The sequence below is a fragment of the Carassius auratus genome, unplaced genomic scaffold (assembly GCF_003368295.1).
Source record: "Carassius auratus strain Wakin unplaced genomic scaffold, ASM336829v1 scaf_tig00029842, whole genome shotgun sequence".
Classification (NCBI taxonomy): Eukaryota; Metazoa; Chordata; class Actinopteri; order Cypriniformes; family Cyprinidae; genus Carassius; species Carassius auratus.
The window spans coordinates 1,947-74,035 of NW_020525803.1; the positions used below are offsets into that span (position 1 = coordinate 1,947).

At 38.8% G+C, this 72,089-nt stretch overlaps 4 protein-coding genes and 1 pseudogene across 4 annotated transcripts; 1 reads left to right on the forward strand and 4 right to left on the reverse strand.

The window, feature by feature from the left end:
* Positions 1–5,280: 5,280 nt before the first annotated feature.
* On the reverse strand, positions 5,281–7,614 carry LOC113079912 (calcium homeostasis modulator protein 5-like). Its single transcript, XM_026252141.1, has 2 exons — positions 7,054–7,614; positions 5,281–6,664 (listed from the first exon to the last, which is right to left on the reverse strand). Exons 1-2 carry the CDS (start codon positions 7,594–7,596, stop codon positions 6,278–6,280), a joined length of 930 nt encoding a protein of 309 aa, XP_026107926.1. The 5' UTR covers positions 7,597–7,614; the 3' UTR covers positions 5,281–6,277.
* An 8,136-nt stretch (positions 7,615–15,750) lies between these two features.
* LOC113079914 (calcium homeostasis modulator protein 5-like) lies at positions 15,751–17,266 on the reverse strand. Its single transcript, XM_026252143.1, has 2 exons — positions 16,591–17,266; positions 15,751–16,212 (listed from the first exon to the last, which is right to left on the reverse strand). Exons 1-2 carry the CDS (start codon positions 17,131–17,133, stop codon positions 15,826–15,828), a joined length of 930 nt encoding a protein of 309 aa, XP_026107928.1. The 5' UTR covers positions 17,134–17,266; the 3' UTR covers positions 15,751–15,825.
* A 909-nt stretch (positions 17,267–18,175) lies between these two features.
* LOC113079911 (calcium homeostasis modulator protein 6-like) lies at positions 18,176–22,007 on the reverse strand. Its single transcript, XM_026252140.1, has 2 exons — positions 21,422–22,007; positions 18,176–18,703 (listed from the first exon to the last, which is right to left on the reverse strand). The coding sequence occupies exons 1-2, from the start codon at positions 21,959–21,961 to the stop codon at positions 18,275–18,277; spliced, it is 969 nt and encodes a 322-aa protein (XP_026107925.1). The 5' UTR covers positions 21,962–22,007; the 3' UTR covers positions 18,176–18,274.
* A 646-nt stretch (positions 22,008–22,653) lies between these two features.
* LOC113079913 (kelch-like protein 32) lies at positions 22,654–43,238 on the forward strand. The gene is made up of 12 exons (XM_026252142.1): positions 22,654–22,823; positions 23,489–23,718; positions 24,480–24,601; positions 27,912–28,092; positions 30,844–30,951; positions 31,879–31,977; positions 32,771–32,986; positions 36,656–37,382; positions 37,527–37,585; positions 40,884–41,076; positions 42,127–42,221; positions 42,305–43,238. The coding sequence occupies exons 3-12, from the start codon at positions 24,579–24,581 to the stop codon at positions 42,464–42,466; spliced, it is 1,863 nt and encodes a 620-aa protein (XP_026107927.1). The 5' UTR covers positions 22,654–22,823; positions 23,489–23,718; positions 24,480–24,578; the 3' UTR covers positions 42,467–43,238.
* A 1,772-nt stretch (positions 43,239–45,010) lies between these two features.
* On the reverse strand, positions 45,011–59,604 carry LOC113079910 (protein MMS22-like; annotated as a pseudogene).
* Between the last annotated feature and the right edge of the window lie 12,485 nt (positions 59,605–72,089).

A 72,089-nucleotide genomic window follows, 5' to 3' on the forward strand; every position in this document is an offset into this window, starting at 1 on the left:
CATGCAGTTCCCTAATCAGCCACTTGGAGTAAAATGAAAGGTTGTGAAAAATGTCCACTCTCTCCCTCTATTGAATTGACACTGGTTTCATGTCTCTGTCTCCCTGCTGTAGAAAGTTATTACAAAAAGAAGGATAATTTTGGACATGCAATTCCCTTTTTTACCAGTAGGGGGAAAAAAAAGGTTGTGAAAAATGTCCACTCTCCCCCTCTATTGATTGACAGTGGTTTCATGTCTCTGTCTCCCTGCTGTAGAAAGTTATTACAAAAAGAAGGTTCATTTTGGACATGCAATTCCCTTCTTTTACCAGTAGGGGTAAAAAGAAAGGTTGTGAAAAATGTCCACTGTCTCCCACTATTGATTGAAACTGGGTTTCATGTATCTGTCTCTTTGCTGTAGAAAGTTATTACAAAAAGAATGTTAATTTTGGACATGCAATTCCCTATTTTACCAGTAGGGGGTAAAAAAAAGGTTGTGAAAAATGTCCACTGTCCCCCTCTATTGATTGACAGTGGTTTCATGTCTCTGTCTCCCTGCTGTAGAAAGTTATTACAAAAAGAAGGTTCATTTTGGACATGCAATTCCCTTCTTTACCAGTAGGGGTAAAAAGAAAGGTTGTGGAAAAATGTCCACTGTCTCCCACTATTGATTGAAACTGGTTTCATGTATCTGTCTCTTTGCCTGTAGAAAGTTATTACAAAACGAAGGTTAATTTTGGACATGCAATTACCGTTTTACCAGTAGGGGTAAAAAGAAAGGTTGTGAAAAATGACAACTGTCGCCCTCTATTCATTGACACTGGTTTCAATGTCCTCTGTGTCCCTGCTGGTAGAAAGTTCTTACAAAAAGAAGGTTAATTTTGGACATGCAATTCCCTAATAAGCCACTTGGGGTAAAACGAAAGGTTGTGAAAATGTCCACTCTCTCCCTCTACTGATTGACACTGGTTTCATGTGTCTGTCTCACTGCTGTAGAAAGTTATTACAAAAAGAAGGTTTATTTTGGACATGCAATTCCCTTTTTTTTACCAGTAGGGGTAAAACAAAAGGTTGTGAAAAATGTCCACTCTCCTCCTCCCTTGATTGACAGTGGTTTCATGTCTCTGTCCTCCCTGCTGTAGAAAGTTATTACAAAAAGAAGGATAATTTTGGACATGTAGTTCCCTAATCAGCCACTTGGGATAAAATGAAAGGTTGTGAAAAATGTCCACTCTCTCCCTCTATTGATTGACACTGGTTTCATGTCTCTATCTTCCTGCTGTAGAAAGTTATTACAAAAAGGAGGTTTATTTGGACATGCAATTCCCTTTTTTACCAGTAGGGGTAAAAAGAAAGGTTGTGAAAAATGTCCACTCTCCCCCTCTATTGATTGACACTGGTTTCGTGTCTCTGTCTCCCTGCTGTAGAAAGTTATTACAAAAAGAATGTTAATTTTGGACATGCAATTCCCTTTTCTACCATTAGGGGTAAAACGAAAGGTTGTGAAAAATGTCAACTCTCCCCCTCTATTGATTGACAGTGGTTTTATGTCTCTGTCTCCCTGCTGTAGAAAGTTATTACAAAAAGATTGTAAATTTTGGACATGCAATTCCCTTTTATACCATTAGGGGTAAAACGAAAGGTTGTGAAAAATGTCCACTCTCCCCCTCTATTGATTAACAGTGGCTTCATGTCTCTGTCTCCCTGCTGTAGAAAGTTATTACAAAAAGAATGATAATTTTGGACATGCAGTTCCCTAATCAGCCACTTGGAGTAAAATGAAAGGTTGTGAAAAATGTCCACTCTCTCCCGCTATTGATTGACAGTGGTTTCATGTCTCTGTCTCCCTGCTGTAGAAGGTTATTACAAAAATAAGGATAATTTTGGACATGCAATTCCCTAATAAGCCACTTGGGGTAAAACGAAAAGCTTGTGAAAAATGTCCACTCTCCCCCCTCTATTGATTGACACTGGTTTCGTGTCTATGTCTCCCTGCTGTAGAAAGTTATTACAAAAAGAATGTCAATTTTGGACATGCAATTCCCTTTTCTACCAGTAGGGGTAAAAAGAAAGGATGTGAAAAATGTCCACTGTCCCCCTCTATTGATTGACACTGGTTTCATGTCTCTGTCTCACTGCTGTAGAAAGTTATTACAAATACAAGGTTAATTTTGGACATGCAGTTCCCTAATCAGCCACTTGGGGTAAAATTTAAGGTTGTGAAAAATGTCCACTCTCTCCCTCTATTGATTGACACTGGTTTCATGTCTATGTCTCCCTGCTGTAGAAAGTTATTACAAAAAGAATGTCAATTTTGGACATGCAATTCCCTTTTCTACCAGTAGGGGTAAAAAGAAAGGTTGTGAAAAATGCCCACTATCCCCTTCTATTGATTGACAGTGGTTTCATGTCTCTGTCTCCCTGCTGTAGAAAGTTATTACAAAAAGAATGATACTTTTGGACATGCAGTTCCCTAATCAGCCACTTGGGGTAAAATGAAAGGTTGTGAAAAATGTCCACTCTCTCCCTCTATTGATTGACACTGGTTTCATGTCTCTGTCTCCCTGCTGTAGAAAGTTATTACAAAAAGAAGGTTAATTTTGGACATGCAATTCCCTATTTTACCAGTAGGGGGTAAAAAAAAGGTTGTGAAAAATGTCCACTGTCCCCCTCTATTAAATGACAGTGGTTTCATGTCTCTGTCTCCCTGCTGTAGAAAGTTATTACAAAAAGAAGGTTCATTTTGGACATGCAATTCCCTTCTTTTACCAGTAGGGGTAAAAAGAAAGGTTGTGAAAAATGTCCACTGTCTCCCACTATTGATTGAAACTGGTTTCATGTATCTGTCTCTTTGCTGTAGAAAGTTATTACAAAAAGAATGTCAATTTTGGACATACAATTCCCTTTTCTACCAGTAGGGGTAAAAAGAAAGGATGTGAAAAATGTCCACTGTCCCCCTCTATTGATTGACACTGGTTTCATGTCTCTGTCTCACTGCTGTAGAAAGTTATTACAAATACAAAGTTAATTTTGGACATGCAGTTCCCTAATCAGCCACTTGGGGTAAAATTTAAGGTTGTGAAAAATGTCCACTCTCTCCCTCTATTGATTGACACTGGTTTCATGTCTATGTCTCCCTGCTGTAGAAAGTTATTACAAAAAGAATGTCAATTTTGGACATGCAATTCCCTTTTCTACCAGTAGGGGTAAAAAGAAAGGTTGTGAAAAATGCCCACTGTCCCCTTCTATTGATTGACAGTGGTTTCATGTCTCTGTCTCCCTGCTGTAGAAAGTTATTACAAAAAGAATGATACTTTTGGACATGCAGTTCCCTAATCAGCCACTTGGGGTAAAATGAAAGGTTGTGAAAAATGTCCACTCTCTCCCTCTATTGATTGACACTGGTTTCATGTCTCTGTCTCCCTGCTGTAGAAAGTTATTACAAAAAGAAGGTTAATTTTGGACATGCAATTCCCTATTTTACCAGTAGGGGGTAAAAAAAAGGTTGTGAAAAATGTCCACTGTCCCCCTCTATTGATTGACAGTGGTTTCATGTCTCTGTCTCCCTGCTGTAGAAAGTTATTACAAAAAGAAGGTTCATTTTGGACATCCAATTCCCTTCTTTTACCAGTAGGGGTAAAAAGAAAGGTTGTGAAAAATGTCCACTGTCTCCCACTATTGATTGAAACTGGTTTCATGTATCTGTCTCTTTGCTGTAGAAAGTTATTACAAAACGAAGGTTAATTTTGGACATGCAATTACCGTTTTTACCAGAAGGGGTAAAATGAAAGGTTGTGAAAAATGACAACTGTCGCCCTCTATGCATTGACACTGGTTTCATGTCTCTGTGTCCCTGCTGTAGAAAGTTATTTAAAAAAGGTGGTTAAATTTGGACATGCAATTCCCTTATCAGCCACTTGGGGTAAAATGAAAGGATGTGAAAAATGTCCACTCTCTCCCTCTATTGATTGACACTGGTTTCATCTCTCTATCTTCCTTCTGTAGAAAGTTACTACAAAAAGAAGGTTAATTTTGGACATGCAATTCCCTTTTCTACCAGTAGTGTTAAAAAGAAAGGTTGTTAAAAATGTCCACTGTCCCCCCACTATTGATTGACACTGGTTTCATGTCTATATGCCCTTTATCTAAAAAGCTATTACAAAAACACCTACTGAGCTATAGCAAAAAACGAAGAAAGTTTGCAATTTCCCCACGGTCCCTAACTGAAGGCTCTGCTGAGAGCGTTCTCTCCCGGCTTTTTGCACATTGCCACGGCTTGCACGGGGCCGTGCTTATTATATCGAGGGAAACTATAGAAAAAGAAGGATGTGAAACATGATCAGCTTTGTCCTTTTGGCGGTCACACTGCTTAGATTTTTTTAAGGCAATTCGTTTTGGAGTTATTGGCGTTTACCGCTGAATGTGTCACGAATATCGAAAACAAAACCAACTTGACCCCGCTATTGAACAAACCCTTTCACAGTATGAATTGGTAATTATGACACTGGATGTAGAGCAGTTTTATTGTTTGTGTGTTTATTTAGTGTACAGACAAGAACAAAAATAAAGGCTTTTCCTTATTTTGGATATGGGTTTGTTTACAGTTCTAACCTGTCAAGCCTGCTGACATCAATTAGACAAGTTTGACATTTTAGCTTCTGGATACATTCTAGATTAAATAGTATTGTACACTCTTAAAAGAAATGGTTCTATTTAGAACCACAAATGGTTAAATCACCCACTTCATATTGAACCCCAAAATAGTTCTACATAGTTTTGGTAAAAGTTTCTATTGGCCAAGTATAGAACATCAGGGTACTGCATAGAGCCTCAAGGACCCCCCCGCCCCCCTTTAAAGAGTGTATACTTGCACTGGCTGTTATTGTTTCAGGTAGATCAGGTTGACCACTGCCATCATGGCACACCTTCACCTTGTAATGTTAACCAGAAATACATTGAATTGGTAATTTACCAGCTGAACAAACTAGGATGGTCTAGACTGCCTTTGTCAGCAGGGTAGATGGGGGTGAAATTGCAGTATTTCTGTCAAAATACATTCATAATATTTGTACAGTCATAATAAAAATTCAAATATTAGAATATATAATTACATAGATCAAGGAACAAAACAACACACACACAAACAAAACTGCACATGCATAAACAATTTGTTTATTTATATGTTCCTTTTAAATCAATTGAGGCAGATGGACTGAGTGTTTGTTATTGTAGTTTTTGCCATTGCCCCTATCCTTTAAAGGAAAGACCTTGTGTCAGGCTCAGACTCAGATTTGTACACAAGGGCAATACTCTGTGGCTCAGACTCAGTTCCATTGTCATTAGTTATTATACTACATTTTGTTACTTCGTTCCAATCAATATTTATTGCACACTTAACTATAAACAGTCTTACATTGAATAACAGTTTAATATACATTAATATAGTTGTTGGCATATGTACTTCTCTTTCACAACAGTGCAGGAAAAGCATAACACAAACATGTCTGAAACCACAACCTTACTATGTGTAATTTTTATGACATTATATTGTAATTGGTCCTGGCCCTTTTTTATTGTTGTTGGTTTTTAATTTGTAATTTTTTTGCTAAGATAAACTCATTTTGATCACAGAGGCCCATTCAGAACTAATCTCTGGGTATAAACTACTGAGGAAATGAGTGTCGGGGACACTGCATGTGGTTTCCTGTTGGTCAGATCTTCTGCTTAAAACCTACAGAGGAAATAAGAAATGTGGTTTACATGTTCTAGATTTTGTTGGTTGGCATAAGTACAATGAGACCTTATTGTAGAGGTAATCAATATTGTGCTGGACAGTTACTTCTCAATACTATACAAAAGTGCATAAAAGTTGCACACTGTCTGTTTTATAAGAATATTGTGAAGAAGGTTTTAAAATGTAGATAGGCATAAGAGAGCTATTGATACAAAGAGTGCACAAGGGCTAAATGACAATTGCCTTGAGAATGCGATTCATTTTTTGACATTTTCATAGTATGCTATGCAAATTGGATGTTGTTACTAAAAGTGTCACTCAAATGTGTGAAACCCCTAGGGCTTGAGGCCTGTGTTGGTTTACTGATATAAAAGTATTAAATTACACAAAGTTTGAATAGTACTACGACCACTTCCTCAATGGGTAAAACAACATTTCTGAAAACTGTCAGAACAGGTTGTAACTTCCAAACAAAAATGTAATTCTGTCTTGTTTCACAGTGGCTTTTTGTCTCTCAGGTCAACTTAAAAATGTTCTCTCTAAAGTTACCAGTCAATGTAGTGTTCTATACCATCTCTGTGCCATCTTCCCCCTCCATAAAAAGTTGCTTCTCAGGGCTGTCAAGATCAGTGCACTCTGCATATCTCTGCAGTGTGCTGTCGTATGGTTCGCTTTTCTTAAAAGTGTATATAGTAGAGATCTCCTTCCAGGCCTTGTGATTTGGTAAGGGAAAAGGTTCGGGACTTTTGTTGTCGAAGAAACTCTTGAGGTTTCTCTCTGCCAGTTTGGTAGCAAATTCTTCTGCAAACAACTCAAACTGTTCCCTTTCGTTCTCCGTGTAGATCTTCTGGAAAGTTAACTGAAGGTAGCTTACTTGAGAGCGACAGTTTTTAAAGCAATTCCTAATTAGCAAAACTGTTGCCGATATGATAATGATGGACCAGCCGAGGATCTGCAACAATAGATTGATCAGTTGAATGTTATAAGGTAGAATAAATGTAAGTTTTTATAGCAAACTATTATTAAATGAAATTTAGCAGGCAAAAAGGTAAACTGAAGTTGGGAATGTTTTAGCGAAGCATGATGAAGTCACTTTCAAACGGTTTTCTGTTGGTCAACACAGTGATTTGTTTGACCAGTTAAAATTTTTTGCAAAATCTCCTATGTAGGGGAAAATCTTTCACCCTCAAGATGCAAAATTCCCAATCACATCAACTGCATTTTGCCTGCAAAAATTCACCGAACAATGGTAAATGTGACTGCATCTTTGAAAGGATTCCAGAAAAAAAAAAAAAAAAAAAAGTGAAAAGAAACATTTCACCGTTAACCGTCTGTGCTCACCTGTGACTGGGCTCTCAACATCAACAGCAGTTCCGTGTTTTCTTTCTCAGGAAGCTGGGACTTGCTGCAGGGCACTCTGGGCAACTCGTCCTGGCATATACGGGTCTTGTTTTTGCAGATAATTTGCACCAGCACATTTTCATCCAGCCCACTAACAGCACACTCATAAAAAGTTCCATTTAACAGTGCTACACTAAGCCACATGACAGGGGCAATGCAGGCTCCACACAGCACTTTTACAATCACTTTTGCGCATCCCACAAAGTTACCCCTGGGGCAGAGTTTGGAAGGGTTGAGACAACACCCTGTATATAACCGCCAAAGACGTGTGCAAACAAAGAGACCAATCGCCAACAAAACAACAGCAGGGCCAAGCAGAAAAGTTAATCCATAGACAAAATTCTGACTACGGTTGCATGGACACTGGAAAGACACCAGGTCAAAAATTTGTTCTCTACCTATTGTCACAACAGCCATGAAGCAGTACCCGATAGAGGACTTCTTATTGGTGAGGAACTTGAGTAGAGTCTTAAACGAATCCATTGCTGGTACAGGTGTGGGTGCAACACTCCTAAGCCGATGAACAGAGATGATTTCTACTATGGCACTCGCATTTCTCGCACTATTATAAGGCTTGGGCGGCGCGTTGCATTCTGGGACGCGGCGGCCATGTTGATGGCTTCGCAAATGTAAACATACAGCAAGTTGAACAAGAAGAAACAGAGTTGGGAGAAAGAAAAAAGATGTTAAAATCGCGAAAAGGTTGTGGGATTTATAAGGATAAGCTAAATAGGTATGCCAGAGACCGGGACAAAATCGGCACAATTAACGGTTTGGATCCATAAGAAAAAAAAAACAACAGAAAGTGGAGTACTGACAGCTACTTGCCGCTGCACTTTTCCATTACAGATATCCTCGATTTACTTGTTTGTTTTGAGAGCGCCTACACTTCAGAATAGGTCCGAAGCTACAAGTCATTGGAGTCTCATGTACAGTTCACAAATGGATGGGTTCAGGAGCTGCATATCATAGAACCGGCAAAACAGTATACAGTAATTCAGACAAAGGTAAGCTGCGCTCTACCTAACTTCTAGTTTAGTAATGGTTAGTGCTAACAACCATTCACACATGGACTTTTAACTATGTGTTTCAAAAGTGTAGTTAGTAGCTGTCAACCCTCCCGTTTTTTCCGGGGTTCTCGCGTATTTGAGCTCTTTTCCCGCTCTCTTCCCGTTTTTGTATTTTCCTATAAAATATCCCCTTAGCCCTTCCTTCGGACCTGTCAGTCTCTGTGCTGTTTGTGTTGCAACTCATTGCCCTTCCAGCGAATAGATTTTTTCAAAGCATCGTTTTGCTTAGTTGAAAGCAACCTTAGCGTGATGTTGGGCTTTTTAGATAACAGCGTGGTTGTTATGAGAGCACGATTTCACGCCAATCTGTAAGCAAAGTCACCTAAGACCTAGCTTCACAAATCGCTTAAAGTTAGTTAATGCAGTAGTTTTGTAGTACGGATATTTGCTGTCAGTAGAGGGATAGCAACAGAAAGATCAATGTTAAAATTTCCCATATTTTGGATGAGTAACCCTGGAAAGTTCCCTTATTTTCAACGTTAAGTATTGACCTAAGCTATATAAATGAATATTCAAATGTTATGGTCTCCGTGGTCGCGCCAAGCAGGAGAGCGGTGGTAAATTAATCCATTCAAACGTTATTTTCCCCATGGCGATTATATGTTGCGCTGTTACACCCCACAGTACAGCAACTGTTAACCACGGTTGAAATAGATTTTTAATTAATCAAATTAAGACACATGGATGAGAGGGAGTACGTATTAACACTGCGCAAAACCAGCTCATCAGGTTCCACAAGTCACAACAGACATAGATGTGTATGGGCACATTTACACATACATCACGCAACCGCAGTCAAAAAAATGTTATCCCAACAATGCAATTGATGTTTAATTAAAAAGCTGAGATTTGCAACTGAAAACATGCTTTTTAGGGGACAAGCACCTATTGTATACGTAGGTTTCGCTGTATCAAGTAGGTATCGCTGCAACCCGGAGACATCCAAGTGGGAGGAGCTTTTGCCGCAAGTGGGCCGGACTCCACGGAGACCTCCAAGTGGGAGGAACAGATTTATTGTTTTTCATTGTAGTTTAAATTTTATTACCAAGAGGTTGTTATATAATTTTGTAACAACTGCAAACATTCAAGTATATTAAATGATATTAATTTTATAATTATATCAGTATCAAGAAAATTAACTGTTTCTACTGTATATCTGAACAAATAAATGAAGGCTTGGTGAGCATCAGACTTCAGAACCATTACAACATCTGGACAACCCCAAACTGTCCTGTAGAACAGATATTTAAGAGACCTGAGGTTTTAGCTAGGGATGGGCATTTTCCACAAATATCGCTCACAAAAAACGAATATTCGAATATTTGTTTATTTAAATTAAGTTTAATGAGGCAGATGTTATTTTTCAGCAACATTTATTATTTCCGTCATTTTGATTACAATAAGCTTGAACAGTACACATCGTGTTCTGTAGCTGAAAACGTTTAACAATGTGTGCAAACAAACAAAAGTACAGATTAAAAGCAAAAAAAAAAAAAAAAAAGTGAACAAAGAAAAAACGTAAAGCAGCCTAAAATTAGGCTATTGTAGAACGCAGCCTTACACTTAACTTTGAAACTTTGAAACTGTCAGCAAATCTTTTTTGCTTTTTTTTTCTATTGTTTTACATGTGTTTGTTAAGAAACACAGGCATGTCAACATGATAGGGGGAAAGTCGTCTCCTTAGTCTGTTAACAATAAGGCCGACCGCGGAGAAAACGCGCACTGACGGCAGAGACGTTGGCGGGACTCACAAATAACGGTGTGCTAAGCGAATAAGTTTTGTGAAGCGCTTCGTGTTTTCGTTTCACCACTGAATGGGATTCTCCAGCAAGAACTGTTCCCACTCGTCTCTCTGTAATCATCGCTGAAGAACTGGCTCAGCCTTTTCCAATGAAAATTGCATCCTCTTCATCGTTGGTGATGGCGGCTACATTCACCTTCATCCTTTCCCGTAACAACGTTGAAAGCTCAGCCAAGATGAGAGAACAGCTGATCATAGCTGTATATGGATTGCCATTTTGAAAGAAATTTAGTAGCAGAGCTACTGAAAGCGTTTTTTGTGCTGCAAATCCATTTATCCTTTGCTGAAATTTCCGTGTCTTCGTCGAGAGAGCGCATCATTTTTGGAGAATCGCAGAAAGTGACAAAAATTTGGTTTTATTGTGAACCTTTTTTTATTTTTTTTTACGAAATTCAATAGCATTTTCATTTATCCAATAAATAGAGCAGAACGAATATTCGAATGTTCGACTATAGGTGCACACCCCTAGTTTTAGCCTGCTTGATTTTTATCAGCATTGAAACACTTTGCTGCTCCAAGGCTATGGATTATATTTTTACTGGAATGAAGTGTCATTAATCACTAAACATTCAGTCCAATGACATCCTAAAATAATTCACTGTTGACAAGTTAACATTAACTCATTTGGATTTGGAGCTGGCTCCGACCTCCGTTTATACGTATCCGTTAGGATTCTTATTATTAGGGGCCAAGCACCAAAGGTGTTTAGGCACCTATTAGCCGCATTTCCACTGTCGGGCCAGTGCGAGCCAGGGCTTAAAACGGACGGGGCGTGGCTAATAGTCTCAGGCCAGTAGCACCGAGGCCAGAATAGCACAGGGTTTCCACAGTTAATATAAGTTACTAAATAAATACGATTGTGATAGAGAATAAGAAGCTGACATCTGATTTCTTCAAGCGGTCATATTTACCATGTTTACTATGGTAATTTTAACCTTTAGCATGCACAGTCTTTTGCATTGTTTATAAATATTTCTGCCATGTATGGTTATTATAATTCACATCAGATCAAGTTATTGCAAAGACTCCTGCTGACTGAAAGTGAGTTTTGAGCTCAACTTATTTAAAAACAAAAAAGTGCTTATTGCTGGTGTTATTGCTGAATTGATCCGCAGCGCAGACTCTCTTTTTTTTTTTATAAAAGCTCCCAAACAAAAATCATTAGGCTATTATATTTTGATGATAGGCTATGCTACGTGGAGCTAAACTTTCAGACAAGACGACAGATAAAATATGTTACTAAATAAATACACAATTGTTATAGAGAATAAGAAGCTGACATCTGATTTCTCCAAGTGGTTGCATATACTATGTTTACTCTGGTAATGTTTAGCGTGCATAGTCTTTTACATCGCTTGTAAATATTTCTGCCTTGTGTATTGATTGTAATCCACATCGGATCAAGTTATTTTAAACACTCACTGCTGACTAAGAGTGAGTTTTGATCTCAACTTAATTTAAAAATCCTTTAATGCTGGTCTTAAAGCTGTAATTTTTCTCAAATGATCCGCGCTGACGCTCTCCAGATGCAGAGAAACCCCGCCATTGTTCATAACCACTCCTCTAGCCCCAGCTGGCCCGCTTTGGCCCAAGGTTTTTGTTGGGCAAAAAAACCCTGGCCGTTGGCCCAGAGGAAGCCCCGGAGAGACACAATCAAGCCCTGGAAGTGACAGTGGAAACGCGACTGACCCTGGCACGCACTAGCATGCCTGGTTAAAGCCCTACAGTGGAAACACGGCTATTGTATCCGTTAGGATTCTTCTTCTTCTTATTATTATTATTCTTCCGCCGAAAGATTATGGCAGCCCATAGAACCGCATGCGGGAAAGTTGTGAAATTTGGCACACTGATAGAGGACAAGAGGACAGTGTCAACATTAACCTTAGCAAATCTGAAGTCTCTAACTCCAACTCTCTAGCGCCACCACTTGCCCAAACCATCAGAAATGTTATGCTAGTAACATTGTAACCATAAAGTACAGAAGGAACATTATAGTTTAATCTCAATCCTTGGCTCATGGCAAGTCGGATAAACCCCAAAAATCACCAGTTTTCGGTCAATCTTACCTGTAAATGAGTCTGGGTAAATGGACTTGCTTCTAGTTCATTCTTCTGTTCCTCGCCGTAGTCTGTCATTTTTTTGTCACAAATGTCTATAGATTAGACACTGCATGAAAGAAACGTGTGCTAAGGCCCAGCTGTCATCTATGTCATCTGCCATCACCAGTAATGTCTGAGCTAGGGTCAGAGAGGCGTAAGAAATAACATTCCAATTTGACTTGCTCTGCTAAACACAATGGTACCATTGTAGTAATTCATGTTGTCTCAGTCTTGAACCTGCTACAAAGATTGTACACAAAATAAATATTGGATAAAAATAAACGTGTGAAAGGGTAAATTCTGGCATAGATTATAAAGCCTGTCGGTCCAATCCCGACTGCCTCTCCTGTCTCCACAATCTAAGTTTATGTAATTTGTCTTAATGTAATTTAACAAAAAAAAAATAATAAGAAGAATTGAAATATACATGTGAATTAATACGAATTAATGTGATTAATGTAATTATTAGGTTTTAAAACCTTCTAAGAATCTAAGCTTCAAAGAAAAAATTTATAACCATCTTTTCTTTTCTTTTTTACTTATACATTTATAGTTTAATTGATCTATTTAGCTGGGCGTGTTGCCCATTGAACAAACCCTTTCACAGTATGAATCGGTATTTATGACACTGGATGTAGAGTAGTTTTATTGTTTGTGTGTTTATTTAGTGTACAGACAAGAACAAAAATAAAGGCTTTTCCTTATTTTGGATATGGGTTTGTTTACAGTTCTAACCTGTCAAGCCTGCTGACATCAATTAGACAAGTTTGACACTTTAGCTTCTGGATACATTCTAGCTTAAATATTATTGTACACTCTTAAAAGAAATGGTTCTATTTAGAACCACAAATGGTTAAATCGCCCACTTCATATTGAACCCCAAAATAGTTCTACATAGTTTTGGTAAAAGTTTCTATTGGCCAAGTATAGAACATCAGGGTACTGCATAGAGCCTCAAGGACCCCCCCCCCCCCGCCCCCCTTTAAAGAGTGTATACTTGCACTGGCTGCTATTGTTTCAGGTAGATCAGCTTGACCACTGCCATCATGGCACACCTTCACCTTGTAATGTTAACCAGAAATACATTGAATTGGTAATTTACCAGCTGAACAAACTAGGATGGTCTAGACTGCCTTTGTCAGCAGGGTAGATGGGGGTGAAATTGCAGTATTTCTGTCAAAGTACATTCATAATATTTGTAGAGTCATAATAAAAATGCAAATATTAGAATATATAATTACATAGATCAAGGCAAGAAACTGGAGCAAAAAGTATTAACATTCAGTACAAAATTGCAAACACAGTCTGTATGTACATATGTTACTTTTGTATGCACATGCATAAACAATTTGTTTATTTATATGTTACTTTTAAATCAGTTGAGGCAGATGGACTGAGTGTTTGTTATTGTAGTTTTTGCCATTGGCCCTATCCTTTAAAGGAAAGACCTAGAGTCAGGCTCAGACTCAGATTTGTACACAAGGGCAATGCTCTGTGGCTCAGACTCAGTTCCATTGTCATTAGTTATTATGCTACATTTTGTTACTTCGTTCCAAGCAATATTTTTTGCACACTTAACTAACTATAAACAGTCTTACATTGAATAACAGTTTAATATACATTAATATAGTTGTTGGCATATTATTTCTCTTTCACAACAGTGCAGGAAATGCATACCACAAACATGTCTGAAACCACAACCTTACTATGTGTAATTTTTATGACATTATATTGTAATTGGTCCTGGCCCTTTTTTATTGTTGTTGGTTTTTAATTTGTAATTTTTTTGCTAAGATAAACTCATTTTGATCACAGAGGCCCATTCAGAACTAATCTCTGGGTATAAACTACTGAGGAAATGAGTGTCGGGGACACTGCATGTGGTTTCCTGTTTGTCAGATCTTCTGCTTAAAACCTACAGAGGAAATAAGAAATGTGGTTCACATGTTCTAGATTTTGTTGGTTGGCATAAGTACAATGAGACCTTATTGTAGAGGTAATCAATATTGTGCTGGACATTAACTTATCAATACTATACAGAAGTGCATAAAAGTTGCACACTGTCTGTTTTATAAGAATATTGTGAAGAAGGTTTTAAAATGTAGATAGGCATAAGAGAGCTATTGATTCAAAGAGTGCACAAGGTAGGGCTGGACGATTATGGCCTAAAGTCAAAACCTCGATTACGATTAATGAACGAATTCTGTTTAGTTTTTTTGCCCTCCTTGTTCACTTACAAGGTTTGTACTGTAAACAGGGCCATAGTTGGGGTTTGCGGGGCCCCGGTTCAGGTTGTACCAGTGGGGGCCCTGTTTGAAAGTGTTTAATTTGTATGTTCGTTCTGTTTATTTGTTCATCAACATGCCCGCCACGTCCCAGAATGCAACGCGGCGCCCAAGCCCTATAATGCGCGGTCACTTTAAGAGACAATGAATGCATACAATATAATACAAATACGATTTTTTTTCTCAACTGTTTACTTTAACTTAAGACATAACTGACTGACAGCACAGCACGTGAGTAACCAGCTATTCAGTTCAGCTTTTCCGAGTCTTGTGTTTGAATGCTTTAAAGTCTTTTGAATGGTTACATTTGCAAAGTGGCAAGGCTTAATAACGTGAAAATTATACGCTTTCACGACGACACGCAGCAGCGTTCTGTCAACTGTCCTGAGCGTCTTTTTATACTGGCCTCAGCCAGACGGTAGAGATCGACTATTAAAGTTGGGATATTTTTCCTATTGAAAGAACGATCATAGCTCACTATCAGCAGTTATTTTATCTATGTTCGTAAAATTTCTTACATATTATTGCTCGGTGTAAGAGATAAATAAAGATTAAAGGTAAACAGTACCAGTACGAGTGATTGCGTGTTTGAATTAGTCATACCGTCTCTGACTGTTATATTTTTGTGAAGCTAGGGGTTGTAAATAGCCTAGTTCCTTCAAATGTAGAAAAATATGTTATAATAGGTTTTGAGATTCTAAGATACTTTAGTAAAAAAATCACAGGACAGAGCTGACATCTGCATTCCTCAGTGCGCACGATCTTCACAGCTATGCAGCTGCGCGAACATGGTAGCTCTATATAATAATACACATCCCATCGTCTAATTGCTTGAACGTCCAAACCATGAAACAAATACAACTGACAAAGTTTAGTGAAGACTCAAGGCTCATCGCTCGTTCACCATCACTATGTGTTGAACCGGCATTCACCTCCGTGTTTTGCTTTTATGCCACTGACTGGCAGAATCATGTGGCTACACGCGCTTTTAAGAAGGAAGTATTAACAGGAAATAATCGAAATAACCGACATGGGAAAGTTACGTCGGTTTGAGGTTTTAAATTTCGGTTTCGATTACTTTTTGATTAATCGTCCAGCCCTAGCACAAGGGCTAAATGACAATTCCCCTGAGAATGTGATTCATTTTTTGACATTTTTAGTAGTATGCTATCCAAATTGGATGTTGTTACTAAAAGTGTCACTCAAATGAACAGGCCTCAAATGAACAAGCTTGAGGCCTGTGTTGGTTTACTGATATAAAAGTATTAAATTACACAAAGTTTGAATAGTACTACGACCACTTCCTAAATGTGTAAAACAACATTTCCAAAAACTGTCAGAACCGGTATAGCTAGCTACCAAACAAAAATGTAATTCTGTCTTGATTCACAGTGGCTTTTTGTCTCTCAGGTCAACTTAAAAATGTTCTCTCTTAAGTTACCAGTCCATGTAGTGTTCTATACCACCTCTTTGCCATCTTCCCCCTCCATAAAAAGTTGCTTCTCAGGGCTGTCAAGATCAGTGCACTCTACATATCTTTGGAGTGTGCTGTAGTATTGTTCGTATTTCTTAAAAGTGTATATAGTTGAGATCTCCTCCCAGGCCTTGTGATTTGGTAAGGGAAATGGTTCGGGACTTTTGTTGTCGAAGAAACTCTTGAGGTTTCTCTCTGCCAGTTTGGTAGCATAGTTTTCTGCAAACAGCTCAAACTGTTCCTTTTCCTTCTCCGTGTAGATCTTCTGGAAAGTTAACTGAAGGTAGCTTACTTGAGAGCGACAGTTCTTAAAGCAATTCCCAATTAGCAATACTGTTGCCGATATGATAATGATGGACCAGCCGAGGATCTGCAACAATAGATTGATCAGTTGAATGTTATAAGGTAGAATAAATTATACGTTTTTATAGCAAGCTATTATTAATGAAATTTAGCAGGCAAAAAAGGTAAACTGAAGTTGGGAATGTTTTAGCGAAGCATGATGAAGTCACTTTCAAACGGTTTTCTGTTGGTCAACACAGTGATTTGTTTGACCAGTTTGAACCTTTTGCAAAATCTCCTATATAGGGGAAAATCTTTCACCCTCAAGATGCAAAATTCCCAATCACAATGACTGTATTTTGCCTGTGCAAATTCACTGAACAATGGTAAATGTGACTGGATCTTTTAAAGGATTCCAGAAAAAAAAGTAAAAAGAAACATTTCACCATTAACCGTCTGTGCTCACCTGTGACTGGGCTCTCAACATCAACAGCAGTTCCGTGTTTTCTTTCTCAGGAAGCTGGGACTTGCTGCAGGGCACTCTGGGCAACTCTTCCTGGCATATACGGGTCTTGTTTTTGCAGATAATTTGCACCACCACATTTTCATCCAGGCCACTAACAGCACACTCATAAAATGTTCCATTTAACAGTGCTACACTAAGCCACATGACAGGGGCCATGCAGGCTCCAGACAGCACTTTTACAATCACTTTTGTGCTTCCCACGAAGTTACCCCTGGGGCAGAGTTTGGAAGGGTTGAGACAACACCCTGTATATAACCGCCAAAGACGTGTGCAAACAAAGAGACCAATCGCCAGCAAGACAACAGCAGGGCCAAGCAGAAAAGTTAATCCATAGGCAAAATTCTGACTACGGTTGCATGGACACTGGAAAGACACCACGGCAAAAATTCGTTCACTACCTATTGTCACAGCAGCCATGAAGCAGTAACCGATAGAGGACTTCTGATTGGTGAGGAACTTGAGTAAAGTCTTAAACGAATCCATTGCTGGTACAGGTGTGGGTGCAACACTCCGAAGTCGATGAACAGAAATGAAACGGATATGATTTCTGCTATGGAACTCCTATTTCTCGCACTCTTATTATCACTGTTTTCCACACCTCCTTTATATCCTTTTGTCTCTGGCTTCTTCACAGCTCGTCAAATCCCTCCCCAGTCCATCCTCTGCCCCCTCCCATTTAGTGAAGGGCCATGACCAAAACCAGCTCATCAGGTTCCACTAGTCACAACAGAGATGTGTATGGGCACATTTACACATACATCACGCAACCGCAGTCAAACAAAATGTTATCCCAACAATGCAATTGATGTTTAAGTAAAAAGCTGAGATTTGTAACGGACAACTTGCTTTTTTATTATTGGAATGCTTGAATCTGGAGGTTGCCAGCAATGGAATTTGAAAATCAAGAGACTGGAATAGCAGATTAGTGCGTGTTAGGTCAAACAAAAAGGGGTATTGCAACATAATGCTTTACATTAGGAAAAGAAGTGATTTGTTCTGGTTATGTATAAGAAGACAGTTTCTGTTCTGCTCTGGTCTGGTGCCCACTGTGTTGCCCTACCCTTCTCCAATAAAGACTCAGCTTTAACGCTAAGTGCAAATGGTGTAACTTAATGATTATTGATTTGTTTGTTGAGTGAGTTTTTAGCGGTGTAATTTTCAAATTGTAAGTGATTATTTCATGAAAAAAGGCATTAAATATTGCCTGTTGAAATATGAGTTCACTAATCATCATTGTGCATGACACAAGAAGAAGTAACACCAAATGTCTACGATATAATGTAACTCTTTCCTTGTACAGTCCTTTAGAAATGGCCAGGGCACAGCTGTTACAAATACAATTGAATGAGGAAATCTCTTTAACCTGTTTATTTAAAAAAAGTTTTTTATTGTTCATATATATATATATATATATATGCTGAAAAACAAAGCTAAAATCAAATAACAAAAAACAAGAAATGTAAAAATCATACAGTTATTGACAATAAAAGCTAGAATAGCAATATAGGATAACCGTGAACTGACAGTGTAATATATAGGCACAGAAAATAAAGAAGCCATTAGAGCTCAGGTTGCAACAATAACAACGTATACATAGCATGAAAAGCTGTCAACTAGACGGCGTCTACAGGACCAGTTTGCTCTCATCCACAAAAGCAAGTGCTGCTGGGTTTGAAAGATCATTTTCAGATCTCACAGAAACCCTTACTACTGGATTTTCAAGGTCCTCACAAGTGCTAACGTACTTGTGCAGGATGCTGTAGTATTCGTCCATACTTCGGAACTTGTAAAAAGAAGATATCTTCTCCCAAGCATGTCTGGGTGGACTCTTCATAGGAATGGGTTTGGTTAAATCAAAGAAACTTGTTATGTTTCTCTTTGCCAGTTTCTCAGCATGCTCAGCTGTATAGCTGTCCAAAATCGCACTCTCCTTGTTAGTGTACATCCTCCAAAACTTCAGCTGCATGTAACTGATGGGAGAATAGCATCTTGCTGTGCACGTGAGTAGAAAGGCGAACGTCATCACTGAACCTATCAGGATCCAACCAAGTACCTAAAAGTATTTTCCAGAATTATTCAAATATTAAGAGACATATTTATTTGTTGAAAAGATTTGTTAAAGCACAGATATCCCTATGTGTATATATATATATATATATATATATATATATATATATATATATATATATATATATATATATATATATATATATATATATAAAATCTTTTTTTAAAGATGACTGAGGACCTTATGAATGCAAACAACAAGGTATGACTTTCTGTAGACCTGCTAAAATAACCATTTTACCTAAAAATGAATAGCATTTAGGCTTCTGCTGTAAAGACCACTCCTAAGAAATGTGTCTTTGTTCTGAAAATGTGAATGAGACAATCCCATTGTGTGAATGTGAATGAGACCGTATCATGATGGACCCCACCCATCCCTCCCACAGTCTCTTCCAGCTCCATCATCTGGAAGATGATACCGGAGCATCAGAGCCTGCTCTGTCAGATTGCTCAACAGATTTTTCCCCAGGCTTTGAGAGTCCTGAACACCCTCCTCTGAAACCCCACACAAACCTCCTACTACCTGAAACATGGACCATCTCACCCCCTCCACCCCCCAAGCTTACCACATCACAGAAAATCTGGCTGAAACTCTTTTTTGAAACCTTTGCTTGTGTGTTTGTGTGTGCTACCCTCAGGTGAGTGGGCCTGTACAAACCACCTATAGTAACATACTCTCCTCTATGTGCACTACAGACAATTTTTAGACACACTGCTGTGTACATAATCCCCAAAAAGTGTTTACATGATCATGCACTACAAATAATCTTGCACTGTTCCCCAGCTGCTTGACTTACGCTGTTTCTCTTTGCACATGTACAGTATCGTGTGAAGCATTTGTATAGTCTGTATTTTTTAAGTTTATGTGTATGCAAACATTTATATATGGAATATTTATTGTCCAAATCTGTCAGTAGGTAAGTTTTATAGGTTTATACTGTTTTACTTAATTGTACATCTGTATTTATGTATAACACTGTGGCCCTGTGAGGCAACACATTTCATTCCCCTGTATGTCCACACATGTAGCTGAATGACAATAAAGCTAAACTTGACTAAACAATTTACATTTAAAAAATATTTATTTCTTGTAGACCAAAATATTTGTTGTTGTTTATGACTACGACTTATGGACTACAAGTGAGTCATCAAAAGTCTGCGAACCCAGCTATCAGCAAACGTAATCAGAATTCTGGGTAACGTTTTTTCAAACGTTCATTATTCCATTAAAGTTAAAATAATGTTTATTCAAAGTAATCTGATCTTTAATGATGTTCTCAAAACATAATTTATACATGGAACTTTTTTTATGCGTCACTAATTTCTAACTTTCCCATAACATTTTCAAAACGATACAATGGAATGTTCCCTAAACGTTTGCAAAATCAAGAAAAAGTTTTTAAAATATTAAAAAAAAAATCTTATTTCGAATGTTCAGAAAACATTCAGAATTAATGTTTTCATAACTTAATAGGAACGTTGGAACAACGTTCTAATAACCTTTTTTTATAGCTGGGAACGTTCCTTTATTTCCCTGAAGCTCCAGCGATTTAATCAGTGTCAGTGCATTGAAGAACGAAACTATTGCCATTATTTATTAATAAATTACAGATTTTGCTACACATCACAAATACATTACAAGAACGGTTTTTAAATGTCTTTAAACACAAATCTTAACGTATTATCACCCCTTCAATTTCTGACAAAAATTCCTCTCAAAAGTCGACCCCTCCTGAAACTCACTTAACTGAGATGGGCCTATTGAGTCCAAGTCAGTTAACAACTAAAATTTCTAATCTCTATCCGAGTCTTGGCAAGTATACACTGTAAAAAATAAGTGTAATTTTAACTGTAAAATTTTGTAAAAACGCTATGGAAAAAAACTGATAATAGGTTAACAGTAAGTTCCCGTACTATATACAGGGAAAAACTGTAAAAGATCTAACAAAGCATTTAATGTAAATTTACAGTAAAATTATGTTAATTATACAGCTTTTAGAAGTAAAAAAAGAACAAATCAATGTATAATTTACAGTCTAAAACTGTAAACTGATATTCCCAGAATTCCCTGCGTGACACTCCACGTTTGAAAGTATTTTGTTTAAATAATCATGTTTTTAAATAGTTCTTGTTATCAGTTATGTACATTTGAGCTTTATGTTACATCTTCTGTTGCTTAATGAAAGTTTTTTGCATTATTTAAGTATCACGTGTGTTACCATGATGGTGTTTTGTGTTTCCATAAATGTGCACCTTCTATATGTTAATATATACTTCTGCTTGTGGTGAAGCTACTTGTGATGAGCTTTGATACTTCATGTGGCTTTCTCTTATACAGTACCATCTTTATTATTATGGTGGTTGTCAGTATTTTCAAGGTACAAAACAGATTTAATTTTGTGTGTTGTTGAATTTACTGGTTTATATTCACATTTTCTTGTTTGTAAATTACAGCTTTATTTTGTAAAATTAACAGTTTTTGACGTAAATGTGTTTACAGTTTTCTGTATTTTTACAAAATTATTCTGGCAACCACAGCTGCCAAAAAGTTTTTGTAAAAACAACAAGAAATTTTTTACAGTGTAGGTCTCTGCAGGAAAGTCTCAGTCTTGGATTTGAGATTTAAGTGAAATTAGGCTACTTAATTTTTTTTCTCGGACAAAACTAAAATGATGCCTTGTCTCAAACTTGGTTCAGTGCTCACCTGCGACTCTGCACGTATGATGGACAGCACCGCCATTCTCTCACTCTGCGGAATAGTGGTCCCATCACACGGGAACTTGTCCAGCTCTGTCCGACAGTGAGGATACTTTTCGTTGCAAAGCTGACGTCTAAAAAGTGTAATGTTGGCGCCAGTCATTGAGCACTCGAAATACACCCCTCTGAGAAGAGCAACTGCGATCCAGCTGAGAGGCGCGACAATTGCAGTCGTGGTGACTTGAAGAAAAACACACAAGAAGCCCATCGCGTAATTTAAACGACATAGCTTCGATTTCCTAAGGCACAGACCCGTGAACAGTTTCCATGTTTTACTGCTCAACATGTAACTTAAGATGAGCAGTGCAAGCGCGGGTACGAGGAGACAGACGTTCCCATAAACGAAATTCCAATCATTGCAAGGACACTTAAAAGCAAAGACCGAGAAGATGTGCTCGCTACCAGCAGTTATAAGAGCAATCAGTCCGAATCCTAAGTTGGTCTGCTGTTTCTGAGTGAAACTAAGCAAAGATTTTAACTGATCCATGCCTGCCAGCTGACGACCTCTTTGTTCTCAAGCAATAAACCATAAGATGACACTCTTAGTTCCGTTATGAGACCCTGCGTGTCACCTGCAGGCGGACGCGCAGTAAAAGCATGCAAAGTGTTGAGCTTAATTTAAGAAAAACAAGTTAATGTTTGCTTTTCAGCTGTAATAGGAAACTGACTTCATGAAAAATTAAGAAACTAAAAACACAATATAAGTGTTAAGTCTACACACCAGTTTAGTTTAAATTCATTGCAGGCGAAAGTGGCACAGTGTGCAAAACACTTCATGCTTTCAATGACGTGTAAAGTTGCAATCTGCATATTATTTCAACCACAATCTAAAGCAGTGGTTCTCATTGAGGGGCCGGGACCACTAGAGGGCCTCAGCAAACTTCAATGATATAAATATTTTAATTTTTATTCATTTTAAAAGTCAAAGTAATATCATCTTAAAACTTAATGGGACTTGCCAAGTTTATAAATAAATAAAAATATTTTTTATTAGGCTATATTACAGACTGTCTGTTTATTCACTAATTATGTTATAAAACAACATATCAGATACCAAAATATACGTAACTTAAAACCAATAAGAAAATGTTTTTGCTGGTTTGCTCTTCATATTCGGCGCCTGTGGACACACATGATCCCACGCGCATGTGACCGCGAGAGGCGGGGACTGATTAAGACTCTAGCGTTTACCGTAGCTCAGCTGCATCGGGCATACGTTACGAGTTACGCCCCCAGTCTCTAGACCTTTTTCTCCTGAGGTCGATGCAGATATTTCGTTTGGGTCAGTCAAAGTTACCAAATGACCCGACATCGGATAAAATCGAGAGAAGGGGACTCTGGACACGAAGGTACACTGCGTGCGTGCGCTTTTTTAGCCCGGTGTATGTTTGTATATTTACGTTGAATATTCTCTGACATATAGAAGCGTTTAGACAGTGATTACGGATGGATGCTGAATGGATGTAACGTTACTGAAAGATTTCACAGCTGATTGTCATAAGGTTGCAGTTGGGCGGGTCTTCAGTGAGGATTACATTTCTTGTTGCTCAAATATTCTCGTTTCTGCCCTGTTGCTAGGAGACCTTTGACAGTTGAGGTTTAAAAGTGATTTTGAAGGGATTTACGGCCAATCAATCTAATCTGCCTTTAGTGACAGAGGTGCTTTGTGTTCGTGACGTAATTAACTTGTTAAAATAATGATAATTATGGACAAAACAACATCCGCATACAGGTTATTAATATTGTTTTTATTTTATTTTTTGTTATATATAACCTCCGCTTTGACTTTAACGCGTCGTTATCTGACTTAAACTGTCATTGTCTCCTTTGATTGATTAAGAGTGTATTCTGGTTAAGTAGGTCAGTGACAGGCTGAAGATGATAGATGGGACCATTTGAGTGACACACCAAAGCTATTGAGAAAAAACAAATGTCATAATGTTTAATGGACATTGTGGTTCTTATGTCTTTCCTCTTCTCTTTTCTTTTCTCCTCCATCGTCCGTGGATTACAGTCTGCTGACTGAAGGTCATTTTGTAATCAGATCAATATCTGCTAGGATCCCTCAGACACCATGGGCTATTAGGCTCCAATGAGTTCTACATCAAATCGCCTACTCTCTGCCTTGAAACCATTTGACCATCACATGAGGCAGTATGAGAGGAGCATCACAGACTGACTTTGGATCAGAATGAACTTTGCCTTGTAGCTGTTTTGTATCCAAACACGTTGTGCATCCATAGGGTGAGTTGGGTTTTATTCTGTTTCTTCTATTGTGTTGTGCTTGAGCATTACCGCATGTGTGAATCTCCCAAAACTATGTCTGGGTCATATTTTCACTCCCCTGCCTTTCATATAGAAAATAATGAATGTTGATAGGACCTTTAAGATTTTTGTTCACCTTGTACCATATTCTTATGACCGTTATGCACATTTCATCCCCAAAATTCTAAATAAATTAATATGCATTATTGTTTTAATTATTAGCTTGAGTGCAAGTTTCATTATTCTCAATTTTTAGATTCTCTATATTGTAATTTGAAGTTGTCCGTCTGATGAAACAGACATATTTTATTTATTTATTTGTAATTTTGTTTCATGTTAATTTCATTTTTTTTAATTCATTTTTTTTTTTACAAATGTTATTATTATTACTATTAATGTTAAAATCAGCATAAAGCTAGAGCAACAAGTGCTACCATAATGTGTAAATACAATTTAAAAAATGTCTAATGATTTCTTTTGTATTACAATATTATAATTTTGTGAGTTACATTTTAATATAAAGTGTAGGCTATAGCATGTAGGATACTTCATATGTTTCTCAATTAAGACAATTTTAGAAAAAAAGCTCAATCTTTTTTCAATCTTTAAAAGCTCTTCATCTCAGTAGCTCCATCGAGATATTCAGACATATTCAGTCTATGAGAGCCTGGAGTGCTCAGATATGTAGGCTATGTCCCTATTCACTCTCAGTCTTTGCTGTTTCTGTTCTTTCACTATAGAGTGCTGCACATGCTCAGTCAGGCCTGTCTGGTGTTTTGTAATATCAGCAGGAAGCAGTCCTTCCTCCTCCTCCTCCTCCTCCTCTCTCCTCCAGGAGCATGCCCTCTGAGCCACCTCCCAGGTACGTTCTGGACACCTCAGTCTACCTTGAGAGGTGACCGTGTCCTCAGCTCTTTGGTGAGATTCAATTTGATGTAGGTGCCGTTGGATTTGATGCGAGGTCTTGTGACATGATCAGAATTATTTAAAGAGCTCTGGAGGATATCTGAGGTCATCTGAAGCGTTTATCTCCCAGAAGGCGATACTACTGCATGTTAACTAATACTTTAAAACATGTTTTATAAAGTTTTCTGCAAAAAATACTTAGAAAACAGTGACATTGTAACTGACATTGATGAGGCATTTTGGTGGCTATATTCTATACTCTACATTTCTAAGATTAAAATTATCAAACATGAATATTAACTAGTATTAAAATGTTTTTCTTACTGTAAAATTCTTAGAGCAACATGATGTTTTCATTACTACCCCTCCTCCCAGCCCAGCAACTGTTGTCCATAATAACAATAATAACATTGATCACAGTGTCACCCTCATAGGCCATCTGTGTAAATAATGCTACGTCATGCTACAATAATGCAGTTAGCATTCATTAAATCATGTACAATATAGCATTTAGCTCTCCAATGTGAATAACTAACCAAAAATATTATCAAATGTTGGTAATTTCCATATGCATATTAATTCAAAAAGAGGTTTTTATTTTTAAATCATAAAAATATAATTTTATTGTAAAAGTGTATATATTGCCTTCTTAAACCTGTTATAAACAGGATTACACATAAATTATTTGATCTGGTTCTCATGAGAGCCTCTGCAGATGTGGTATGGTGCTCATACTGCACATAGTGTGAGCCATTAAATAGAACTATAAAAAAATGATAACAGTAATAATAGTATTATTGCACTTTGTTTTGTTAATAAAATTAATAAACAAACAAAAAAGTGTGATAATGCTATTATATTTTAAAATTATGTTTAATGTTTTAATAATGTTTTGTTTAATTTTTATTAAATAAAAATAATACTTTATAGTACATAAAAAAAAATAATTGCTAATAATTGCATAAAAAAAAATTAATAAGCATTTTCAACATTTTCAAAGCTAAAATCAGCAAGCTTTTGTAAGGGTTGCCAGCAAGTAAAGCCTATATCGTACTACATGACTTAAACCATCGGCAGATCGCTGTGTTGTTCAGACTACATAAATTGCTGTCTGTCTTGAAGTCATTGTGGTGTTCACACTACGTGACACTACGTAAAGGCGGTCACACTACACAAGCTGACAACAACTCTGTCACCCACCGACTCTAAAAACACACTCGAGAATTTTAAACAGGAGTTATTTATTTGAAAATGAACATCAGGAAGAAATTAGTGCTGCAAGCTGCTAATGCTTTCAGCTCAGAATGGAAATCTTATAAATTATAACAGTTAGCTGATCAAAAATGGTGATTGTGCATTCACAGCTGTCAACCATGTTAGTATGCAAAAGAATGGTCTGAACATATTTACCCAGTGCATTTTTTATTTTGTTACAGATGCACACATGTGCTCCACATAAGTGCACCCCTGGTTATAAATATAAATTTTGTTTATAAATGTAAAGTGAAGTGAAAGTGAAAGTGAAGTGACATTCAGCCAAGTATGGTGACCCATACTCAGAATTTGTGCTCTGCATTTAACCCATCCGAAGTGCACACACACAGAGCAGTGAACACACACACACACTGTGAGCACACACCCGGAGCAGTGGGCAGCCATTTATGCTGCGGCGCCCGGGGAGCAGTTGGGGGTTCGATGCCTTGCTCAAGCGCACCTAAGTCGTGGTATTGAAGGTGGAGAGAGAACTGTTCATGCACTCCCCCCACCCACAATTCCGTCCGGCCTGAGACTAGAACTCACAACCCTTCGATTGGGAGTCCAACCCTCTAACCATTAGGCCACGACTTCCCCAATGTATAACAATTTAGGCTTGAAATTATATTTATTTTATTTGTATTTATCTTTCAGTACAGTAAATGTACAGTATCTTTACAGTAAAATAACTTGTTTTGTATTTTGTAAACATACATACACTACCGCAGGCTGTATGTATGTAGAATTGAAAAGCATACAAAAATATATATATAACCATATGGTAAGGTTAGTTAACCAATTAATAAGTTTCACTATAGTATTTCTGCATTCTTTTTCTATTTATTTTGTATTTTCTTCCCGGTGTACAGACAGAGAATGAGAGCTAAATCTGAATTTGTTGAGCTGAAAAGAGCTGTTCAGGGCCACAGGAGCAGTGAAAATCAATGACATCTCACTTACTGAATAGATGTATTGATAGACCTAGGGCCCTATCTTGCACCCAGCGCAATTGACTTTGTACACCAACGCTTGTGTCATTCCTATTTTGCACCTTGTGGCATTCCTATTTTTGCACTTTTCCCTCCACAGAGGCACGTCGCTAAACTAGTGAATGAACTTGCGCTCCCTGGGCGGTTCAGCGCAAAAAAGGAGGCGTGTTCCGGCGCAAACAATCCCTGGTGCTATTTTGCTGTTCCATTAAACAATTGCGCCACTGACCAGAAAAAACCTAGTCTAAAGTCAGTGGCGCGTTGCGCGTTGTTCATTATGCTATTTTAAGGGCGTATGCTTGACCATAATGTATAGCGTGCACAACGCGCATACACTTTGCTCATGTAATCTACACAGATGCAACAGTTATTTTTGCAAATCATAAATTGTTATACTAAAAAAATATTAACACATGAGATGACGGAAATCATTGTGGTGTGCCACGAAGATGTGAACAAAATAGGCATAAATCTAGCTTACAAATTATTCAGGCTAATTATTCTCCCATCCCCATACAACACAACTTCTCTGTCTTTCACTGCTCTTACAAGAACATCAGTCTCCTCGGCTTTGAACCGCTGCTGGCGTGCGCCTGGTAAATACGCCATAATAATAGCAATCCATAATGGAACTTGCGCACCTGCTTTTAAAGGGAATGTTGGATGACGCTCTGATTGGTTTATTTCACGTTACGCCCAAACCACACCTATGAATAATGAAGCTACTTCAGACCAACCCACTTTAGATTTGCGCCGGGCGCAAGAGCCATTTATCCCGCCGGGAAAATCGCAACAGCGCCGAGACCCGCCCACAAAGTTACTTGCGCTTCGCGCTTTGACACTTGCGTTTCAGATCGTTAAAATAGGGCCCCTAGTGTTAAGCAGCAGGCAGAAAGACACATATGCACACATGCACACTTTATTGTTTCTGGGCACAGGATTCCATGATGAGATGTTCACAATTTTAGATGTTAACAATTTTCAAGCATGGGCTTGTCTTGCAGCATTGTTCTTGTGTTTCAGCTCTCAGGACATGCTGACAGGACATAGGCTGTGTCAGTCCAAATCCCACCAGGACTCTGTCCTCTCTGCCCTTAATCAGCAGCGCAAAGACGGACTGCTCTGCGATGTCACCCTGGTCGCCGGGGAGCAGAAGTTCCATGCTCACAAGGCAGTTCTGGCAGCCTGCAGTGATTACTTCCGGGTGAGATTTTACATTCTGGAGGTGAAACATGATCAATGAGAGTGTTTACCACTCAAGTTTCTTTAGGCTTCTATGCTCTGTATAAAGCTACACTTATGGGAGCCTATTTCTGCTACATAGGAAAGACATTGTGTTTTTCAAATCATAATTATGACATAAAAAGTAATAATAATAATATACAAATGTTAAAATTATGACATACTAAGCCATGATTATAACATAAAAAGTTTCAATGACAACAAATTATTACAACATAAATAAAGAAACAAAAAGAGAGTATAAAATATAAAGTCATAGTTTAGGACATACAAAAACATTAAGATGAAAAATTGAAGTTTTTTGATAAGGAGTCATAATCATGACTTTAAAGTATAACTTATGTCATAATCATGACTTAATATCTCTTAATTCCAACTTGTGATGTCATAATTATGACTCGTTATTTCAAAATTCTGAGTTACCAAAGTTTGACGTTTTTTGATGTTGGCAGGAAAGGGCTTCCATGAATATCCATATTTTTGGAACAGAAAGGGAGATTCAGTTCACACTGTCTTTTTCCATACTATGATAGTGAATGGGGACAAGTGCTGCTGAGTTCCAAAAAGGCACCATAAACGTACCACTGAAGTAGCCATTCGAGTTGAGTGCAAAATTACAAATCTTCTGAAACCATTCAAAGCTTTGTAGGAGAAAATGACAGAAATTTAATGTGTACTTAGTCATTATACACTAAAAATAATGTGTACATGTACATTCAAATATGTATCAAAATGTTTTGTGCCAGGTTTGAAATCACTGTGAAATTATGGGAGCTGTAAAGCATAATTCCATTTCAATACTTGGAAAACAGCAGCATAAATATGCTGTTAAACATCTTGTTTTGTGCTTCACAGAAGTCATGCGAGTTTGGAACAATGTGATGACAGCACTTTACTTTATAGCAGTGCAATCCTGATTCAAAAATGTACAGTTCACATGGAAGGCAAGACAGGAAATGAAAAGTCGGCAGCGGCCTTGAAACTGTATCAGAGAGATTTGATTTTGGTTTGTTCAGAAGATTACAAAGAAGAAACGCATCCAGCTCTGCAACAGAGAGAAAGATTATCTTCACAGTTCAAAGACCAGAATTAAATAGGGCAGGTATATTTATCTCTATATTTCTCCTGGGAAGCTCTCCACCTCTGTTGGGCTGGAATGATAAGATTTTATCCTTCTGTTTTTGATTTTAGCCCTTGGTTTCTGATGAGGACACCTGCCTTTGTTAGCGGTCGTGGCTTATGTAAAACATGGACTCATCCAAAGCTTCAGTCGATATAGTTACTGTGTACACAAATCAAAGCAAGTTGTTGGCTCAGTTTGACAGCTACCCTTTGATGTAGTATGCCTGAAAGGTTTGTATTTTTCCCGATTTCTATTTAGTGAAATGGTTGAAAAGACTCAAATAGGCAGGCTTGCGTGAGCATGTGTCTGATGCTCTACTGTGAATACCAAAATGATTTGCATTAGAAAATTAATCTTATTTTATAAACTAATTAATAAATCACAAGTATTTCACTTTGGCATACAAGTGGTCCTGCATTGTTTGTGCATGAATTATACGTACGGTTTTAGGGCTTGTTAAGGAGAGATGTGTTATCTGAAGCACAGAAAGATGGTGTTGTTTTTGTCTGTTTTGTCCTCGCTGTTGTTTTTGTGGTGCACTGTATAAACATAAAACATGCATTTTCAGCTCATGTGAAATACGATTGCGTGGTACTAAAGATTCACAGTGCAGCAATGCCAGAAACACTCATGTGAGGCACTGAATAAATCTGTATTGTCATATGGTTCAAAAGGCATGCGTTGTAAACTAATTAGCTCACAAAGCTGTTATCTGACCAGCTGCTCTGCTTTTCGAAGCTCTGAAGTCAGCCAGCCAGACGTGTGATTTAGGACTGGTCATCCTTAGTACCACAAACCCCTTCCAAAAAAATCCTGTAAGTCTTGCTTATGGGCTGTGGTGTCCCAGTAAGGAGCTCTCTAACTACCATCAACAAACCAACAACTCTCAGCTCTAATGAGTGCTTTTGAAAGTCTGATTGTGAGCTGAGGTCAGGCTTTAAAAAAGTGCTGCTTATAAAATAGATAATAGAAAAACCCAGTAAACTTGTACCAGGCACTTCAAATGTGATATTACTACTGGGAAAAAAGTTTCTGAAGGTGAGGTGACAAAGATAAGATGATAAACATTTGCAATCTATTTTCAGCACATTTAGGCTTCAGACTGAGCCAAGACCTGAATTAGATGTCTATTGATTCTTTTAAAGGACTAAACACTGATACTAATTTTAATCCAGAATAAGGCTTTTTTTAACACTGGATCGTCATCATTAGAAGCATTAGGTTTGATCAGTGGTGTTTGGCAGGTGTAATGATGATCCAATGTCCTTTGACTTCCTCTTCTCCGTGTGCTCTGATCAATGGCCATCCTACACTCGCTGTGTGACAGCAATCAATGCTTTTGATTAGTGTACTCCTGCCAGAGAACACAGCGGGACAGCGCTGGCCTCTTGCTCTCTTTATTTTGTGAGTGCCAAACTAAAGACCGCACTGATTGATGGTCATGGACTGGCTTTCATTTCCAGTACGAGACTCTTTAGGCTTGAATGAAGAGTTTATTGACGTTTTATTTTAAAGTCTATTTACAAGATGCTATATGACTCTAGTTCTGTGGTGCATCCTGCTCATAATTTTGTGCGTGTCTGTCTTCAGGCCATGTTCAGTCTTTGCATGGTGGAGAGTGAGGCAGATGAGGTAACTCTCCAGGGTGTGACTAGTGTGGGACTGAAGCACGCACTGGACTTCGCCTACACAGGCCAGGTAAATTCAGCATAGCCCACACAGCTACATAGAACCTGAATATGCAAAACAAACTAAAATTGACTGTGCCCTAAGCAAATACAGGTCTTTAGGTTCTGGAAAGACCCCATAATGAATACACTCTACAAATAGGAGCAGATAAGTGAATAATCTAATTTATTCTAGAGCATCACAAATGGGCTAAAAAACATCTAATTCTGGTTATTATATGTGTGAATGTTATATTATTATATATATCTTACTATACATTTGTAAACTGTGAGCTTATGTTCTTTGAGGCATATTTATGAGATCAGTAACATTTGATTGAATAAATAAAGATTGCAACAAGCATGTGACCAGTTTTAATAAATGCTTGTCCAGATGTGAAAATGTCACCATGTAGGTCTGCCCTGGCTTTTTTAAGTTGCCTAAAGTAGAAGTCTTACATCAGTTAGTTCTGAGCTTGTACATGCTCATACGGTAATCCTGTGCCGTGTTCACACACAGCATATTATGGTAATTTACTGGAAATGTGTTCCTGTAGCTCAACTGGTAGAGCATTGCGCTAGCAAGATTGGGGGTTCGAATCCCAGGGAACACATGATAGTAGAAAATTGTTAGCCTGAATGCAATGAACATCACTTTGGATAAAAGTGTCTGCCAAATGCATACATTGAATTTAATTTAATTTAAATGTTACAAGACCATATAATGCACTCTGTACATTACTAAGGATCGTGAAGTATGTTAAGACATTTAATAAAATAGACTGCTATACACATTACTATAGAGATGGCTTAAAATGCAACACTTACTTTTAGACAATATTTAACTCAGGGTCACTGTTCTGTGTTTCTCTTCATCAAGGGGTCCTTGACCTGAACAAGACCCGATTGCAAGATTGTGGTTTCTTAGGATAGTCTTACTTCAGTCCTTTGTTTGTAGATCATGCTGGAGCCAGGAGTGATACAAGATGTCCTGTCTGCTGGAAGCCACCTTCAGCTGCTGGAACTGCTCAGCCTCTGTTCCCACTATCTCATTCAGGTGTGTTCATGAGTATTTAAAATCTCCAGCTCAGCAGGTACTACATATAACTTCACTGTGTAATCAGATCTTTCTTTTACAACATCATTGTTTGTGTCAAATTTTGTTTCTATAAAAGTGCTACTGTGTTCCTGCTTCCTGTTTATTTATTAAAGGAATGGTTATGAAAGAAATCAATTCACTCTTATGTTATCACCCTTATGCTCTTTTCCATTTGATTACAATAAATGTTTATTTGGAGCTTCCAAGCTTCAAAAAGACACAGATAACCATAGAGTTACCATTAGAGTATATATCATAAGAATATGTGATTCTCCTGAAGCTTTTGTGTGAAAAATCTTAGTCAGTATTCTTTAATGATTTTGAGCTGATTCTGCAGAATTCAGATCTCCAGCCTTCACTGCATTTAAAATGTGCTTGTAAATAATTTTATCCAGTAGATGGCAGTCAGTCTCTGTGTCTTCGTCATCATGCGTCTGTGGAACATCCTTAGAGGATTTATCTCTCCGTTGTTCTTTCTTTTACTTCTAATTTTCCAGGCTACATTTTTGGATATTGGGGACTTTGATGAGATTCAGCTCTGTCGAGCTTCTAATAAACATTTATTATAACTGTAATATATACTGTATTACAATATTAAACAACTGTATGTGTACATTCATGGTGATATCTTTGTAAGATTTAATTTTATACTGTAATACTCAACTAGTCTGTGTTCATAGACTTTAGCATGAATAAAACCTCTGACCCCCTCTGACTGTGAATCTGTCTGTATTTATATCTGTGCCTGCAGGAGCTGAACAGTTTTAACTACCTGGACCTATACAAGCTGGCAGACCTCTTCCACTTGCCGGCTCTAGAGGAAGCAGTGGTGGGCTTTCTGGTGGATCACCTCTCTGAGCTGCAGAGGAACAGACAAGAGGAAGTGCTGCTTCTACCTTACCGGCTCCTCAGGGAAGTGCTAAAAAGTGACCGTCTCACCTCCCTTAGTGAGGAGGAGATATGGCAGGTGTGTGGGCCGCAGATTCACAGACTTAAACTCTTCAAAACAGTTATAAAAATATTTAAGTTTTACATCATATGTAGATCACTAATGTGAACCTCTCTGCTAAAGCTCAAGATGCTCTTTGGAACATCTTGAATCATGTAAACAATGTGATCATCAGGTTTTACACAAACTCGTGGAGCTCTCAAGGCTGCTGTCATTAAACCAAAACAATGGACAGTCCATTTTGTAATCTACCTTATTCACAGACAGTTGTTAGTTTAGATTAGATTCAACTTTATTGTCTTTATGCAGAGTACAAGTACAGAGCTAATGAAATGCAGTTAGCATCTAACCAGAAGTGCAAGAATACAGTGTTTTATATACATAAAAGTGAAGCTATGATTTACAGAATGTACAGTGGAGTTGCTATATACAGTATTGAGCAATTTTATACAAAAGTATTTATACAAAATATAAATCGGAATCTAATGTAGGGGTTTTATGTACATTATGAACAGAGCAATGTAGGATTATATACACATTATGAACAGCAGCAACGTGAGAACAGTGGTAATAAATACAGTTTGATGAGTGTGCAAAAGTATTATTAAACAATGTATTCTATGCAAAATTACAGTAGTGCAATGATATTTTTATAGAAATAGTTTACTGTGCTTACAGTAACAACTTTAGACAGTTTATAGTGTAATAGCTTTAACAATGTGCAGTCTGTGCAAAATATGAGTAGTGCAAATACATGTATGTAAAGTACTGTGACCGGTGCAGTATTAAGGCAGGAGCAGGTTAGATTGGTGGTGTGGAATTCATAAGTGTACTGCACACCACCATATGATGCATTTCCACAGTCATTAACATTGTAAATATAGATTTTTTTAATATGATCATTTTAAAATCTTTATCATAATTTTTTTAATCTTTATGTTTATTACCTTGGCTTTAAATTAAAGAACACTACTTATATTCAGTTATATTTGTTGTACTTTCTGTTCACCGCTGTAGAAGTTCAGCCAACTATGATGACTTCCGCTTCTGAGGACCCTGGAAATTTGAAAAGGGTCCATTAAAGTAACATTTTTAGATCAAGTTTTCACTATAATTTGTAATATATTATAATTTAATACTATATAATAATGTGTAATTTTAATAATGAAAAATGTTTTGAATATTGAATCAGAAAAGAGCGTCTCCGATTTTTGGACCCTGTGACATTCTCTATACTGGCCGCCAAACACAAAGCGTCTGAATGCGCAAGGCCGTGTACACAAACTCCACCTGTTTAATTTATGGTGTAAGTTTGAGAAAAAAAGGTGTGCAGAAAATGTGTGTGTGTGTGTGTGTGTGTGTGTGTATGTACACACGGGCGGAGGCTGTAGTCTAGGTGGGGGCTGTGGTGTGACTATTCATTTGCACCAATCAGGCATCCCCAGCACACCCCCCACCCAGCCTCTCTCTGATTAGGCCCACCGCGGCTCCATCAGCACCTCAATCCCCCAGCTGTCACTCTGGCCGCCCTACTGATTGAAAACAATCAGCCCTCTGATGGCACAATTACCCGGACCCTTTAACCAGTTGCTGCTGCAATAATCAGGCCCTGATTAGGCTGCTTTGGGCCTCCTTCACTCTGCAGAGAAGGTTAATTTGGGCATCAGATGGAAGCGTGATGGGCACAGGGGCTGGTGCTGCTGTCCGCTGGTCCGAACGTGCACCCGCCATTACTACCCTCGATATAGTTTGGCTTGATGTCAATCATCATCATGCAGAGTTCTCTGAATCTCACGCTCTGGAAATCATATTTTCTTCCTCTTTGTTGTTTTTTTTGTTCTTTTTTTCTTCTCTCGCACTCACTCTCTGTCTTTCTTTCTCCGTGCGGGAGTGGGTGGGGGAGTTCATTTATTTTCTGCCCTGAGGAAGTTCTCTGATCCAGTGTGACCTTCACAGTCAACAGACGCTGCCTCGCTCACTCCTCACTCTCTCTCTCTCTCTCTGTCTCTCTCTCCCTCTCTCATTTTCCACTCTCATTCATTCTCTTTCTTATTCTTTTCTGTTGGCTGTGAAAAGGAAGAAGGAGGGTTGAAAAAAACAACAACTAAAATGCAGAGAACGGAAGAAAGCAAAACAGAACCTCAAACAGAGTGTTACATGATCAATGACGCCGAACAGGAATGGAGGGTTTTGCTGAAACCTCCGCACACTTAAACTTAACGGTGTAATTATTTAGGAATACACACTACCAGTGGTTATCGTCGAGATTACAGATTTTTTAATTAATCAGAATTGTATACCATTGTGTCAATCTTATACTTTACTCAATATATATATTTATATTTGCTGATATTAGATCTTTAATTGTGCATTTATCACTTCAGTTGCTCACTTCAAGTTAATCAATGTTTAAAAACATTAAGAATTTAATGGTCAATTATCCATAACAATACATGAATACATCTGAAAACAATACATCTGTTTTTCTTACTGCAAATTATAATGTTATGATGCCTAAATTCACAAATAGCCTTTAAAATCATTTATATTTCTAATTTGTTTAGACAGTATTGTATAGAATTTTATGTCAGCAATTTATTGCTTATAAGCCATAACATGTAAATAGTTATAGTCTTATGGGCATTGGATATTATGGCTAATTTTAATATGAGTAAAAACATATAATTTTTATTGTTTTATTTGAAGCATTTCTTAAAGTTAAATATGCATAAGTAGGCCATAAGCAGTTTAATAAGATCAAAAGTGGCTCTGTTTGTTAGAGCTTCTGACAGAGGTCTGAGTTTGGGGAAGGATTTCCTGTTTAAGAGCCAATCATCATCTCTGCAATTTGGTGTTGTTAGTGGCTCAGAAATAACACACTGTACCACAAACTCCCATGTTTTTTTTCTAGAAGTACCAGTTAATGAATTTTAAATAATTGTGTGTAAGTACAGTAAAAATCGGAATTCCCGTTGTGCCATTAAATATTTAAAGGATGTAATACTCCAAGAATAATGGCTCTTGCGTTAGCAGCGCAAAAGGTCGTGAGCACAATTCCCAGGGAACACACATACTGGTAAAAATGTATAGCCTGAATGCACTGTATGTCGATTTGGATAAAAGCGTCTGCTAAATGCATAAATGTAAATGTAAAAATATATTACAAGCATTTAAATTCGCCATTTGTGTGTAGGAGACAGCTGCGGAATGTCTAGAGATGGTGGCCCATGATCTCGGAATGCTATAATAAGTTCTCCGTCTCAGAGCTGATTGTGTTAAAAGCCACTTTGTTTCTACGAGAGTGGCATCGCTTATCTCCAGCCATCTCCGCCATACTCACATGCCTCTGCAGCTAAACAGTCTAGATTGCTCTCAGGTTCAATTAACTCCTCTTTGTCTAACTCCCTTGGCTGCGCTGGAGTGCGTTTGTGTGTATGCTTCACACGCACGTCTCATGAGCGTGTGTGCGTGCTCAGAGATCCCACCCCCCATCTTATCTGCAGCTGTCTTATCACTGTATAGAGACACAATGTCTTAAGCATTAGCATGCAATGATACAAAGCATTGGCCTGCATAGACAGACGGTATTGTGTGGATGGTGTGAGCTGCAGCCTGTAATATGAGCAGTATGATCTCCTGATCCTGAATCGGTGGTGAATACTGATGAGCCACTCTGCCCCACTGTAGTTGCTGGTGTGTTGGCTGGAGCATGACTGCAGATACCAGTACATGGAGGAGCTGCTGCAACACGTGCGCTACGGCCTGATGGAAGTCTCTGTCCTGCACCATGTGGCCAACAGCCACCCCTTTCTCAACTCCAGCAGCACCGTCGTCGCCCTGGTGGAGGAGGCGTTGGACTACCACCGCTCTGTATTTGCACAACCTTTACGCCAGACAGCACGAACCACGCCACGTTTTCAGTCCTTGACGCTATATATTGTCGGCGGGCGCAAACGGGAGGTCAGTCGCGTAAGGGAGCTGCGATTCTTCAACCCTGCCACACAGGAGCACTTGCGCGTTGCTGGGGGTTCGAACTGGAGCGAGTTGACACCCATGCCTGCTGGACGAAGTCACCACTGTGTGGCTGTCATGGGCAACTTCCTGTTTGTGGCTGGTGGGGAGGTGGAACATGCCACTGGAAGGACGTGTGCGGTGAGGACTGCATGCCGGTATGATCCAAGGGTAAACCGCTGGACTGATATTGCACCAATGAAGGCTTGCAGGGAGCACTTTGTGCTGGGAGCTCTGGGACAGTATCTCTACGCCGTTGGTGGGAGGAATGAACTGAGGCAGGTTCTGCCTAGTGTGGAGCGCTACTGTCCCAAGAAAAACAAGTGGACCTATGTGCATCCGTTTGACCGTTCGCTGTCCTGTCATGCAGGCTGCGTGGCGGACGGGCTGCTCTGGGTCTCAGGTACTAATACATTACTTAACATTTAGCACACTCCCATGCATTTATCAGGCATCTGTGTGTGTATAAGACCCTCACTGAGGTTCTAGGCCCAACATTTAAAAGCATTACTAGAATTGGTTTAACGTATGGCTTCTTCTGTTTCAGGTGGTGTCACTAACACAGCTCAGTACCAGAATCGACTGATGGTGTATGACCCAGGACAGGTAATATATTGGTATTTATGTGGTTATATTAGACTAATGTAGCTGGGTATAATTTTTTATGTGTAAATAAGATAAATTTATTCACCAAGTAAGTTAATACACTAATATTCCAAAATAATTATATTTCTTAAATGCTGTTCATTTGAACTTTCTATTCAACATAAAATCTTAAAAAGAAGTGTATCACGGTTTCCACAAAAAAATTAAAGGGGGGGTGAAATGCTATTTCATGCATACTGAGTTTTTTACACTGTTAAAGAGTTGGATTCCCATGCTAAACATGGACAAAGTTTGAAAAATTCAGTTGTACATTTGAAGGAGTATTTTTGTTCCAAAAAAACCTCTTCCGGTTTGTCACAAGCTTCGGAAAGTTGTTTTCGAGTATGGCTCTGTGTGACGTTAGATGGAGTGGAATTTCCTTATATGGGTCCTGAGGGCACGTCTGCCGGAAGAGCGCGCGCTCCTGTATAGCAGAGCACTGAGAGGCTGAGCACAGCCTGATCAGAGCGAGAGCGTCGCGAAAAGTCACAAAAGAAGTGTGTTTTTGGTTGCCAGGGCAAGACAACCCTGCACAGATTACCAAAAGAGAAACAGCATTAAGGGACCAGTGGATGGAGTTTATTTTTACAGAGCATCAACGGAGTTGTGCAAGTGTTTTTGTTTGTTCCCTGCATTTCGGATTGCACATCGTTTATTTCTTAAGGATAATGCAGTCCCAACTAAAAAGGGTCACGATTGTGTGTTGGAACCGCAGGCGGTGAGTAAAACTGCTTCAAATATCTCTGTGTTGTTAACTTAGCTATCAGCGCGTAAGCACATCAAGTAAACAACATGCGATGTTGTCATCAAACTGCACTTTCCACATGTACAGCTTAAAATAAAAAAAATAAAAAAGATGACAAAGTGGAACTGAGTCTTTTTCCAAAACCGCAAATATATACAGTTTCAGTACATACCACATAGCATACCGCCTTTGCTGATGCTGCTCTTGTTAAATTTCAGCCTTTGGATCTGTGTCACAGCAACCTAAAAGCCTACTGGTGCTCGTGATTCTTTTATCCCCGCCCACACGTCACGCCTCTAGGCGCTCGTGTTTTTCCGGGAAAAATCGGTACAGACTATCTTTCTCTTATGGATATAATAAAACTAAAGACTTTTTGGAGTTATGAAGGATGCAGTACTACTCTATAGGTACACAAGATTAACAGGATATTGAGTGAAAACGAGCATTTCACCCCCCCTTTAAGCAGTATGATTGTTTTCACTCATAATAAAAAGAAACTCGTTCCTCGGGAACCAAATCATCATATTAGAATGATTTCTGATGAATCATGTGACAGTGAAGAATGGAGTAATGACTGCTAAAAATTAAGCTTTGCCACCACAGGAATAAATTACATTTTAAAATATATTAGCATAGAAAACAGTAACTTTAAATTGTAATAAAGTTGCACAATATTTCTCTTTTTACTGTATTTTTGGTCGAATAAATATAAAATTGGTGAGCGTAAGTGACTTCAAAACACATATTTACTGGGGTTGGGTATCGTTTCAATTTGATTTCCGATTCAGATTCTTATCAATTCCCAGTTTCAATTCCAATGTGGTAAAAAAAAAAAAAAATAGATTAGAAAAAAAAAAATAACAATTAGATATCAGGCACATATTTATTTGGTCTCTTTTTGCAAAACATTTAGATGCAGCTGAATACCATGAATGAAAGTCAACAGGCTACATAAGAAATGAACTTGATTAAGAGCCGTTTGTGTGCAAAATAGAGCTGCATGATTATGGATAAATTGAGACTTCTTTTAATGGATGTTGTAGTTCTCATGATTCTGAAGAAAAAACAGACATCTAAACAAAATCACTTGTAATTCATGAATGAATGATTCAGTGACTTACTCAAGATTTACTTCTTTCATTATTTGGATGAATTGCCATTTTTGAATGAAAAATATGAAATACATATGATGAAATACTATTAAAAATATTACTAATATAAATATTTTTAACAGCCACCTACTGGCATAAATCTTTATTTACTTTACTTTCAAAAGGTGATTTACTCTATTTTAATTGCTATGGTAGACATCAGTGTTTATTTTTTAACTATAAACTTTTATCCCAGTACTTTGTTACACAGAAATAATTACACTGTGTGGTTGAAAAGACTGTTTGTGAAGCTTTTTCATACATATACATGACAGCTGTTCTGTTTAGGTCAGCGGCAGCACAAACGCAGATTTGAATGTTATAATCGCACAGGGACGAACAGAGATGATCACACTGTTGTGATCGCACACATCAAAGGTTTAAACAGTTGAATTGTTCTCTTTTATTAAAAAGTTACCATTCTGAAAGTGGAATAGATTTTTGATTCCCAACCCTAATATATGCTTATTCAAAATATACAATACACAAAATATGCCTGTTACTGCATTACTGTAGTAAAATCAAGTAATGTGACTTATTTTAATGCCTTACTATAAATATACAAAAATATTAATCGAATGGTTGTTGGTATAATACCATTATTCATTACAGTTTTGTGTTACCAAGAATTGTTTTGGAAAGATGTATTTTTAGTTTTATGTCAGATAAATTATTGACCACAAATTAAAATAATTATGATCTATTAAAAGGACTTTAAATTAAATTAAATATGGCATCTACCCTGATTAATGTCAGGGGTGTTTCATATGCCATTAACATACAAACTGCTTTTAACGTTGAATAGAAGTTAAATATTAATTCATATTGTGCAAATGCTAAAAAAACAAAAACAAAAACAACAACACAAGGACCATTTACACACCACTGCCATTTATTAATATTACATTTAAAAAGACAAGAATAAGTATAGTAGAACATCTGTGGTCAATGCAACTGTGTATTTTTCAAAGAGAGAGATATAAAGAAAAAAAGAGAAGGAAAGAACAGGAGGCAGAGGCTCATTGGTATTCAAAGTGGCTTTGCATTCACCTGCCAGGAACAGCAACCCCCTACCCACACCACCCTCAACAGATGGTCGCCAAACACACACGTGTAGATCCACACTCTCACTACTGCTCGTGCAATCTCTGCATCTACACACACCTCTCACAAGTAAATGGACACACCCATGCACTGGAATATGCTAAAGAAATAATGATTTGCTAAGACAAAATAAAAAATAATAAAAAAAGTGTGTATAAATAAGTAAAAAAATTCTGTTTAATTGTAAATCTTGAATTTATTTTTTAAATAATTAAATTATATGCTTTTTTTTTCTTTTGATATTCCCTCTCTGTCATAGAATCAATGGTTAGCGCGCAGTCCCATGTTGCAGAGGAGGGTGTACCATGTGATGGCGGCAGTAAAAAGGCAGCTGTATGTGCTGGGGGGGAATGATTTGGACTACAACAACGACCGCATCCTGGTTAGACACATTGACTCTTATGACATAGACATGGACCAGTGGACACGCTGCACCTTCAGTCTTCTCACAGGTCACTACACACACACAAACACACAAATTCCAGCCGAGTAATAGATATGATTATTCAACTATTCCCTTTCTCTTTAAAAGGTAGCTTTTCTATATATATTGTAATTGTTTTGAATCACTATATTTTATTACTGCTACTGGTACCTACTGCTACTGAGAAATATAGTATTACATCACTTGCTCACCAATGGATCCTCTACAGTGAACAGGTGCCGTCAGAATAAGACTGAAAACAGCTGATTGTTACAATAATCTGAAAGTAATCGACATGACTCCAGTCCATCAATAAACGTCTTGTGAAGCAAAGGCGTTTTTAACTTCAAACTATTGCTTCAGGCTAAAATACTAGTCCTTTATCCATTATATTGCTTTCTCCAATCATCAAGCATCGCTTGCAAGTGAAAATTTTCTAAACCATTTGAACAACTAAGTAAATATGTTAGGGGATTATGATGTGAAAGAACAATAGGGGATGGACTTTCACTGGAGAAAGCATTATTATGAATTTTTGCCAGAAGTGACAGTTTAAAGTTAAAAATGTCTTAATGTTGGAATTGTTTCTTACAAACTTGCAGTTTTAACTTTACAAGACATTAATTGATGGACTGGAGTCATGTGATTATTGTGATGCTTTTATCAGCTGTTTGGACTCTCATTCTGATGACACCCATTCACTGCATAGGTTCTTCTATCTGTGAGCAAGTGATATAATGCTACATTTTTCAAAGAATTTTGTTTTTTGGGTAAACTATTTATTTAATGGTAGCACATTGTATAACATGTAGATGCCTAGCTGTGTAATTTATATTTTTATACATTTTCATTGTGCAGCATGTTACCTTTTAAAATTGTATTCTTCAATAACTACTGACATTTAATAGGAATGTGTGCAAGAAGTTTTTAAAAACAGATTTTGGAGACAAATTAGTATAAAAAAAAAAAAAGGAATCATACTTTCAAGCAAAATGAAAGACAAAGTGGCTTTTCACGTCTCCACTGTTCCTGAAAGGGTTAATAGACCATGGTAATATTTTTTACATTATCCTCATAGGCCAAAATGAGGCAGGAGTGTCCGTCCATGATGACAGAATCTATGTGGTTGGTGGATATTCAATTTGGACAAATGAACCACTTGCCTGCATTCAGGTGAGTTGACTTGGATGGTGCATATGTTTGAATGACATGTTGGATAATTAGTGTTGAGATGCCATCATTTGTCTGTTTGGCAGGTGCTAGACGTGAGCACCAAGGGGAAAGAGGAGGTTTTTTATGGGCCAACGCTCCCATTTGCTTCGAATGGAGTGGCCACGTGTTTCTTGCCTGCGCCATACTTCACCTGCCCCAACCTGCAGACCCTACAAGTGCCACATCACAGGATAGGAGCTCTCTAACCTCTCCACTCATAACTCATTGAGGACATTCCCCCGAACACACTATGAACCAATGAGATCATGTGAAAGCCTATTGTACTTTCACATATTGTGACTGGTGGATGAAATCATCTTTGATCATATACGTTGATCTCATAGGGCCAATGTTTTGATGGATGTGGAAACCTTCAGAAAGAAGTTACGGAGTTGTTTTATTGTCAAGCTTCACTGACATTTATGCATTTCTGAACTGGAGGTGCTGTTGGTGCAATTGATCGATGTGAGCCTGTGGTCCGTCAAGTCCACAGGATTGCAGGTTGTCCCATTTATCATTTTAACATAAAAAGGGTTTTTATACCTCACAGTGAGCTTTTACATAAAAATCCATGCAGAATTAAGTCAAAGGAAATACACAAGAGCAACATTTGGGACAGGGCTGAGGTGCAAGTGACCTGTTTTCATAGATCCTTAGGACTCCATCCACTCTCCATTCTGACTTTAATGTTACACCGCTTTTATCCACACATCAGTTGAAGTTCCTTTTCATTCCATGTCATTTCTCAGCCTGTGACAAACTGTACTTTTAATCAAAACTCAGGATGAAGACTGTACAATTGTTTACTGAACGTGTATGACCACAGCTGATGACAAATGCACACACACAGCATCTTAACAATCTACGTCAACTGCGGCATCTTGACTGTTCTCCATCCTACCACCAGAAACCCATTCCGTAAGAAAACGTGTAAGAGCACACTTTTTTTTTACACAATGTCTCTAATAAATACAACATTTATGCAGTTATTCAATAATGATTGACATTTGTGAGTTCTTGAATCATTAATTCACTACAAACAAAAGACGAGCAAGAGCTGTTCCCAAACCTATTTTTTTGGGGTTTCCAATCCAGTCATTTGTGATTACTGGGTAAGGATGCTTGAAATTATTTATTTATTTATTTAATTTAATTTTTTTATTATAAAACGGATAGTTCCGGTCCTTGATTCTGATTGGTTGAGTCGTGTTAGAAGCAGTGGTAAATTAACATACACCTTTGTTTACTTCTGTGTTGCTCGGCAACAGCTTTTTAGGAACCACAACTGTTTCTGAGGAACTAACATTACATTGTTCAGTGGAAGAATACTGTTTTTATTTATATCATATACACAATTTAATTGCTCTGTTTTATTCTGTGAAACATTTCCACGTATATGGAATAACGTTAACTGTTTTATAAAAGCAGCAAGCCCTGTGAAGCCGTGGTTTACAGTGAATTTATAACAGCTAAGGGGCGTTGTTTGGCACTAAGCGAAGCTGAGAACTGATAAAATGAGTCAATCAGAAGGATTTGTGTACCAGTTTGACCAATTTATCGAGTCATGGGTAAGTTTCACGCTACACAAGTAATATAACATATATTTCTGTGTAACGTATGTAGATTAACTCTGAGTAGTTCAGTGAATGAACGATCGACGTGGCGGAGCTACACGGCGAGTGACGTGAGGGAGACCCATAGACAGTAAAGGGGGAGACCGCGCGGCACATTTGATGGCTCTGCTCTAATGAAGTGTGATGCCTGTGCCACACGGGCGAGGTGCGAGCGGCACGGCTGTAAGACAGGACCGGGAGCTGAGATGGAAATGGAAGAATGATTTGGATAGAGGAGAGTGGGTGGGGGGGAAAGAAGTGTAGGGGGGAGTGATGAGAGGCTCTGGGCAATTTGTGCCAAAAATTGTATGAAGATTGCAAACGGTATGAATAGTTAAAGGAAAGGTTTGGTGTGGAGTGATTGAGGGAGCCATGTGTGTCATATCTGTGGTTTCATGACTGATTTTGATTGCTTGTCTGTGCAGTTGTCATAAAAGTGCTGATAGCAATAGACCATATGACAACTTATTGTAACCAGTAGACAACTTATTAATCGCTATCTCGTGTTTTAAATATGAAATATGAAGATTAATTTCATTCAGGAACCTTCAAGTGACCGACTGGATTGTTTAAAGGTCCCCTTTTTCGTGATCCCATGTTTTAAACTTTAGTTAGTGTGTAATGTTGTTGTTGGAGTATAAATAATATCTGTAAAATTCTAAAGCTCAAAGTTCAATGCCAAGCGAGATATTTTATTTAACAGAATTTGCCTACAAAAAACTACCTGTTTGGACTATAGCCCTCTAGTTCCTGCAGTAATGACGTCACTAAAACATTTTTTTGACTAACCTCCACCCACATGAATTCACAAAAAGTGGGGCGTGGTCTTGTTGGGCTCTGAAGGAGAAGAAGGAAGAGCTGTGTTTGTGTTTGCCATGTCGTTGAAACGCTGTTATTTTCATCTCTGAGTCCAATCATCTTTGTTTGGGCTTCCCAGGGATGCTGTACTTGGAGATTAATGGTTACAATTTATGTTTAACTCGGTTCCCGAAAATTATAATCCACATGTAAAACTATGTGCAGCATTTTTTTGCGGGAGGACAGCTTGCTGTCTCAATCAGTTTAATGCCGGATTCGCAAAAAGATTATTCTTGAAAGATGGAGCTAAGATAGAGCTAAGAGCTGGAGATAATTTGCTCAACCAATTTGTTCATGAATTAAATACCCTACCACTAGTTTGTCCGAAGACGCCTTAACAGACAATGTGTTTAAAATGTAAGTTAAGTCATTTATTGTAACTTGTTTAACATTACATAACTGTTTTATAGTATCAATATCACATTTACCACAGTGCCGAAATTCGGGATTCTTGTTCGTCTGATATTGCTTAACTTTGTGTGTCCTTGTCTACCTTGTGGTTCGCTGACCAGCATCAGACAGCGCAGCAACAAAGGAAGAGGAATCGTGTGTAAGGCAGGATCTCGATCACAGTTCACAGGAGAGAACAGCAGCGAGTCGAGGGGGAGGAGCGAGACCTTTAAACTGGAGGAAGTTGTCTCTGCGGAAACATTATTATTCCTGAAATGTTGGTCATTTCCTTCTACACATGACTATGTAAGAATCTACACTCACCTAAAGGATTATTAGGAACACCTGTTCAATTTCTCATTAATGCAATTATCTAATCAACCGATCACATGACAGTTGCTTCAATGCATTTAGGGCTGTGGTCCAGGTCAAGACAATCTCCTGAACTCCAAACTGAATGTCAGAATGGGAAAGAAAGGTGATTTAAGTAATTCTGAGCGTGTCATGGTTGTTAGTGCCAGATGGGCTGGTGTCAGTATTTCACAATCTGATCAGTTACTGGGATTTTCACGCACAACCATTTCTAGGGTTTACAAAGAATGGTGTGAAAAGGGAAAACATCCAGTATGGGGCAGTCCTGGGTTGAAAATGCCTTGTTGATGCTAGAGGTCAGAGGAGAATGGGCTGACTGATTCAAGCTGATAGAAGAGCAACATTGACTGAAATAATCACTCGTTACAACTGAGGTATGCAGCAAAGCATTTGTGAAGCCACAACACGCACAAGGCGGATGGGCTACAACAGCAGAAGACCCCACCGAAAATTGCATGAGCTCACCAAAATTGGACAGTTGAAGACCGGAAAAATGTTGCCTGGTCTGATGAGTCTCGATTCCTGTTGAGACATTCAGATAGTAGGGTCAGAATTTGGCGTAAACAGAATGAGAACATGGATCCATCATGCCTTGTTGCCACTGTGCAGGCTGGTGGTAGTGGTGCAATGGTGGGGGATGTATTCTTAGCACACTTTAGGCCCCTTAGTGCCAATTGGGCATCGTTTAAATGCCAGGGCCTACCTGAGCATTGTTTCTGACCATGTCCATCCCTTTATGACCACCATGTACCCATCCTCTGATGACTGCTTCCAGTTGGATAATGCACCATGTCACAAAGCTCGAATCATTTCAAATTGGTTTCTTGAACATGACAATGAGTTCACTGTACTAAAATGGCCCATAGTCACCAGATCTCAACCCAATAGAGCATCTTTGGGATGTGGTGGAATGGGAGCTTCGTGCCCTGGATGTGCATCCCACAAAAAATTTCCTTCAACTGCAAGATGCTATCCTATCAATATGGGCCAACATTTCTAAAGAATGCTTTCAGCACCTTGTTGAATCAATGCCACATAGAATTAAGGCAGTTCTGAAGGTGAAAGGGGGTCAAACACAGCATTAGTATGGTGTTCCTAATAATCCTTTAGGTGAGTGTATATATGTAACTAGTACCTCAGCACATGTAGAATGCTCCTCCTGAGTTTCTCCCCTTGTGGGGTGGGTGTTGATTCACAGGCTGCCAGCAGGACAGGATGATTGACCTCTGCTCCAGTAGAGGGTGTGGCTGGGAGAAATCGGCTCAGGTACTGGGAAATGACACTGTGCAGCTGCTGCTTCAGGTACGCCCCCTGAGATTGGGACACACTCACTGCCACTGACAAACCCTGAGGACACAGAGACGATCTTAGTTATGACAAAAACGGGGAACAAAAATCAACAGTGACCTCAGGATATAGGGAAAGATGTTCCCAATAGTCTGAATATAGTGTGTGTATTGGATTTGGAGGCATGTTAACCTGCAGAAATAATGGCAGGCTTTATTTGAGGGCTGAGAGCATTTGAGTGTGCGTGCTACTGTCCTGCTGGAGGAGAGCGTGGGGCAATAAGAGCACATCTACAATGCGGAAGAGCAGTTGCTGCGCTTTGGTGGTGGCCAACAGGTAGCTCCAGTGCTTGACCAAGCAGCCTAAAAAAATATATATACAAAACATCCATATGTATATAGTCACATGAAGACCTGGTCGCAACCCATTTTACTTTTGTATTTAGATGAATTTTCAAGTAAAATATTACTACTGTACTCTACAGTCCAGTATACTAGCTGTAGACCCTCCCGGCTCTTGTTTAGCAGGTAAGGCTTGATGTATTTGAGGATGTCTCCTACATACTCTAGTGCTCGGGCACCGCTGAAGAACGCTCCGAGAAGAGCTTGAGCTCACAGTATGATCGACTCACAGCCTAGTAATCCACAAACACACAGTGTTGGAAATACATTACTGTTAGAGTACTATGTTTCCCTTCTACATCAGAGCTTCTGGTTTGTGTGTGTGTACCCTGATGAACACAGCCATTGCAGGTTTGGGATCTTTGGCAGCAACAGGATGTAGTCCTGCTCTCTGCAGCACAGACTCCACTTTTGGAAGTCGGAGGACCTGCCTGGTTAACTGGGCCAACTGTTCATTTCAACTGTTCAGATTTCTGCCTGTACACATGATACCACACCTGCTTGCTCTGACACACCATAAATAATTTTAATAATACCCAAACCATTTTAATACCGATTCACCATCACCTGAACAAACTGGGGTTGAAGGAATAATTCATACAAAAAAAAAAAAAAGTATGTCATGTCATTCCAAACCTGTATGGCTTTCTTTTTTCTGTAAATAGTGATAATTGAAACTTAACTGAATATCACGTTTGGTGAATTTGATCGCAATACATTGTGTGGGTAGTTGTGGCCTTTTGGTTAAAGAGTCATACTTGTCTGGCAGGGATTGTAGGTGGGGGTAATGAATGACCAGTGCCCTCTTCCCCCCTTAATATTTAGCTAATACCACAACTAAGGTGAGACCTTTGAGCAAGGCACTGAACCCTCAACTGCTCCCCGGGTGTGTGTTCACAGAGTGTGTGTGTGTGTGTGTGTTTGTTCATTTGTTCAGCATAAATTATGGGTAAAGTATGGGTGACCATACTTGGCCACACATCATGTCCTTTCCTTTCCTCATATATAGCCCTTAATAAAGTGCCTTAAAATAGCAGTTAAAGAAATAAAGTAGTTTTAACAGTAAAATAGTGCATCACAGAGCACTTTCCAATAGGAGAAATGCACCCTTTTACATTGGTTTGCCAAAAGTCATAAAATGCAGTATGGTTAAATAAGTCGCGCCTTCTGGATAAAAGGCAATCGACAATTAGTAAAATCATTGCATCACTGTAGCTGCCGTTAGATGCTCTAGTTCTCATTGAAATAGTTGCGCTTGGGACTGCAATAGACCTGCATGCCCAAAATAGCTGCCTGTAAGAACCACAAATATGGCCGAATAGTGAACTGAATTTCCTTGAAAGGGACTGAAGTGTAAAGTCCAGGATAGTGACAATATTCCTGTTAAATTCTTAATACATTAGGTCGTCTTTACAAAAACCATAACCATCCATTCAGTTTTAGAACTACATGAGGTTAAGTGAACGATGAAATAATTTTCATTTTTAGGTGAATTTATACATTTAACCACTTGTCATACCATGCCCGTTATGGCTTGATGAGATCTTTGTACCTGCTCTTGAATCTGGAGTATCTTGGCTTTTATGGAGTTACTGTTGTAGAACTCATCAGATCCAGGCACGTACACACAAAGCCTGGGCCAAACCTGAGCCTGGCCCAGAGCTGACCCAACTGACCAGCTCTCTATGAGAGACAAGAATTATTGAGCTCACAGTCCAGCTATGCACCAGAAGAAAGTGTAAATGGAGAAAAAACACTCACCCATTTTGTAGCAGGTGATTTAGATAGTGGGTTACCAGCAGGGGGTGGAGCATCTTGTCCCAGCCGAAGCTCTGCATAATGGACTGGATGGGGTGGGGCTGTAAGCCTAATGGCATAAAATACTATTAGATGTTACACATTCATTCCCACATTTCTACCCTTAAAAAGAGCTACACTTATAGAACAAGAAGTGAGACCAGGTCATAATATTTCTCAAAATCAATCAAACCCCCTCCCCGAAACACATCGAGTTGTCCTGGATGTGAGCATCAGAATGACCGCACATTCATATAGTTCCTTTCATTTCAGCTCTTTTAGAGCAGAGCCCACAGAGAAAAGGAAGCTATGCAAAGAGAGCCCCTGAGAGAACAAGAGTTCATTTTCTCAGTTTCCCTGACCTGCTGTGGCGTCCGCAGGCTGTGGCGGGGGGGTCTGGGAAAGCCTCATGCTGCACAGGAAGGGGAAGAATTGGGACCAGAGTGCTGCTGCCACCGCTTGGTGGCGCTCTTTAGCCACGCTGTGGAGAGGAACCCAACTGGTAGAGTCTATAGAGTGAGACGGCTGGCCACAGCGCTGGTGAACTCTCCTAAAGAGAGAAACAGAATAATACCAAGCACATGACTCTTGTTTTTTTTTCTTTCAGACTACAAGTGTGAAAATCTTCAAAATAATTGTCTCTAGGGCTGCACAATAAATTGCATGTGATATTTAATGCACATCTTCTCAGTGAAGCGGGTCCTGTAATCAGCGGTAAATCTCCATCACCTGTGTGCTTTCACATGGAGCAACATTTACTACACAAAGTCGCTGTTCACTGACAAGGTATACAAAACGTGCAAAATATGATCATGGTTTTGCGCTCGCCAGTGAACAACGACTCTGTGTAATTAATGCTGCCCCATGTGATAGCATGCACGTGATGGAGATTTACCGCTCTTTACAGAAACGGCTTTACAGACTATATGCACATTAAGTATCGCACTCTTCCTGAATTCAGTCATCCTCACAAAAGTTCTTGTGTCATTCCCCCATCTCATCTTTCCAGATTCATCCATACTGTTTCAATCTTCCTTACTCTTTACAACCTTCTTAAAAGGAAGTCTTCTGTAGTTACATCATGTACCAAGACTGACAGAAAATGAAAAGTTGTTCTTTTCAGTGCAGCTACTAATAATACTAGCTAGTTTGTGTAGTTGCTGCAATAGCAGAGTTGCTGGGGACTATTTTCAGGCACTGTGTAATATCACTGAATCACTCCGTTGTTCTTAGTACAAGTTGTAACTACAGAAGAGTCAAGTTTTAAATAGGAAAAATATAGAAACTCTTTTGTCATTTTTGCGCGTGATGCTAACAGTCTAATCAGATTCATTGATATATGTTAAGCTAAGCTAAAAGTGCTACTGCCAGACACGGAGATCGGCTGAATGGATTTGAAAATGGTGAAAACTCAACTGCTTAACTCTAGGGGAGTTAGAAAACGAGACTATTTAAAAAAAAAAAGTGGAGTGTTCCTTTAAATATGACTGCTGACTTTCTCATTGTCTGTATTATCTCCAGCCCCCTGTACCCATTTTTTTTGCTTTGAATTCTCCACATCTCTCTGGACAGAGGGATTAGATGGAGTGTGCTGGTGTGGGGCAAGTGGTTCCTCCGTGGCCTGGCGGTAGCTGTGAGGCTAGGTCTGAATGGGAGGCTGAGAGCACGAGTCTGGCTCTGCAGTGGTTGGCATAAGCTCAGATAAGCAGCTGAAGGGGCTGTAATCTCATTTAGACTGGAGATGATCCTCCTGTCCTGTCATTCTCAGCGATGAAAGTGAGAGCGCCGGGGCAAGCGTCACGTGTGCAGGCACATACACACCTTCGCGCCTTCCAGCAAGGTTGCATCTAATCCACGAAGAGCTGAGACAATCGATTAGAAAGTGAATTCATTAGCTTCGTTACCATGGCAGAATGGGCCTTTCACACCCATCAACCCTCATTGTACAAGACATCGTCAGAGACCCCACTTAATCCCCTCACTGCAGCGTTTTACACGCACACACCCCGTACCATCTGAACACTCGTTTAATCTCTCCCCGGACTGCAGCACAGATTTCGAACACACACCTCTGGAACATACAAGATCACGCCAGGCACCCTCGTGTAAACTGACACACAGAATCACACACTCAGATAAGCACCATGAGCATGCCATCTGACATCTCAGTATCGCTCAACACACACCCCGTTGATGGAGGAGCACGTCCTTCACTGTGACATTAGGCAATGCTGCTTATTTCTGACCATGCATGTGTTGTGGTATCAGCTAATATGCCTTTCAAAATAGTTAGTAGGCATACTGGAGTGGGGGACAGACTCAATGAAAACCAAATCAAAGTTTTGTGGCTTTAAGTCTGTGTTCATAAGCTCTGAGGCTAATCTATATGCTAGTGTGCTCATAAAAAAAGAAGAAAACATTTTTGCTTTCCATTTCAATAGTAAATGTCAACACAAGGTTTTTCAAACCATTTCACGGAGTCTGGAAGGTTTTAGGCTATCAACATCAACGTTTGAAGGGTAAATGGAGTAGTGAAGAGTTATTGAATGAAATTCCCATCAGTAAGGCTGTAGGCTCTGTTTGCTCTAGGGAACATTTCTGGACAATTAATGTAATGCAAGCATGATAAATATTAATTAATAGCAAAATGAATCCTAGCTTAGTTTCCAACTCAGCAGTCAAAGACCTCTTGAAATCAAAATTCAACTTGTATATTAGCTATATGCTAATTCAGGAGTTTTCCAACTTTTTTATGTGGAATATTATAATTTAAAATATTAAAATTGTCAAATGATTTAATTATATTTTAAAATGCAATTTACAAAGCTGAATTTTCAGCAGCCATTGCTCCAGTCTTTATTGGCATGAGATCCTTCAGAAATTATAAATGTCTTTACGCTTACTTTTTAATAATTTAATGCACAATTGCTGAATAAAATTAATTTCTTGCTTTTGAATGGCATGTGTAAATGAATGTGTGTAAATAGGTGTTGGTTGTGTTAATGTATGTATATTAAAACATTTAATTTTTGTGGAAAAACTAGGTAATTGCCTTTTAGGTTATCTTTGTACAAAAACAGAAGAAATTATTTAAATATGAAATGGAAAATATGGACCCACTTTATATTAAGTGGCCTTAACTACTATGCACTTACATTTTAATTAATAATTTAGTACAATGTACTTATTGTGTACATACATGTTTTTTCATTGTACTTCTATTTTAAAAAACCGACATGTAATTACATCTGTATTTAATTTCTGTAATTACATTTATAATTACACTGTTGACCCATACTTTACACCTTAACCCACCCTTAAACTTACCCATTCCTCCAACCCTCTCCCTAACCTTACCCCTATCCCACCTCAATAGCAGGAAAAGTGTTTTACAATACAATATGAACACAATAAGTACATTGTACTTATTTTTTTATGTAAGTACAAAGTAGTTAAGGCCACCTTATATAAAGTGGGATCGAAAATATTAATAATTTACAATGATAATTAACAATTCAAATGTATTTGTACAGCACTTTTTCCCAATAAATTTAGGTCCAAATCAATATATTTAAAAAGGTTTTCCTCTAAAAGATTTACTCCTAAATATTGATAAAAAGTTTTTTTAAATGTCATTCTCTTTATAGAAAACAGATCAAAAACACTGATTACTCCTGTTGCACCACAGAGATTTTTATCCAAAGAAAAGCTCACAAGAATTGACCACCTACAACCTGCAACTCACTAACAACAGAAAATCATAGATCATAGTGGTGAGGTAATGTAACCGTTAGTTCTTTAAATAGTCTAGAGTTGAATCACTGAATGTGTTTAGCTCATTAATAAACCTTAGATTAAGTTCACAACGATTTTTGCATTCTTTCAAAGCAATTTTTTCCTAACACTTTAAGTGAGTAAAAAAGTTTTTGTACTTAAAGGAGTTTGACAAATAGCCCTGCTGTGTTGAACAGAAACATAGAAACAGAGATAATGCTCGCCACCTCCCTTCTTATCCTCGGAGTCACCATGCTCTCCATTCTCCCGAGGGGAGATGATGTGCATGGCGAAAGCACAGCGGGAAGGAACCAGATTAATCGATTGGCGAGAACTCGATTATTCACTTGGCAAAGACGCCACAGTGCTGCATGGGTCAACATTGTGATCTCACTGCCCACACACACACAGAGGATCGTGGCAGAGAATGCAATGAGGAGAATTAGAGCGTGACTAGAGCCTGGCCTGTGCTATCTGCGTGAATCATCCGTCAGTTACAGTCTGCCTTACGTCGCCCCGTAGCCGCATGCTGGCTAATTCACATAAGCCTTGCACATACAGTCTCCAACCTATCAGCCATAATGAAGCCAGAGTTCAATTTACTGGACCACATAATAACGCATTAATTGTGTCAGTGAAAACGCATTAATTCAAGCGGTACAACAGAACCACGATGAAATTAAGAGTAATTTGTAAGGACACGTTGAAGAACGCCCCCGTCTCTTTAAACTGGGTCAGGGAGGTCAGGGGGATCTTGGTGCCAACATGAGCCTGTTCAGAAAAAAACTTGCTCGCCTAACTTTTATCACCCATTAATGTGCAAATGAGTGGCCCCCCACCCACAGATCCTGCTTGTGCATTGTGAGAATTAGTAGTGTTAAAGTGATTCAGAGTTATATGGGAAAAATGAGAGGAGTGGACACTTTAAGCAGTGAATTCTTTACCTTGGAGGTCTGTGTGTGTGTGTGTGTGTGTGTGTGTGTGTGCTTTCAAACTCGGACACCTTACTCGATCGCACCCTAGCCACCTCTGACTATGTTAGCCGTGTAAGGCACACCGATGTCCCTGCCATGAACTCGTCCCTCCCTTCAGCTCAGTCCACACTCAGCTGTCTCCAGCCAGGACCAGACCCATGGGCCGAAACTCAACACAGCTCTCTTCCAGCACCTGTACGGGCTGATCCGGGTGCTGCGGGCCCCTGGAGATGCACAGGGAACCTTACAGGGGCTCTGTGCACAATGGATAAGCTTATCTTCCCACTACGTTATAACTACTGCACAATAAAGCCATTGTCAACATACAAGGGATGCAGGGGAGAGATTTGAACTGCGCAGGGGCCAGGGTGCCATATATACGCTTCTGGGATCACTGGGGGGGGGTGGATGCCCTGTGCGCATAAGGAACCAACACATCTTAACGTCTAAAAGTAAAGCATGTGTGTACTCTCACCGTAATTGGGCCAGCACCGTCTGCATGAAGCCCAAAGCAGAGCTGAGCTCGGACTGGCGGCAGGCGGGCAGCAGCAGTCCAAAGACCTCATTCAGAAGCCTCTCCTCTGACAGCATAAGATTAGGACTAGTCCCAAACACCTCGCTCACTCCCTCCAGGTACGAGCTAAGTGGCGCCCACAGAGCTAGCTTGCGTGAAGGCTCAGTAGTCTTCAGGTAGAACTCGAGGGCTTCTTGGCTGAAGTAGGTGGCCAACTCCCCCGCCAACACGCCTGCATCTAGTCCCTTCTCCAAATACAGCAGCACAAGAGCCAGCTGGCCCCTCCACTGCAGCACGAGGAGGGCCAGGGGCGTGGAGTCAGCGGGCAGCACAGTGAGCAAGTCGCATGCTCGGCTGGCCACGTCCTCCAGCTCTGCACACTGCGCCAGGACCAGGAAAAGCAGCAGGAAGTGCAGCAGGCCCGTGTCAGAGAGCTCCGTCATCCTCCTCTGGTAGAACTTTGAGTAGAGTCTGGACATAATGGGGAATAAACAATGTTGATAAGATTTTCTAAACAATCAATCAATATTGGAATCTATCTGATCATGTTCTTATTTCCTACAGTTTAATTAATGAAAAACAGATTATCTAAAGCAGTGTTTCTCAACCGCTGGTATGTGTACCCCTAGTGCTCCATCACATAATTTCAGGGGGTCCATTGAATCATTACAAAAATGTTTAAGACATTTTTTGATTATCATAAACTGATGTTATTTTATTATATATTGAGACGAGTAGTTGGCGATAAGGCCTAATGTACAATCAACATCTACAATACACAAAATTTTCCTCATTGTCTCAAGACTGATCAATATTTAATTAATTCCGATGATTTCCCACCACAAAAATGCAGCCATAGACTAAAAAAAGCCTGTTGGGGTCCATCAGGATCACACATTTCAACCAAAGTACTCAACTCATCGCTAACCTCCTCCAGACGTTCAGTCTTCCTGGAAAGCTATGCCTGTGAGCAGCATGTGCACGTTTGCCTATGTGTGTGTATGTGTGTGTGTGTGTGTGTGTGTAAGAGAGTGTTGTTTGATCCTCCGGGCACTACGGTGAAATGCCTTTAAAAGACCATGTTAAATGTCAGAAACACTCAGGCACACAGTGGTAGCTGCACTGTCGTGTGCGGCTCAATTTGCTGCAGCACAGAAGGAGAAATCAATATTGACCCCCTCCGCTCCCCCTTCTTTCTACTGTTGACTGTTTGGCCCAAACAGAACCCTGCAGGTTCCATAACAAACACACTGCACTACAAGCAGGCCTTTGAGTATCCGTTTAATGTTTGGACAAAAACACATCACGCAAAGCTGCGGGGAGTCGCACCACATCGCCGCTACAGATAGAATAGAAGCGATGCACAGAAGTGTGGCGCAAGCTTTTAGAGGCTGACCCGAGAACGAGCCAAAGACGAACGGAAGGCTGTCGAGATTTTGTTTGCATTTTTTGCCTGTCTGTGTGGTTTTGTTTGTTTATCATGGACAGCTTTTTTTGCGCCTGCCACGAGCAGATGCTGCTCATTCCCAGAGTATGAGCTTGAATGCACACTCCCTGCCGATCTCATTAATGCACCGTGTGCCGTGCCTCCCACCGAGCGCGCTCCAAGCCCGAGTGCCATCAGCGAAGCCCACACCTCCCTGTGTGTGTGCTTTTGGTGGGTAGGGGAGGAGGAGGTGGTCCTGGTGCCGGCCAAGTCAGCCCCCGCCACGGCATTGCTGGAAGCCCAAATGCCTGCGTTAAGGTGAATTAACCACTATGCTCGTTAGCTAATTAGCCTTCATGATTGCTGCACGGCTGAGCAAGGTCCAGACAGAAAAATTCATTATCCAGATCCTGTCCATTTCAGCCTCTCACCGAAGCTCCACAAGGCAAACCGGATTGGTGACAGATCTGAAATCACTAAGTAGGGGTGACTTTGCAAATAAGAGCGAGTTCCAAGACGTATTCTCACCTGCCCTTGATTTGTCTCCAGGGGGCGCCGCCAGCATGTTCCTGGCTCAGGTGAAGGGCCAGAATACGCAGGAAGATATGGAAGGAGTTGGTTGAGCGATAGAGGTGCATATGGGAGTTGGAGCCAACAGATGCAGGGCTACAGCAGCTCTTAGTCTGCTGCAATAGACAGAGGGGGGTCCTACTGATGCTGTCCCGCCCTGACACACCTAACCAGGGCACGGTGAAAGAGCTGTTCTGCATACACATGAAAGAAGAGATAGTTCAGAATTAGAATGTAGTACTGAGGGGTGTCTTTCACACTGATGAAGTTAAAGTATCATATAAGTGAAGTCTACATCAAATGTTTTATACACACTCTTCAAGTGTATTATTTTGAAACCCTGCATAAAAATCTGATTCAGCATGGATCTAGTCATTATGAAACTACAGCTGGTATTGTAGCGGTCATTTAAACTTTTTCAAATCAATAAATTATATTAGCACAAGAGTTTGAGTAAATTTAAATGATTAAAATATGCGAGTGTGATCTTGCAGTAATGAGCTGATATTTTGACACCACTTTAATATAAACATAAAATGAAGTAAAATTAATTTATTAAAATGATCAGATTTACATGGGGGGGGGGGGACTTCTGGGTTCTGCGGTATGTCATGACTCCAGTTACAGAGAAAATATTTAAATGTTGCAATAATGAGCCGATATGGGCACCCCAAATTAGAATTTATATATTTTATTTTAATTCTTAAAACATTATTGTTTCCAAATTTAAATGGGGGAAAAACTCTGACCAATAGCCATTACATCATGGCTCCAATAACGGACATATTTGCATTAATGACTTACTAAATTTTTGCTGTAATACTCCCAGAGCATTGTGACAGCACTGACATTTGGGCCCCACATCAGGCTCATGCTGAGGCAGCAGTGGACAACCATCCGTATCTGCTCTTCCTGTGCAGCTTTCTGAAAATGAATCATAATAGTATTTACTGTCAGAGTACATAATGTGTGCAGTGTAAAATGTTACCTAATGTGCAATATTATTTTAATCACCTTTGGATCACAGCTAGACTTAAGCAGCCCCATAACAAAGCTCCAATTATCCTCAAGTTGTTTCTGAAACAGGAACAAACTTACCAATGTAATATTCATTATTAAAATTAATAACATTTCATCATGTGATGAAAGTGTGTGTTGATCTACCTCCTGTTGAGCAGTGCCGTTCCGGTTGTGCATCCCAATCTGGGCCAGGTGTGTGAGCAGCCACCAGGTGAAGCCTTCAGGGTCTTTACAGTGCATGGGGAGCCCTGGGGTCAGGGTCTCCTGGATGCGTCCCCTTAAGGACAGTCTGCAGCAGGGCATTTACATAACTCCAAAAAGACCGGATTGAAAGTAAAAATCAGAATCCAGAATCATACGAAACAACCATCTATGCGGAGACTGTGCATGTGCTAACCTGAGTGTGTATTGTATTGCTCCTGTACTCCACTAAATGCATGAGTAGAATCCATAATTCCTTTGTGCAGAGGCAGTGATCATGATGGCTGTTCAGAGTCTCTGTTGGTCTCACCTAGAAAGAGAGAGAGAGAGAGAGAGAGAGAGAGAGAAAATTAAAGATTGTTCTACCTTCTAACCTTTACACCACAATGTTTGTTAAAAACACACACACCTTATTATATTTGTTCATGGCCAGGCCAATGAGATCACAGAGCAGGTTGTTGACCTGGTCCTCAAACAAACTGATGTTGGTGAGCGTCTCGCCTGTCAAATTCACGAACTGGTGCGCGTAAACTACCTGACCTTTCAAAATCACCAGAAACCAACACTCATTAGTATGACAGTGACAGATTTAAGACCACACATGCAACCTAGAGACAGCTATTGGAACTTACCCATCATCCTTTGCTCCAACAGTGCAGGATCTCCAGAATGGACCAGTGGATGTCCAGGTGCAGATGCAATAAAGTAATTGGCAAGATGGAGGAAAGAGCTGTAAAGGGGGTGACACGGTACACTGTTTTTTTGTAGTCTTTCTTTCATAACTTGGGTGAGTAATATAATGAAATGTGTAGTTCAACCAAAAATTCGTTTACTCACTGTCAAGCTGTTCCAAACCTGTACAAGTTTCTTGCTTCTGTTTAATGTCAAAGGAAATGTTGAAAAAGGTATAACAAACAGTGGCTAGCCAACAATGACCACTATGGAAGTCAGGGGGGTACCAGAACCTGTTTGGTCACCCACCTTCATCAAAATGTTTTCTATTGTATTCATAAGAAAAAAACATCATAAAGGTTTGGAACAACTAGAGGATGAGTATATGATGACAGAATTTTAATTTTACATAACTACATATTGAGGAATATCATCAAAAGGCTAAAAGATATCATTTAACTTATGACAATGGCAAACAGGTGTTCTGTGGTACCTTTCCCTGATGTTGAATTGTAAGAGCACTCTGGACATAAGCTGACAGATTTTTGATTCGTCCAATAAGCAGTGTGATACTGAAGAGCTCCTCCACCAAGACTGATGGCACTTTGAGCCTCTGCGTCTTTAAAGGGGTGAACAGGACCTTCATCTATGGATTGTGTGGGCTCCAAAAATCTGGAGAGCAAAACACAATGTGAAATATATTTCTGATATTACTTTGCTACTTCCTAGCCACTGCAGTATGCACCTGTAAATGAAGACCTTGATATAGCTGAGGAACAGCACACACTGCTGTCTCAGTTCCTCTGCCTCATGATGAAGACTGCTCGCTTGACCTGGAAACTTCAAAATATAGTTTTTCATATTTCCGCTGCAAAAATACTGTCAGACTGCAACAACTCTTCCGAAAATGACTGGCTCCAGATGCTTACCAAAATCACACGAGCTGGACTGCACCAACGTCTCCAGTTTTAACACCTTTTGTCTGAAAGGAAAGACAGATTGTCAAATTAGCAGACTTCCTGTTTAAGCAGACAACATGGCAATCGTCCAGAGCCAACACACCTCCACTCGTACCTGAACAAGCCAAACAGAAGTTTGGTAGATTCTACCAGCACTGTTTCTGTCACCCATGGGAAGTCAAAAATATCAACTGTGTCTCCCTCAAAATCTACAGGAGCTGGATCGAGCTTTAACAGCAACCTAAACATAAAGGAAAGAGGACATACGCTTAACACATAGGTTGAGACAGAGTATATCATCATTATAACACCAGGACTTTGTACCTCTTCAGGGCTCCTCTAATGATGTAGCCATTTGATGACAGTCGTCCTGTCTCTTCTCTACCTGGTTCATAAGCACAGGTGAAGCAGGGAGGCTGACTGGGAGCAGATTCACCATAATGATCCAGAGCAGATGGGGATACAGGCGCTGTGAGGGACTGCAAGAACTCGCCCTCCATGTCAACAGGACGGAACAGACCACTGGGAAGAGTTTTGAAAGAGAAAATTATTCAACTCTTTTCAACAAATACACCTTTAACCACGAATTAATCGACATTATGTTCTTAAACAATCGTTTAATAAAAAAAAAAATCGTACACCAGGGAAAAACATTGATTGAAAAAAAAAAAAAAAAAAAAAACATTGACTGTAAGGAATGTCCAGCAAATATCTTAGACTGGTTTACGTTATTTTCAACAGTTAACTGTTCTCTTCAAGACCTACAGCGCTAAATTGTGAGCTATAGACCTGGACATTGTATCAGCAGAAAGAGAAACCTATAATTTATAGTTGTAAATATAATTATACAACTAATTAAGTCATTTAGGAGTTAACAACTTCTATAATATCACTTACTTCAATACTGTAAACAACTGCTGAGTCTATGAACGACCTTCTTCCCGGTGTATCAACGTGTCGGTCATCCAAACCTCTCTTTGATTGGCCAGAAGTTATAGGGGGCGTGGTCATGGCCTGTAATAATAATAATAATACCGCATTGCAAACAGTGATTGAAAACATCGAAAAGTTACTGTGTTTTTGTCATTTGTTAGTAAAGAAACTTATTTAATTGCGCGTATCATATAAAACGTCAATATATTTACATTACATGCAAGAAAGGGGTTTTTGCCTTTTAAATCACAGCTCCAGGCTGGCAGTAAGGAAATAAGAAAATGCGATTTTGAATCATGACGCATTAATAGGCTACGTATTAAGTCCATACACAACATTACTACGGTCTAAATATTAACTAATTTATTAAGTAAAATTTTACCCAGGGTTATCCTGATTTCCATATGCAGATCTATCTCTGCTGCAGCTTTGGCCACCACCATGCATACATTTAAAAGCATCTTTTTCAGTCCCTAAAAAGCAGATATCTTGATTTGATCATCTTTTAATCGACGCTCAGGTCTTATCGGCTAGATTTATATGCGGATGTAACGGCATGTTAAAACATATATCGACTGACTTTCTTTTTTTACCTGTCACATCTACGATGAAAGAGAACTGATGTCGTTTTGTAGCCTCTCGGGTTTGTTGCATCCACATTATGCTTGCGTCTTGCCGTAGGCTACAGCTCAGCGCGTGCACGGACAGAAGGTAAGGAAGACGTCTGTGTCGTCTAACAAGAACAGGGCACTAAAAATGGATGCCACTTGCATAATTTTTATATTTTACTTGCGTGCATGCAGAAGCAATTTTTATTTATTTTTGCAAAGTATAAACTGGCTGTGGTCGAATTCCTAGCAAGCACCCTACTAAGACAGTCAAAATGTTCAAGTGAGTCCCCTTTTGTAGCCATTTTTATTGATTAGGTTGTCCTAGAGAGGCTGCCATCGTCTGTCTCAATCTGTTAGTTCTGAATAATTTACGTCCTTAATTTGTGAATTAAATAATGTTCCTGTGTAATCAGAGCACAAGGACGTGTCAGGCAATATGCTGATTAGTGTGCATGAACTCACTGCAGTTGTAATGATGAGATAAGCTATTGTCTGTATGTTGCAATATATTTGGAGCATACAGATGTAGCTATAGCCTATTTGACCTTACAGGTAACCACCCTTGTGAAAACAAGCAATAGTCTAAAAGGGCAAAAACAAAGAAAAAATGCAAATAGTCTTGAAAATCATGCCTGCTTGAATGGCATCCTATGGCTATTTAAAACAATTAATTTATGTTAAACTAGCATTTTTTCCCCTCACAAATTAGACCAATTTACTTGTCTCCCCATGTCTGTGTCCCCCAGGATACAATTAAAAAACCAATAAGGCTTAAGTATAAAACAAGTACTCAACAGAATAAATCCCTGACTCAAATAGGTATATAAAAGGCATACTTTAAAAGGGACATACAGTTAAAGCTCCACAATGGGTTTAAGTAATGACTCATATTTTACTCCTTATTGGGTTCCTTCCAAAAAAAGATTCCACCATTGTACTTCAAAATGTTCCCGTCTCTTTTAACTTAAAGGTGCCCCCCATGGCTTCCTCTTGATCAATTAAACTGCTGAAAGGCCCTCTCCCTCAGCCTTTTCAGTACAGTGCTTTAAAGAAATATGAAGTTATCAGTCGTCCTAAGCAATACAAGGGGGAAAAAATAAGTAGTTTGTCTATAAAAATGTCCAGGTGCTTTATCAGAGTCCCTGTAGGCCTTGAGACCATTGTGCTGAGTGTTCGCTCTATGGAATGGATCATCTGTATTGCAGCCCCCTGTCCCCCTCCTTCCTCACTTCCTCAGGCTGAGTAGAGCAGCTTAGTGGGAATATGTTCTGGATTTACAGAAAGATTGACTGGACTGGGCAATTTTGAGGAGCAGGAAACTCCATCCATATTGAAGTGCATGCAGAAATACTGATGTAGTACATTATTTTGAACGTGTTATCATATCTCGTCTGTTCTTACCCAAACCATACATCTGAAATATCCAAAATAGTCCATAAATGATGCCTTTTAACATTAATTTCTTTGTGATAATGTTAATGGAAAATAGACCTAAATATTTCATATTAAATGTTTGTCTGTGCTTTCTGAACTCTTTGCAAAGAATACAGTGGAACCCTGCAGATGGTGAGTGAAGGTAAAGTTAGATAAATGCATTGTTTGTATGCCAAGAGCAACTAGCGATAGCACTGTGTTTTATTGCCGAAGACATTTGCATAGAAACCTGTAGATAGAGTGTGTAGGAAGAGGTTGTGTGGGTGGTTGTTATTGGTTTCTGTCAGACAACCGTGACCTAAGGTGATGGACTTCAGGATTTTTCTGCTTGTGGCGGACAGGTAGTGTTTGTATGAAAGAAACTTAACATATCTTTCCAGGAAAAACTTTCAGATCAGTTTACAATGTGGAGTGCAAGATACTATAAAATTGACTGTTTAGTGATATCAGTGATGCTGTCATGGCTAAATATTTATTTAGCATATGATCAGCGTTAAAGTTGTAGTGGTCAAACTTTTATTTTTGTTATTTTTTTATTGATAAATCTGTGCATTGAAATTTTCATTGAAAAGTACTGAAAGTGAAATTATTGAAAACAATTTTACTTCAGAAATTAAAAAAGAAAGCCTTTGAACTTGATTGTTTTATGTTAACAAAATTAATTTTTAAATTCTAAAAAGCAATTATATTTTCCTAATACTGAAAGTGAATTTGAAGCTTGGCATGAATATATTAGATTATTGTTTATTAGCAACTTAAATGTTTGTTCATGATGTTCATTGTTTTCTCAGTATTTAAGTAATATAATCCTTTATTACTAATTCTGCTCCATGTATATTTACTGTTTGATACTTTCAACACACCATCATGTTCCCAACCTTTGCTTAGCCTTTGTATTCATATCTGCATGTTACCAGCAAACATCACTCTTTCACCTCTTTACTTTGCTGAAACATCCTCTTTTAATGTTACTTGTGTTCCTTTGTTCCTCTGTTTATTATAAAGTGTTTTACATGAAATATGTATGAAACACAAATGGACCCTTCAGTTCATAAGCATTTTAATAAGTGAGTTTGCCCAGTGCAGATATTTATGTGGACACACAAACTCTCAATTTTCAGATCATGGTTCTGGTTTTATCACCTGTTAACTCAAGAGTGCTTTTAAGAGCAGAATGGTGAAACCTGTAGACTAAAAGATCTCAGACACTGAATTATCCCAGCATATCATGGGTCTAAATCACTTATTTTGATTGATATGTTTTCCTCTTATCACTGTGGTTACTTTTCATAATAATCATATCATTCTTGTTAATACAAATGCTTTATTAATTAATTCACTTACAAGGCGTAAAAATTGTAGAAATATTAAGAAAACTAATGGGAAATATACTCAGGTCAAAACATAAGTTTTCACAGTTTCGATCACATTTCTTTTTAAAATTCGATTTTTGTTCTCTATTTTTAAAATTTCCATGGACCACTTGGTTTGTAAGACAATCCTACATCTTTACACAGTGTAAAGATGTAGTTATTCAAATTCTTTCATCATGTCTGCCCAGTTGGCTGACATTAGTCATAAATGTATTTTCAACCATTTAGCATAGACCTGTTAAAGTGTCATATTAGCATTGAGCTTAAGCATAATACATTCTAGAAATAATACAACTTCATTTCAATGGGGCAACTTGACTGTACTTTTTGTTTGGACCCAGCGGTGATGCCCCTTTCAGCCGATCAGTACGTTGCAACCAGCCATCAGTCCTTTTGAACTGTTGAAGGCTTCACTAAATGTACGTATTTAAGAAAGAGTGCTCGCAGCTCTTAACTGATATCATTGTGAATGGCAGGGTATGGACTGGAGAGGCCCGCTGCGCTGATGCTGCTGCTGCGGCTGTCCACACACTGCTGCAGTTGCACAGTTTGGCCGCCTGAGGGCAGCGCGGGACCGGACCCCAGTGGCAGTGGAGGGAGGACAGGCGGTCGAGAGATCGCTGGCCGTGCAACACGGACTACGGTTCATCTCACGGGTCAGTGCATATTTTAAACAGCCTTTATTACCCTAACCCAGACCCCCGTTTTCCCCCTCCCGTTTCTAAATCCGTTTACTGAGGGTCTTTTATAAGCAGAAATGTGAAAAGTGCTGACTGCTATTCCCATTTTGAGGATATCTGACTCCATCAAATTACAGTTGGGTTTTTGAATATTTCATATTTGATCAAAAGCCCTTTACAAGCGCTGCACACACATGGGCCACCTGGGGCATGATCAATTTTTAAAACTCCAATCATTATGCACACATTGACCCACAATGCCCACTTTAATTCAGGTATTTATTACGAAACCTTTGCACCCTTTTCACTTGTATTATTTCAAAGGTTCCTAAAGGCTTTAATGAAAGCCTAGGCCCATAGTGTGTAGCATTAGCCTTTTGTGCTATAAGATTTGTGTTGGCTCATATACCAATCCATGCGCTCTTGTTGCTATCGAACTGCACAACGTTGTCATTCCCCTTTTTACCCCCTATCTAAAACACTTTAAAATGGCCAGCCTCAGACAGAGGCCAATATTGGCCTTGGCTACACCTTGAATAATGAATAATTCATCTGTTTGACCTTTAGCTGAAGTTTATTGGAGGGTGAGGGCGTCCTGCTGGCCTGCCTGCTGCCAGGCCCAGCTTGAGCTCTGTTTCCCCTCTCAGTCATGTCCCCTTCGATATCCTCGTCTTCCCTCGCTGTCGCCAAGTGAGGTGTGAGGACACAAAATGTCTTGACCATCAACTTTCCTTGCCGTGTCTTGGTCTTATGTTTTGACTTCTTTTGAAGGTCAGGTTTGTTACGTCCACCTATATTAAACATAACCTCTGACCCACCATGAGCTACTCGCTATCATGGGATGGTCCTCCTGTTATATATCTCTCTTGTGAAACATGTTGTATGTAAACGTACATCCACTGTGTGGAATGACAGTGAGGGATTGCTCCGAATCGGTTGCGTGTTTGAAGAACTATGTTCATTTTCAAATAATCCTCGATCCCAGCATCCCATCGGTAACTCTTTTGCAAAAAATGGCTGACTAGACTGTTTTACCATTTGCCTTAGGCAAATGCTACATGTCATTGATATTAAATTCCCTCTGTTAAGTCTGATTTAATTGTGTCATTGGTGATTTTTGACCTCAACTGGGCAAATATGTCAAGTTCTGCTCATTCCATTTCTCTTAGCTTATGCTCTCAAATGGGTTATGTCTGCTCATCGTGTTTTGCAATATTAACATGTTCTTCACGACTAAGACTGTGAGATTGAGTGGTTATCAAATGGGTACTTTGAAAACCTTTATATATTGATAACATGTTTGGAAACATTTGCATCTGAAAGGTTTTATTCCACAAGAATCCCCAAAGACACCATCAATGATAATTTGTTTCTTTCTGAAAGAAATGCTTACCTTTCCACTATTATCCAGAATTACCCATTCATATATTCCAAAAGTTAGAGCTAAAGATTTAAAGATGCAGAAGATTTGGAATGTATTGTAAATGTGGCAACATCTCTCTGGAATACTTTATTAATTGGTCAATTGCAGAATTACACCCTGAGATATGTCAGTATTTAGTGTCTCTCATGGCAATGCTTATCTGCACAACTGAAACACATGCTGATTTCATGTCTCTTTGTCACAGTGCAGACTTGCTCTCTGTAAAGTGCAACGGTCAGTTCCTGAAGCAAAAACCCAATTCATTTTCTCAATAGGGAAACTGATTTTTAACGATAACTTATAAACCTCTGATAACAAACTTGATATAATGTTGTTAATCAATAGGATATTCTTTTGTTGAAGCTTTTGTCTGCATTATTTCAACTTACTTTTTTAAATAGTTGCATGTAACACTGAAATTCCTGGTGGAAAAAACTGCATTGCCCATTATTGTGCAAAGAAATCTACACCAATCAAGAGAACCGACAAGCAAATTGTGCTGAAAGAACTCTTTAGTGCCTGTCCTTTTTCATGATGTAATGTGAATGATGTAACATGATTGGTCTCCCTGCACTCTCAATCTACTCAAATATTTGACAGGCTTCATAGGATTGTAGTTATTTTCTCATTAAAGCTGTTAAGTACACAGTTTTGTTCATTTGTTGTTGTTTCCCCCCGCCGCCAGTTTTCCAGTGTTTTTTTTTTAATGTCTTTAAAGTTTGTAACGTTGTGATTCACCATATAGCTTTTTGGTTTGGTGCATGACTTGTAACTATTTAACAAATATATATTTTTTTAATCATTGTGGGAAAAATACTTCTGGAACCAAAGCCGCTAAGAAAAATGTGTAGTCACTGTTACACTTTATCCTTTCATACGAAACCGGTTGCCACCATCTTACATATAAGTTATCAGTTTCAATTTAAATGAAAAAATCTGTATTAATTTTAACAACAGTATTTTTTCAGTATCTGTCTTGTTGATATCCTGAATTAATAATCCTATTATTAAGTAGAAGCTATATTATTGGTCTAAAATATGAATAATATATTAAAATATTAAAACAAATGTGCAATTCTACATATTTATTTTTTATTTGGGGAATAGCAGTGTAATATGTGGAGTTTAAGATCCACGTAAAATGGAAAAATTGTGGCTTTCTTTGACATATGCTTCATTAGACATGCCACAAAATCTCCTCACATTCATATGGGATTGACCAGCTGTGCCACGGGAAGAAAGATCATTTCTTGTCGTAATAGAGGGATTTGGCAGAAAGCGTCCATAGCATACATCGTCTCAGAAACGCTACCCCTCTGTGAAGCAAATCTTCACCCCATCTCGCTAACATCCTCTCACCATGTAGTCCACCATAGCATTTTGCACTTAATACATCCCTCACACCTTTCAACGACATCATGTGTATTTGAAGGTCATTACAATATGTTTGTTCTCACTTGGAACAGTTATGGGCTGAAGACGCTGTCAAAGTGAGCTTGCTTTTATTTTATGTGATTTGTAATGTTCTCAGTGACTCTTCCGTCCCATCATAAAAGGTCACTGATGAATCTCTCCATCTGCAAGGGCGATATTAAAATCTCCGAACATAGCGGCTTACATGCTGGCTAAATGAAAACCCCATTGAAACCTGCTGACACAGGTGTAGACAGAGTTTGTTTATATGGAGGTTTTCAGTGTAGGCTGAGACTTGTATCGTAGACCTGTGTGTTTACTGTAATGCAATCCGTGTGTAATTGTTGGTGTGTGTTAGGAGTCAGTAATCATCCTACAGTGTGGTAAAGAGTGTCCTGGCACATGTCAGGAAGTGTTCCAGAGGTTGTTTGTGCATTGTTGGGTTGAAATGGGATATGTGTGTTGTGTGAGAAAAGTGGGCACGAGCACGCAGACGCACGTTAGGCAGATAATGGTAACTATTATGGGTTTGAGGTTTTCATGTGAAGTGCCAGGAAAATATCCGACACCTTTGGAGCGCAGATATACACCTTTACACTTGTGCACACTGCGACCTCTGGTGAACGTAAGAGCTAGTGGTTTTTGAGACCTCCATACAGTGTGCTAGTAAAGTGCTATAAGAGGTCAGTGTTTGTCTGTGTGTGTGTGTTTTGTGAATCTTTGCATTGGTTCAAAGTATAAAAAGAGTATTTCAGTTACATCAACAATGTTGTTTTAAAAAAAGCAAGTCCTAACAAAGTTATTTTAAGATGTGAAAATTATGTTAATAGTCATCCACTTATAATGGATGTCTAAGTGTGTATTTTATCACCACTGCAAAAGCATTTCACAAGACATAGGTATTAAACATAACACATGACTAGTGTGAAAATCACTTTAAAAACCTTGCCTCTTTTTACTATTAAAATATAAAAGAATGCTGGTTACGAGTTAGCAAAGGGAGAAAAACCTTGTCCTCTACATTGTCCTTTCCCCAAAGACTTCCACTGTAAGAGCATCACAGCAAATGTGATTTGTGTTTGTCTCGGAAATGATTGTCTGTGGGAATCAAAAGCATCTCTCAGATGATGTTGATTGGATTTTTTTAAACTGCTATGTTGGATAAAAGATGTTAAAAGTATCCAAAGTTTATTAAAGTTGTAGAATCTTGGTGGCATGTCTGATTAAAACACTGCACCAGTCCTTTGTTCTTTTTTTTTATTCCATTGACTGAAAGAAGCTTGTCATAAGAAATTTGCATGACAAAGTAAACAAATTCCACCCACCTCACCAATGCAAAAGGAAGGAAGTGAGGTCTTTTTATAAACTTTAACCGGGGGAATATGGGTAATTTAGTGCACCATCAAAATCTAATTTACTAGGAATTGTGGGAGATGTAGTACAAAGAAATATAAGAAAAATGTAAAAGAATTCTTTTTTTTACATCATACAATTTCTGTTTAGTTTATTTTGAAACGGGTAAACCTGTCCTTTGAGTATAGCGAGGGCTGAAAGTGTGTCTGTGTGTGTGTGTGGGACAGAGGTCTTCCCTTTCCACCCAGTGGTGAAGGGTCTGATGGGATGCACCGAAATTTCGACCACTGAAAATAGCATTTTTCCATATGACGCGCTGCACTGCCCGGCAGTGTTCAGTTGCAGGTTTCTCTCTCTCTCCTAGCTGTCTTCAGTGTGACGCCTCACTCAATATTCTGCTCTATATATGTGTGTTCTGTTCATGTACCGCTCATTGCTCACTGGAAAAGCAAAATCCGCTCAATGCGCCGACAGGAAATTTCTATGTAGTAAACATGTTTCTGTTGGCTGTAGTGCTGCTGTATGTTACATGTAACAAGGTGTAGTACAGCTGTACTGGGCAACACATGTAAATTTAAGCTACCCTCTCATTTACTGCTCTGCTCCCCCCGCTATGCTCTGCTCACATGCTCTGATAATACTGAATGGAAATAATATATTGATATTTATTATTAATATATTTTCTGTCAACGTTTTTGTGTCACTTTCATTAAAAGTCTTACAAAATTACTTTATACTATTTAATAAAATAATAACTAATTATTACAACGCATTTTTGCTATTCTGTTTTTAGACAATTGCATCCAGAATTTTAGTTTTTTTACTCCCATTCAAAACAATATATATTTTTTATAGTGTTTGACTTTTGTTTTGTTTTAGTGTATAAGTATCTTTCTTTCTTTCTTTCTTTCTTTTCTTTCTTTCTTTCTTTAGTTACTCTAACTTTCTTAATTACATTTATTTCAAATCCTTCCCAATTATTTTAACAGACTGTGACAAATTGTTTATTTTTATTTGACAATGTTTATTTATTTATTTTTTTAACTGACCATGTATACAGGGCTTGTCAAACAGACAGCTTCCCTTTTTTTTGGAAATGCATTAATACATGCATGACAACCACACTTGTTACACTTGTTGTTTTTTTCTTTTTAGTTTTTTTCCCCCCCCTTTTTGTTTATATAAGAATTTTTTTTCAAAAAATGAATTCAAAGAACCAACAGAGACATGAAAGCACTGTTACATCCTCTATATGCTGTTCGAGTGAGTGTAATTTGCGTCCTCTGTGTTTTCATAGTTTAGCTAGTTTTTCTTCAGTCGGCAGTTGAGATATGATCTGCCAATCTGTGTTTTGGCTATTTCCATAAACAGGTTTCCCCATTTATCTTGGATGCACCCTTTCTCTTTATCTGATATTAAGTGTGTGATGAGCATATTGTTGATGTGCTTTTCCTTATTTATTTATTTATTTTTTCTAGGACATTACAATAAGCTGTATCCAACATATGTGAACATCCCACCCATCAGTCTTTTAGATTCACATAATATCCCATCAAATGCAGGCCAAATGTTGTGAATGTTCTGGTGGATGTCAGACACTGTAAGTATATAGTACATTTAGAGTGAAAAATGGGGAGTGTGTGCACGTATATGTGTGTGTAATCATGTGGACACATGGGCAGTGCTCTAATGGTAGTGAGGGAGTTTGTGTTCTATTACAGAGAGCTGTGAGATAGATACGGCTGTGCCATTTACTGTGCAGTGGAGATGGAGACAGGTTTAGGCCAGGGCAGAAAGGAGGGAGGGAACGCCATTACACACACACACACAGCATGGTGTTTTAGCCTCTTTCTCTTTAGCTCTGTCTGTTACTCTCTGTATTTCACCCTGTTTTATTTCTCCCCTCAATGTACTTGCTGTTTCTTCCCGTTGTGTTTTTCCGGAGCAGGATTGAGATGAAAAAGTGCTGAGGGCAATGCTCCGACTGAGGCTACAGAGAGACAGAAACATGTCTACATCTCTGTAGGCAGGAGAGATAGAGATAGATTTATAGACAGAGAGAATGAATGCATGTGTGAGTGAATATGAGAGAGAGAGAGAGAGAGAGAGAGAGAGAGAGAGGGGAGAGAGCTGATGCTGTATGCTCTCTGCAGGGTGAGATGATGTATGACTGGAAAGGCCACATGTTGGCCATGTGATGGATTAGAGCACTTTGTAGGAAAATTACCGAGAGCGCCTCACCACCCCCAAGTCCTGTCTTTAATAAACTCCGCACACACACACACACACACACACATCTATGCAGACTAAAAGAAAGTGTGTAGCCTAGATAAACGTATCTGGACTCAGGTAATGCCTGTTAATCAACATAAATTTACAGTCATTTGTCCAGCATTTAATTCAATACACCTGAGCAGCAGAAGAAAATTCCTTCAATAATATAGTGGTGGTGGTGAAAAAAAATATACTGGTGCTTATAAAGTATGATTTCAGAATATAAAAGTATGTGAGTAAGTCATGGCATCAGCAAGTCATTGGGTTTTTTATTGTGCCATATTTATGAGTCAAACAGGATACTCAAAGAGAAACAGTTGAGGACAGGACTGGATATTTAATTGTCACAAATTGATTGGATACTGGAAAGTGGGGCATTTTATATCAGAATGGAGCCAGTCGTGTACAGTATAGGAGTTTGCAGTAGATTGTGGAGGAGTTTGAAGGAAGGACAAGTTGACTCTTTAGAGTACCTCAACATATCCTGAAGGTATTGCTTATTTGTAAAAATAAATTGTTAGTTGTTATTATTATCATAACCTTTATATTATTATTATGTAATTATTTTAATTCTTAAATTCTGATCTGACTTGATGATGATCCACTCCACGACTAGTTACACTACTGTTGAAAAGTTTTGGGATAGTTTTGTTTTGTAAGAATTTAGTGTGCTTTATTCAACATGAATGCATTCAATCAATCAAACATGACAGTAAAGACATAATGTTACAAAATATATCAAATAAAGACTTTTGAGGGTTCTTTTCATCAAAGAATCGTAAAAAAATATATCATGGCTTCCAAATATTAAGCAGCACGAGACTAGGAATATACTGCACAGGTCGTCACCTCTCTCCATAAATGAAAAAAAAAATTGTACAGGTTGATAGTGAAGGTGAATAAATTATCAAAATGAACCATTAAAACTTTAACCGGTAACCCATATAGGGTAGAGTGTTTTGATGAACACAGGAACAATAATAAACGGGGTACATTTTGATCTTGTGCATACTGTATGGTTCTAGATGTTGCTGTGGAAGTTGTTGGCTGATGTGAGTACTCCAGAAATGTAATTGGTCAGGGTTAGAACCCAAAAGAAAATGGATAGTTTCAGTTGACCTCCAGCTTAAGAGGCATATGAATATTCAATGAAAGAGTACGAGGAGAAAAAAACACAATGGAGAGAAAGAGGTTGAGGGTTGGAGGCAAGGACCAAAAGGGCTTCCTCATTAGCTTTCCCTTTTGCCCTCAGCAGTGCTGTACATCAGGCTAACAATTCACCATCCTCATCTCACACTGTTTATCTGCCACAATAATGATACATCTCAATTAGGTTGAAATAATTAAACAAATTAAACAATCAAACAAATTCAGGAGAGCAATATGCACAGATAAAGCACCATTTACAAGCCAAAACTGTTTTAAATAAGTTGGAGATTTTGATGTGGGAGGACAGCAGGAAGTAAATTCACTGAGAAAATTTGTATTATGGATTATGGACACGTAG

Excerpts from the sequence above, each read along its gene's own strand:
- LOC113079911 (XM_026252140.1), bottom strand. The coding sequence starts at position 21,961 with ATGGATCAGTTAAAATCTTTGCTTAGTTTCACTCAGAAACAGCAGACC. Across the intron at positions 18,704-21,421 it reads TCATACGTGCAGAGTCGCAG|GTACTTGGTTGGATCCTGAT; the intron begins GTGAGCACTGAA and ends AAATACTTTTAG.
- LOC113079912 (XM_026252141.1), bottom strand. The coding sequence starts at position 7,596 with ATGGATTCGTTTAAGACTCTACTCAAGTTCCTCACCAATAAGAAGTCC. Across the intron at positions 6,665-7,053 it reads TGTTGAGAGCCCAGTCACAG|ATCCTCGGCTGGTCCATCAT; the intron begins GTGAGCACAGAC and ends CTATTGTTGCAG.
- LOC113079913 (XM_026252142.1), top strand. The coding sequence starts at position 24,579 with ATGCCCTCTGAGCCACCTCCCAG. Across the intron at positions 30,952-31,878 it reads ACTTCGCCTACACAGGCCAG|ATCATGCTGGAGCCAGGAGT; the intron begins GTAAATTCAGCA and ends CTTTGTTTGTAG. Across the intron at positions 37,383-37,526 it reads CGGGCTGCTCTGGGTCTCAG|GTGGTGTCACTAACACAGCT; the intron begins GTACTAATACAT and ends CTTCTGTTTCAG.
- LOC113079914 (XM_026252143.1), bottom strand. The coding sequence starts at position 17,133 with ATGGATTCGTTTAAGACTTTACTCAAGTTCCTCACCAATCAGAAGTCC. Across the intron at positions 16,213-16,590 it reads TGTTGAGAGCCCAGTCACAG|ATCCTCGGCTGGTCCATCAT; the intron begins GTGAGCACAGAC and ends CTATTGTTGCAG.